Source organism: Limanda limanda, chromosome 1 (genome assembly GCF_963576545.1).
Source record: "Limanda limanda chromosome 1, fLimLim1.1, whole genome shotgun sequence".
In the NCBI taxonomy this organism is placed as follows: Eukaryota; Metazoa; Chordata; class Actinopteri; order Pleuronectiformes; family Pleuronectidae; genus Limanda; species Limanda limanda.
In genome coordinates this window covers 8,044,192-8,098,470 of record NC_083636.1, presented here as the reverse complement: position 1 = coordinate 8,098,470, position 54,279 = coordinate 8,044,192, and the positions used below count along the sequence as shown (strand labels likewise).

The 54,279-nt window shown below is 42.0% G+C and overlaps 3 protein-coding genes across 3 annotated transcripts; 1 reads left to right on the top strand and 2 right to left on the bottom strand.

Moving 5' to 3' along the window:
- The first annotated feature begins 373 nt into the window (after positions 1–373).
- cep83 (centrosomal protein 83) lies at positions 374–13,293 on the top strand. The gene is made up of 16 exons (XM_061070494.1): positions 374–433; positions 1,434–1,640; positions 1,861–2,011; positions 2,195–2,287; positions 3,187–3,318; positions 3,411–3,662; positions 3,822–3,953; positions 4,842–4,956; positions 5,301–5,445; positions 5,654–5,803; positions 6,152–6,227; positions 6,327–6,484; positions 6,583–6,712; positions 7,896–7,999; positions 8,103–8,292; positions 12,833–13,293. Exons 2-16 carry the CDS (start codon positions 1,441–1,443, stop codon positions 12,965–12,967), a joined length of 2,163 nt encoding a protein of 720 aa, XP_060926477.1. The 5' UTR covers positions 374–433; positions 1,434–1,440; the 3' UTR covers positions 12,968–13,293.
- Positions 13,043–35,259, bottom strand: plxnc1 (plexin C1). The gene is made up of 31 exons (XM_061070472.1): positions 34,203–35,259; positions 33,690–33,812; positions 31,727–31,861; positions 31,508–31,608; positions 31,314–31,419; positions 31,061–31,226; positions 30,693–30,786; positions 30,057–30,129; positions 29,702–29,743; positions 29,442–29,575; positions 28,662–28,841; positions 27,118–27,226; positions 25,754–25,933; positions 25,499–25,666; positions 25,255–25,357; positions 25,044–25,145; positions 23,852–23,955; positions 23,720–23,761; positions 23,500–23,624; positions 23,198–23,396; positions 22,213–22,359; positions 19,899–20,067; positions 19,679–19,779; positions 18,775–18,850; positions 17,916–17,950; positions 17,721–17,816; positions 16,996–17,159; positions 16,764–16,911; positions 16,539–16,679; positions 16,397–16,471; positions 13,043–16,033 (listed from the first exon to the last, which is right to left on the bottom strand). The coding sequence occupies exons 1-31, from the start codon at positions 35,217–35,219 to the stop codon at positions 15,929–15,931; spliced, it is 4,560 nt and encodes a 1,519-aa protein (XP_060926455.1). The 5' UTR covers positions 35,220–35,259; the 3' UTR covers positions 13,043–15,928.
- Positions 35,260–43,837: 8,578 nt separating this feature from the next.
- On the bottom strand, positions 43,838–53,993 carry LOC133012327 (plexin-C1-like). The gene is made up of 15 exons (XM_061080305.1): positions 52,983–53,993; positions 52,470–52,592; positions 50,557–50,691; positions 50,339–50,439; positions 50,145–50,250; positions 49,892–50,057; positions 49,504–49,597; positions 48,973–49,045; positions 48,536–48,577; positions 48,273–48,406; positions 47,453–47,632; positions 45,496–45,604; positions 44,354–44,533; positions 44,106–44,273; positions 43,838–43,963 (listed from the first exon to the last, which is right to left on the bottom strand). Exons 1-15 carry the CDS (start codon positions 53,988–53,990, stop codon positions 43,838–43,840), a joined length of 2,745 nt encoding a protein of 914 aa, XP_060936288.1. The 5' UTR covers positions 53,991–53,993.
- Between the last annotated feature and the right edge of the window lie 286 nt (positions 53,994–54,279).

Genomic DNA, 54,279 nt, shown 5'->3' with positions numbered 1-54,279 from the left:
AAATTCCCGGCATGTGTAAACCTGCTTGGCAATAAAACCAGGTTGTGATCATGGTGTAGACATACCTATATATTACCTGCCAGGTTACAAATTACAGATGGAGATAGATATGTAACCCAAACTCTATAACTATCAATTTGGGATCAATTAAGTAATACCATGTAAATTAACTTTTGAATGAACTCAATCATTAATAATTATAATAATTAGCGCTGTCAAACGATCACAATTTTAATCAGATTAATCACTAGGTAGTAGTGATTAATCTGATATGTTCAAACGCAGCCTCAAACTCTGGAGCGTTTGTTTATTTCATCGCGGGCAATGCACTTCGGGAAAAGACTCCCATGATCCCACAGTTTGTAGTTCCCGGATTAGCTTGTTAGCACTGGTTATCAAAACGGAAAGAAAGGAGCGTTCGGTTCAGCAGCAGGTGAACAACTCTCTGCAGAAACCTGTCCACACAACTAAAGATAATAACGGTGTCTTTCAACAAAACATCATGGCTTCGTGTTTGGTTGCGAGGAACCACGATATACACAGTTTGTTTACTATCATTGGCCTAGTTAGCAAGCTAGCCTCAGCGGTGCTAACGTTAACTACGTGTCTTGCCAAGGTGTTGCTATAGCTAGCTAGCTTGACTAGCCACGTAAGTCGCTTTGAATTTCGCTTGAGTTGAGATTGTTTGCGTTTACACGGACTTACCCGGTCTGAACCGTGCTAACGACTGAGTGTTTAAAGTCGACTGTCACGACTTAGCAAGGGGAAATTCCAGGGTAGTGGGTGTCCGACAACGGACGCACCAACGCAGCTAACAGGCTAGGTAGCATATCTCGTCGCGGGTCGTTGAGCGCGATATTTAAAAACGACTCAGAGCTTTTGACTGAATTCAGCCATGACTGTAAACTTTCACTTAATTATACTTAAATACTTTATACTTTAGAACTTTTATAGCTTGTATTCGCTAAGAGACGTAAAATAAACAACCAAGCTATCTGTTATGGATTGGCGTTGATTCTTAAAACTCCTTTCGAGCTGTTATTAAAGCAGTTAAGACTTATATTAATTTATAGCATGTTGGATACTAAGTGGACGCTGTTGTGCACTAGTTGCAGACTCTTGATCCACAGAGGCAGCAGCCTGGGGGCTGAGCTAACTAATCACTTGAGATTGATGGAGAGCTTTTCCTGAGTGTTTAACAAGTATCCGGGGACTCGTCTCACAGCCTCCATGGTTACTGAAAACACCACCAGGCTTCAACTGTCCTCTACAAGCTACACACACACACACACACACACACACACACACACACACACACACACACACACACACAGTCTGAGTCACTGTTAAAGTCCACTCATTCATTCCTTTATTCTGACACCGACACATCAGCTGCTTCCCTTCACCTCCCTCTGGTGTCTGACCCTTCCCAGCGGTGAAATGGCCTCGTCCGCCCTCGGCCAGTCGGCGCCGTTTGTCCCAAACCTGAGCTCCGGGATGGGGAAGTCTGCAGCCGTGCTGGGGCTGTCTGCCGGGCTGGGGGGAGCAGAGATGGAGCTGCAGAAAATGCTGATCGATGAGAGGATGAAGTGTGAAAACCACCGGACCAACTACCAGACTCTGAAGGCTGAACACCAAAGGTAAAGTTGAATGGAATTTAATATTTACCTTATTTTGCTTGACCTTATATACATGTATTTAAGGTAAAGCATCTACTTGATTTGTTTTTACTTTATAATTCTTTCATTGACCCTGTGTTAAGTTAATATGACAAATTACTTTGAACCTGGAAAGCTTTAGTTGGGGTCAGTCAGCTGATTGTGTGATCCATCTCAATAGTGGTGTCTGCTTTTCTCGCAGTCTGCAGGATGAGTTCACGCAGACGCAGGGGGAACTGCGGCGGTTGCTGAGCGACAGGCAGGCTCAGCAGGAGAAGGTGCAGCTGTTGTTGGCCGAGCTGCGAGGAGAGATGATGGACAAAACCCGGGAGCTGGAGGAGCTTCGACTGCAGGTACACTTGATCCAGAAGAGGGAAAAAATGGAACTTAAGTAGCCTCAAAAAAAGATGTAGATTCACACTTGATTGGTCAAAGGTTCAAGACATGTACAGATCAAAACAGTTTCTCTTCATGTTTAAATTGGTTGTTTTTGTTTAGAATTTCTGCATACAAATTTCTCTGTGTGTGTTGACCAGGTGATGACCCCTCAGCGGTTGGAGTTGCTCAGAGCTCAGGTGCAGCAGGAGATGGAGGCTCCGGTCCGAGAGAGGTTCAACAAACTGGAGGAGGTTAGTATCTGGCTAATTGTCAGTCACGCTTAAGCCCTCTGTGGCAGAGGGACACAAGGTGTCACTGACAGAGCTCTCTACTGTGTCTGGTTTGCTGTTCTCTGTGATTCACAGAAAAATAAGAAGGAATTTCCTAAACTGCAAAAACATGATTTGGTGAAAAAGAAGAGGAGCTGAGCTAGAAAATACGAATGTGCGAACAAACAGAAATAAAGCACAACTGCAATACATTGTATTTAGGGAAAGCATGGTCTGACACATAGAAACTTGGTGAACTGCTGTCCTGCCTCACAAAGATGCTGTAAATGAAAAGATGTGATCTGATTTTAGAGCTATTTCTTGTCTGTCTGGGGAAACTTCAGTTACATTCTTTGTCGATACGAATGACAGTAAGCCACTATAGTAGAAAATAGTAGAAAATGCTTTTTGTGTCTATTCATAATTAATGATATACATTTAATTGATGTAGTGATTTAACAATGCTCAACAACACTTTCCTTATCTTAAAATTTTGAGCAACTAACTAAAATATAAAATGCACGTCATTATCACATATTGAAATATACACATCATAAAACTACTATTTACTGTCAGGAAGGATTTCTTGCTAAGAAATGTATTGTTATTAACACATGAGTTAGCAGCTGCAAATGACCTCTGCTGGAGAGTGAAGTGGCCTCTTATCCTTCAGTACCTGCTCTAAATAGGACATTAGCAACTGGGACTATCGAATCCATAGCAACGGTGAAGAGATTAGCATTGATTGCCTTTTGTAAAAACCTTTTGAAAGTCAGAGCTTTGAAGGGATAGTGGCTCATTTCCACTTTTGACTGCGTGATTGCTCCTGCTCTTCTTTGACTGATTTGTGGCTGATGTGTGGTTCTTGTGCGTCTTCACAGGAGACCGAGAAGTACAGGTCTGAGTACAACAAGCTGCGGTATGATTACACCTTCGTCATGTCCCAGTTTGAGCACCAGAGAGAAGAACATGTTCGTATACTGGAGGAGAGGAGGATTCACTTTGATGCAGAGGTAGGTGGAGTTGTAATGATACACTTGTGTAAAATGGTTGTAAATACAGAATCAGAACATGAGGTCTTAAGTATTTAACATCCTTTTGTCAGCTCTCTCGCCTGGAGAAGGACAGGGACGACCTGGTGGCTCAGTACCAGGGTTCGGACTCGCTGCGTGACGGGAAACGAGTTGAGTCTCTGTTGAGGGAGAAAGCTCAGCTCCATCAGAGGCTGAAGGGGCTGGAGGCGGAGGCGGACGAGCTCCGAGCCCAGAAAGAAAACTGCGGTCAGCAAACTGAGAACGTTCAACGTATTCAGATCCGACAGCTCTCAGAGACCCAGTCTACTCTCAAGTCAATGGAGGTGAGTGGACAGCAGGCACAGATTGCATGTTGCTGCACTTGGGATAGAAACTGGCTAGCTTTTTTGTTTTGTTTTCTACAGTAACCTTATCAGGGTTTCTGCAAGGAAAATTATCTTTTTCTTTGCATTGGTAATTGTTGAATCTGATTCATTTGACAGGCAGAGAGACAGTCCCTGCACCTGAAGCTGGAGCGGAGGGAGAGCGAGCTTCATCTGAGCAACGAGCAGATAATCCAGCTTACTGGGCGACTGCACAAAGCTGAGAGAGAGGTCCACTCCCTCACCTCTGAGGTACACTGCTCTGACCTCATCATCACACCAGTCATTTAGTGAGCTGTGTATGGGTTTCAGTTTCAGGTCGAGTGGGAGGGTTACGATGCGTCAAGTTACTACCAAGTATACTATTGACTCAGTCGTACTGTTTATTTTTATGATGACAACTGTACTACAAGCATTTGGACATATCATTTCCTGGACATTTTAACAGGTGGCTGACAGGAAAGGTTCCAGAGCATGAATGACATTTGAGTTCTCACAGACAACTCCTTCGGTATATGTCAAGAAAATGTCTGCACTTCAGTGCATGTCTGAAAGCAGCTAATATAATTTCTCACTACCCATATGTGTGGCTAGTAAAGGAAGGAAACTGTTAACCCAGGGCGGCTGTGGCTGAGGGGTAGAGTGGACCTGAAGGTCGGCGGTTCGATCCCCAGTCTGAACCATCTGCATGCCGAAGTGTCCTTGGGCAAGATGCTGAACCCTGAATGACCCCCCATAGAATAACTAAGTGCTGCAAATAGATGCACTGTATGAATGTGTGTATGAATTGGTGAATGTGAAACTGTACTGTAAAGCGCTTTGAGTGGTCTTCATCAGACTAGAAAAGCGCTATATAAATACAAATCCATTTACCATTTACCATTTAACCCTGAACAAAGCAAACAGCTTATGATCTAGTGCCAAAGTAACCTAAAGCTGCCTGTAGAGTCCTAGCTGAGAATAAAGACAACTACAGCAACTGTGATTGTACTAGAAAACTAGAGCACTGACTAACTCTAGCAAAAATATGTAGGTGACGATAGACTGAGACATTTTCAATAGCTGCATCCAGCAGATGTTTCTTGTCTTTACTGTCGCATAACTCGTACAAATGTTGTCTGTCTCTTCTCTGGTTCTCAGATTCAAAGTCTGAAACATTCACATAAGCTGGAGATGGACGGTGTCAAACTGGAGTGTAACCACTTGAAAGGAGAGATGGAGAGGAAGAGAGACGCACTGCAGGCGCAGAGTGACGGTATAAAAAACAGACACACACACTGCAGTCTATGCAGTAGGTATATTACAACATGTCAATAACTCTTTAATTATGTCTTGGACTCTGATAGTCCTTCTTCTCTGTCAGAATTGATTTATGTGTTTCATTTAATTATAGTATTAAATAAGCCTGGAATATAAGTTGTTGAAACCTGCAGAAATGCTGAAGCTACTTAAGATTGCAGCGACCGATTCAATGCTTTGTCCTATAGCGTTAATATAAACGGCGACGTCTTGAATTAACACTTGCAGATGTAAAATTTCACTGCAAAGCAGAAGGCAGTATACTTGCGACACTCTGTCATGGTAAGTTGTGTGTTTCAGGTCTGCAGGCGGATGTGGAGGTGCTTAAAGCTCTAGCTGAGCGACAGAAAGACGTCCTGGTGGAGAAGGAGAGGGAGATGGTTAGGAGGGTGCAGGCGGCCTGTGAGGAGGAGTTCCGAAAAACTGCGTCTCTGCATGAGGAAAAGTGAGGATCATCTTTCATTAACAGTTTTAATCCCAATAAACAATTTCGATTTTCCCACCAAAGTGGACGTTTTAAATGTCTTATTGGTACAACCTCATGACCAAAAGTTGCCTCTCTGCAACACAAGAATGTATTTATTTTTGTTATCTTTTACTCTCTCCTGCTGTACGTGTCGTTTTAAACCGTTTTCTACTGTTTATGTCTTCAGATTGGAGTTGGAGAACCGTCTTGCTGCACTGGAACAGCAGAGGGCGCTGCAGGACGCTACAGATCACGCTAAGAAGGAGGAGTGGGAGGAACGTCTCCGCAGCTCCCAGCAAGGAGAGGAGTCATCCCGCAGAGAAGTGCAGAACCTGAGGTCAGCGACAAAATGTGCTGCATCTGCAATTTTTTCGTCTCATTATCTGAACTGTGAGGTTATTTCTTCTAAATATAAGCAATTCAAATGAAACACTCTGAGGGGTGTGAGATGATGAACCACATATAGGAGCCATCACTTCTCATTATCTGAATTCCCTTTTTACCCTTCGCCTCAGTTTCCGTTCCCGTAGAAACACTCTGAGGAACAGAAACAGGGCAAAGCCAGTAAAGTAATGATGTCAGGGAGTGATCAATGTGATTGAGGACATTTTTACCAATTTGTGCATGAAAAAACATTTTAGAATGATGGCATTATATTTATTGTTTTATTTAATGTTTTACTCAGAAGCCGAATTCAGCAGCAAATGTCACAGCTGGAGGAGCTGGAGAGACAGAAAACAGAGATTGCTGATCTACAGCAGGTAAACACAGTCCTGCAGTTGTGACACCTTGAAAAATGAAATCCTACCCTAGAGATTCTGTTTCGTTCTTATTAACGTCGATTTTGTTTGATCCAACAGCAAAACCAAGCTGTAGGTGTTCAGCTTGGGACGCTTTCACATTCTGAAAGTGACTTGATGGAGAAAAACCAGCGTCTCCGAGAAACACTGGACAGACTCAGGGAGGAGCTGAGGACGACTCGAGGTCAGGCGGAGAAGAGCCAACACGAGGCAGAGAGGTAAGCCTGCATATTAAGAAAACTGCTGGAAAGAGACTGGAACGAGTTGTCATTTAGACACTTTTTTTATTTGTGTGTTCTCCCCGTTTGATTTCCAGGATGATGGAAGATCGTCAGGTGGAGTGGTGGGAGGAGAAGCACAAGATGCAGCAGCGAGAGTCCGAGCTGCAGCACAAACACTCTCGGGTCAAAGAGAAAATGCAGAGGGCAGCGGCGGCTCAGAAGAAGGTAGCGATGCTTCCTACAGAGACTTTTCCTTCAACAGGAAACGATAAGATGTTTGGTTTTAATAATTACATTCACAAATGTGTCAATCAATCAAATTTTATTTGTATAGCCCATATTCACAAATCACAATTTGTCTCATAGGGCTTTAACATGGTGTGACATCCTCTGTCCTTAACCCTCAACAAGAGTAAGGAAAAACTACAAAAAAACCCTGTTAACAGGGTAAAAATATGTAGAAACCTCAGAGAGAGCCTCATGTGAGGGATCCCTCTCTCAGGACGGACAGAAGTGCAATAGATCAAATGTAGGAAAACATCATCAAGATTAAAGTTTTTTAGCAGCATTGATGAGGGTAAACATTCAAGCAGTCCTACTGCAATCACAGTCTATGGTCAGCAGCCAGCAGGATCATGATCCACCATCAAGATCAGAAGCCACTTTAGTCCACAGTCATTGTCCACTGCCGCTTATTAGGATCCATCATGGGCTGCCTCGGTCCTGGTCCACCGCCATACGATGCCAATGTGACAAAGGATCCGCCATTCCCTCACACTGAACAATTGGAAATCAGACCCATTATCAGGACTGAATTAACAGGCCCAACAGAAAATCTTTGTCAGTTAATTTCAGTTAAAGTTTCATTCCAGCCCTCAGCTCCAATAAACCTTCGCCATACATCCATAAAATAAATCAACTTCCATCATGATTAAAAATCTTCAAAGAAACTAAATCCCCAGCTCTAAAAATATGTTTTGGCTAACAAAACGATCAAGTTAATATGGAACCGTTTCTGAAATGTCTTGTAATGCCACAGGGCAAAACATGTGGTTTGAGACAATTTGTTTGCCTTAACCTCCTTCAAAAGTGCCTGAAAAGTTGTTGTTTACTGTACTGTGAAACTTTCACCTTTTTCTGGTGGGTTGAAAAGGAATGTGTAGATTTGTCAATTGTTTTATATAATAATTTTAGCACTTGCTTCTGTGATGCAGGATCATCTAAAATACCACACCATTTTGTCCACAAGTATTATATAGAATAGCATTTAGTAATTAAAGAGTCGGTTTTGTTGCCCTGTGGCATGTCTAACGGCATTTTGTAACATTGTACAAGTCAAGTGGCTTTAAAGGAGACTTAAATTTAACTTTCAGGAAGTGTTGGATAAATATGTGTCTGTGTTTTACAGAGGAAGATGCTGACAGAGAACAAGGAGAAGAGACTGCAAGATAAGATCCAGCTGCTGCAGGCACAGAAAGAGGAACTGGAACTGGAAATTGCTGCAGCCAAGAAGTAATCACATTAAACTGATCTCCTTCTGTATGTCACTTGTGAAATGTGTTAATACATGTAAATATCCATTAATCTTAGATCCTTATTTCCTCTCTCCCTCCAGACATTCATCATTCTCAGTGGAGCAAGCTCAGCTCAGCAAACGGCTGAAAGAGCTGCAGCGTCGACACAACGAGTTTCGACACCTCCTCCTGGGCAGCGGGGTTTCTTTCAGCGGAGGCCCAGCGGTCCTCACCTCCTCACCCAACCCCTTCCTCCTCCTCGGCACTGAGGGGCCATTAGCTGACATCCCAGTAAGCACAAGCACGCATCTGAAAATGTTTGAGTTTGTGACCTAAATCCCATTGCAGCAACAACTGTGTGGATTAGTAGCTAAGATGGACGACATGATGGCTCCCAAAAGGGAAGCAAAAAATAATCTCGATTGTCCTGCGGAGGCAGTAATGGGTCACAAAATCCAGCGATTTAGATCTCGTACAACACATGCATGTATAAACCTAAATGCCGTGTGCGTGTTTGTCCCTTTTAGAACCGGATAAGATAACGTTTTATACAATGTCTTTGTTTTGAAACGACTCGCGATTATTGAGCGCCTTTTTTAGGGGGACCGGAGAGGCATCATCCTCATCCATAATACATTAAGATGACGCCCTTAGCCAAAGCAACTTGCAATAAGGGTATTCAATCATGGGGTAACCCAGAGCAGCAAGAATCATGTGAGTGTCATATAAGTCAGTAGTTAAACTATTATATACCATATTTGATGGTGGTTTATTAGACATCTTCTTAACCAAAGTGTAGTCCGAAGAGATGTTTTTTTTAGCGCTTGGGCAAAGACTTTTAGATTTTCTGTTGTTCTAATGTCAATGGGGAGCTTGTTCCACTGTTTGGGAGCCAGGACAGCAAACAGCGTTTCCCTCGCAGGGAGTTAACTTTTGAAGACCGGTCGAGCTTCTGCATTTTGGATGAGCTGCAGAGGTGGGATGGCACTAGCAGGTAGATATGCCAGGATGGAGTTGCAGTAGTTTAGGTGCGAGAGGACCAGGGCCTGGACCGTGGTACAAGTGAATGTATTCTCCGGATGTTGTCCAGCGTCTATCTACACAAGTGGGTTCTTGTAGCAGTGTTGGCAGTAAGGGAGAGTTGACTGTCGAGTGTCACCACCAGGTTCCTTGCGGTCTGGGTGGGGGCTACCACCCAGTTGTCAATGGTAACAGTAAGGTCGTGGGTGGGAGAGCCTGAGCTGGAAGGCAAAGTTTGGTTTTGCCAAGGTTAATTTTCATCCATCGAGAGATATCAGTGAGATGGCTTGACATTTGTCTACATGGTTTGAGATGGCTGAAAAGAGAGAATTAGTTGGGTGTCATTTGCTTAGCTGTGGTAGGAAAAGCCATGTGAGTGAATGACAGAGAAGATGAGAGGGCCCAGGGTAGAACCTTGAGGGGCCCAAGTAGTGAGAGACAGAGATCCTCTCAAAGAACTGGGTAATAAGATGGATGCTGTGTGTCCAGCTCTCCCACAGCTTCATTATTTGTTGCTATGGATTCTGCCCAAACGAACCCTATCGTATGTGATAGACAACTTCTGTAGGTCGATGGTGGAAAACCACCTCCAGCAAACAAAGGTGAATACCCATGGTGAAGTATAGCACGCATGGCATGAAGGATATGAGGGTTGTGGCCTTGTGTCCTATTCAGGCTGAGGAAACCTTCACTACTAGAAGAGAGAGGGAAGTGGCCTTATGTTGGGATGGTGACCTCATGGGAACCCAGACTGGTGAGGGTCAGAAGGTTGTTATGGTGGAAATGGCAGTTGTTTAAAGCTAGCTCGCTTGAGTTTCAGGAAGAAGCGACAGGTATGTAGTTGTTTACCTCAAACAGGTTGAGTGTGGTTTTCTTGCCTCTTACAGAGAGTGGAGGGAAACGACCAGTTGACAGGGAAGTAATGATGAGATGGGTGAGAAAAGGAAGAAGGTTGGGAGCAATTTACTTGAGAATGTGAGATGGAGCTTTATTGGGAGACAGGGGGGTGAGAGGAGGACAGAGTAGACAGGAGAGTGTCTGTTGCAGAGTTAGGATGCATGATTGACAAAGACTTAGATGAAGGAAGGAGGAAAATGTAAATGTTGCAATGAACAGGTGTAGAATGTGTTGAGGGTCAGGGGTGCGAGGTAGAGCAGCTTCTATCGCAAATAAGGTTAGGTTGGATAGTAGTAGGGAAAAGAGTGCGTTAGCTCACAAACTTATCTATGAAGTCTCGAATCCAAATCTGGAAATCTGAGCACATTGTCAGTAGTAAGGATGTAACAATTTGCCTTGTTTAGAATGTAATGAGAAAATAACATATGCTATTGTAAAGGAGAACGGATGCAGCCCACTGGCCCTCTTCCAATAAATGAATAATACAGGATCGATAACCTTGTCATCTGGCCCCAACACATATGAAAGAATAAATACAAAGATGGGAAAGTGAACAACAACTCAACTACTAAAAAGTACATACATCAATATTTCCCCCAGACTCCAGGTTCATATTGCCCCTGTGTTCATGAAACAAAATAGTTTGTCACTTAAAGTCAAGAATCCTCAAAAAGGTCCGAAAGCAAGGTTGAAGCATGTGTGTTGTAGTGAGATTGCCGCAAACAATAATATACCAAATAGTCCACGTGATTCTCCCGGCCCAGAAAAAGACTCCAGTCCTCACGGTAATCTGTGAAAGTTTCCCATTTGTAACATTTGGATATAAAGAAACCAATCTATACACAATAATACATACAATAACAAATAAAGATGGAGATCCATTTCCGTTGTCTTTATAATTTAAGGCTGCTGACAGATAAATATGCACTGACTAATATATGTAGGTAACAACAGCAGATTGGCTGTTCTCCCCAACACATTTCCTGTACGTATAAAGTGCACTTAGAGACCTTTAGAAGCCAAGTTGAAGAATTATGGAGCTCTTGACATTGTCGAGGTTTGCAAGATGAACACTTGTGTGACATGAATTAAGACAACATGTGTTAAAGGAAAAAAATTGTGAAACACACAAATTAACTAAAGGTTTACTATGTCAGTGAGTGAAAGTGCTGTCCTTATGGCGGCTGGCCACGATGAAACAAAGGACCAACGGGTTACACCATGTGGGTGAGGTCAAACGCGTTACCTCTGCAGAGCATAAAATAAGTAACATTAGCTTAGAAATAACATATTAGCAAATGTCACAACACAAATCCAACTTGTAAAACATCGCATGAATACAATTAAACAGTCCTGTGCATTGCCTAGTGTAATTAGTGCAATTGAGGTGCTGTTTGAAGTCCAGTGTAGCTGGTTGTGCTACATCTGCCAGTCAGGCCTTTACGCAGTCTGCTCGAGTAGGGAGACGTGCCACCCTCCTCCTGGAGAAGTCAGTGGAAAATATTAGGCCTGGTGAAGTCACAGGGCCCAATAGTTGAAGAAAGTCTGGTTTGACGTAGTTGAGAATACAAAGCACCCTGGGAGACTGAGTCCTGCAAGCAGTCCTTTGTCTTCCGAACAGGAAACAAGCGGTCGCAGGCTTCGGCTCCACCTGTAAGCCCAAGTCCGCCTCCAAAAGCTCCCAAAGGAGCTGCTGGAGGGTAGAAAACAGAAATAATGGCACAGCATGAAATTCTAAAGACAGCAGAGTCAAATGTGGCAGCGTGTAGAGAATCACCTGCAGCGTGCCAACGGGATCAATCGCTCTCACCTGCTGCTCATGGGCCATCTACATGCCAAACTCTTTTTAAGGCTCTTGGGATCACAAGCACACACCTTAAGGTCCAGGTAGGCACGGGCCGGTATAAGACCTGTTCTCCCCCTCTTTGCTCTCTTTCCATGCAACGACCGATGGGTGAAGCCTGGCTTCCCCAGCTCGCATTATCAACTTCATGGAAGACAGGTGCAGCTTCCACTCACCTCAACAAAGAAACCTCCTCAAATCCATGTCCTGCCGGAGATCTTCAAACAGCAACTGAGCCACATAACCAGCAAGACAACTTCACAGAACTTCCAACAGCACAGAATCCCTTTTTCCCCCTTTCCATGGACGTCTAACACAATTGAGCTTAATCATTATACTAGGCTAAGCAAAGACTGTTTATAGGTTTGATTTGTGTTGCTGTGATATTGTGGTTACAAGTTATTTGAAAGTTCATGTTAGTTATGCTCTTCAGTCTTTCCTTGCATGCATCTAGTAACTTTCGCCAATTTTGCACTCACACAGACACGCATATCTCAGCACCACATCCCAAAGGAGGGAGTCCGTTATCTTTGGATTGGACAACCTCCATTTTAGAAGCAAGCTCACACACAGACTCACATACACATCTTTATATATTAAGTACACAGTAATTTGTGTTTTTATACTTTATTATGTATACATCCTTCAACTTAGCTAACTAATTTTGGTTATAGTTATTATTGAATTGTGAATCTGAGTTCCAAATTTGTAGTTAGTACTTTAATGGTCACTTTAATCAATTAAAGTTATTATCTCATATTCTATATATTATTTTGATCACCAAATTTATTGAATGGTGAAAGGCACACCATTTTATGGTATCCCGTTTAATGCATTATTGCACAAGGTAAGACTAAACAGCACAAACAAGCAATCTAACTAACTTTACACAGCTGATATATTAGTATTCTAGCAGAAAAAGTTATTTAAAATGTTACCTCAGCATTACATAGTTTGTCGACCACAGTAATAACCAGATAGAACACCATGAATTCCAGAGAGTTGGTGCTGTACCTTCGTGTGAGTCGAGGCTGTTTTAGCGTCACCTTGCTCTTCCTGTGTGTTCTGCAGGACCTCAACCAGAGGGACTTGTCTCTGCTGCGTCGCAGGCTCCAGGATCTGGAGAGCGCCCAGCAGCTGCAGCTGGAAGAACTGGGATCTGTGGCGCAGACTGGCCGGGACCCTGATCCCCAGCCTGACCTCTGACCCCTACACTGCTTCACATTGGACTTGCAATACAACGAGCCCACGTTTCCAATCAAGGACATCAACAGTTTTTATTTTTTTACCAAATACTTTGAACGTTTATTGATGCATTTACACGTCTCCCTGCTGTGATGGTGATATGCCACGGCACCTTTTTCAATCCACCTCAGGATTTGATGATGTTTTTATACTTTTTCTCTCGAGTCACAGAGTTGATACAAAAGTTTAACAGACTCCAGGCTGTGAATTACACAATGTTTATACCGACTGGATGTCACGTCCACCCTGCTTTACATGAATGATATTGATAAAAGACAATGATTTAACACTTTCGACTTTGTGTATTGAACTTCGTATCGCAACAATTAAAGATTCATTGTAGAGGATTTAGGGCGATCTATGGCCATTAAACTTAAATAGACAATCCTTTTCCTAATAATCTTTGGATAGTTATACAATCACCTGAATCCTCGTTACTGAATAGGTCACAGCATAGGCTATTCACAATGCACACTTGAGTGTGCATTTTGACTTCTGAGGTATCATACTACTGGACTACTTGGATTCAGGCAAAGTATATTCTTTAATAAGCTTCTCTGCTAGATTACTATTAATATTATTATATTAGTATCTGCCGTCTTAGGTTAACTAGATTGATAGTTTGAACTGTTTGGCCTTACCTTGAATTGTATGAGATAGGAGCCTCTTTGTTTATTGATTTTGTTTAGTGTTTATAGTTTCACTCAAGTGATTGAGAGTTAAAAAGGAACCAGTTAAACTGCTTGATTTGTTACTCCAATTCTGTTAAAGACTAAGTTCTATTTTACTTTCTAACTTTGAGGTAAATAGACTTGGTCCAGAAACAGTCTGTGGCAAATTAGGAGTTTTGGGGAAACTCACTGATTAAAGTGACAAGTTGCTATTGTTGAGTTTGTCAACTACTTTACACAAAAGATAGATGATATACGCTTTTCATTCTCTGATCCTCCTATATCTTAATTTCCATCATCTTCATCCCCTTCGCTCTCCTCTTTCACCCCTCTGTCTCCCAATCAAGTTCTTACCTTGGTAACCTCTGCCCGCCCGACGACTTGACCCCATCCCCTCTCACATTCTCCAGTCTATCGCTCCTGACCTTCCTTTTCTCACCCATCTTATCACCACCTCCCTATCTACTGGCTGTTTCCCTAATTCTCTGAAGGAGGCAAGAGTAAATCCTCTCCTAAAGAAACCCACCCTCGACCCGTCTGCAGTAAATAACTACAGACCTGTCTCTCTTCTTCCCTTTGTTTCCAAAACTCTCGAGTGTGCTATCTTTAATCAACTCTCCTCTTATCTGAACCACAATAATCTTCTTGACCCTCACCAGTCTGGTTTCAAAGCAGGTTACTCAACTGAGACTGCCCTCCTTGCTATCTCTGAGCAACTTCACACTGCTAGAGCAGCCTCTCTCTCCTCTGTCCTTATCCTTCTAGACCTCTCTGCTGCATTTGACACAGTGAACCACCAGATCCTGATTTCCTGCCTTCAGGACCTGGGTGTCTCAGGCTCTGCTCTCTTCCTGCTTTCATCCTACCTCAATGACCGCACTTATCGGGTAACTTGGAGAGGATCTGTGTCTGAACCTTGTCCTCTAACTACTGGGGTCCCTCAAGGTTCTGTCCTGGGTCCTCTCCTCTTTTCTCTGTCATTCACTCGCATGGCTTTTCCTACCATAGCTATGCTGATGACACTCAACTAATCCTCTCTTTTCCCCGATCTGAAACACAGGTAGCAGCACGAATCTCTGCCTGTCTGACTGACATCTCTCAGTGGATGACCACACACCACCTGAAAATTAACCTTGACAAGACTGAACTACTTTTCCTTCCAGGGACAAACTCTCCCACCCATGACCTGACTATTAACTTTGACAACTCCGTGCTGACCCCCACTCAGACTGCTAGGAACCTGGGTGTGACACTCGACTGCCAACTCTCCCTTTCTGCCAACATTACTGCAACAACACGTTCCTGTAGATTCATGCTGTACAACATCCGGAGAATACGCCCCCTTCTCACTCAGAAGGCGGTGCAGGTTCTGGTCCAGGCCCTGGTCATCTCACGCCTAGACTACTGTAACTCCCTCCTGGCTGGTCTACCTGCTACTGCCATCCGACCTCTGCAGCGCATTCAGAATGCAGCAGCTCCACTGGTTTTTAACCAACCTAAATTCTCTCACGCTCCTCCGCTCCCTTCACTGGCTACCAGTGGCTGCCCGAATCCGCTTCAAAACACTAGTACTTGCGTACCATGCTGTGAACAGATCCGGTCCTGTCTACATCCAGGACATGGTCAAACATTACACACCAGCACGTTCACTCCGCTCGTTGCTCCTTCACTGCGGTCTTAACACTCATCAAAATCACGACTGTTTGCTGTCCTGGCTCCTAAATGGTGGAATGAGCTCCCCATCGACATCCGGACATCAGAAAGTTTACAAATCTTCTGCCGAAAACTAAAAACACACCTCTTCCGACTATACCTTGAATACATTTTTTTTTTTTAAAACTAACAATTTTTGAAATTAACAATTTAGTAGCACTTAAATGGCACTTACTGATAGCCTTTTGTAGTTTTGCTTTATTTTTGTAGAAATTGTAACTTCTTGATTCTTGTTGTTCTTGGTTTGTACCCTCAGGGTTGAATGCACTTATTGTAAGTCGCTTTGGATAAAAGCGTCAACTAAATGAAATGTAATGTAATGTTATGTATTCAGTTGGTAGCAATCTCCACCCTCACTGCTAGATGGCACTAGATCCTACACAATGAACCTTTTACAGTTGTTAAATACATGCTCATCAGAAATGAGCTACAGACATGATACGTGTCACTGACAAATTCAGAAACCCTGACAATTACTACTTAACACACAAATGACGGTTACCGGCTCCTGCCACCTTCCTGTCGTGGCTCAGGCAGCTCAGCTCCACGAGCAGCTCTTCAGTCCGTCAAACTGCGTTTTCAAATGGTGCAGTTGCTCCATCAGCTCAGTAGGGGCGCCGTTCTCGTTCAACTTGTCTTTAATCTGGAAAAAGGCATTTGACAACAGTTGCTTGTTACAATGACATTGCTTTTTTTCTAATGAATGTTTTCAGTGGGGCCACTACAGGATTTTAGAATGAAGCGTATGTATCTTGTATCAAGAAAACTCATGCATCAGTCATTCCTATTGAAAAAAAACGCTCAGTGTTTCGCTGCGATGACTTTTGAAAAAATGCACAGGAAGCGACAAGAGAAGCAAAAGCTCATAAATCTCATTTCCTGCACATGTGCCATCGCTTCACTGTTTATCTCACAAGGGAAGTCATTGTGGGTTATGCATACCAACCCTGGAACCACATACCCTCATCGAGCCCAAATTTCATAACATCTCAGACTATCGACCCACCTCTGTGAAGTAGCTCTGGATGAATTGGTAGAGCTCTCTGAGGGCTGCCGTTTCGTTGAACTCGTTGTCGTGTTTCTGAAATCAAAACGCACCGTCAACCTCACCTCATTCATTTCACATCTAGTACTGAAATGGTCGTTACCTTTGACTCCTCCTGCAAGAAGCTCTTGAACTCAGACTCTGTGATTACTGACTGCTCTCTGATCTGCTTGTAGTAAGCCCTCACTTCCTGTTTAAACTTGGGAATGTCTTTGGCGTACAGGAGCTTGTTGGTCGGCGTGTGCTGCAACACAACAACATTCCAGTTCAAACTTTATGCCTTTTACGTTTGGGTCCAGCTCCGCCGACATTGTGTGTGGTTCTTCACCTTCCCCAGCTGGAACTCGGTGAGGGAGAAGGAGTCCATGAAGGCCTGAGCGATGACGGACAAGCAGCCCTCCAGCTGTGGCGTCTTCTCCATGTCGAAAACAAACTGCGGGTTTTTCAGGATGTTGATCCAGAAGCGCAGAGGTAAGCTGAAAAGATACAAAAACACGTTAAACTTCTCCACCTCGGCAGGTCTGCTGTGTGTCTCCTCCTTTCTGCCCTCACAGCCGTACCTGTTGGTCTTCCAGATGTGCAACACGTCCGGATCCGTGATCTTCATGTCGGCCGCCTGAGCGTCCAGGAAGTCAAAGAAGTATTTGATGGCGTGTGGAGCTCTGCCGTGCGTCAACCCCCAGATGGACCTAAACAGGTTCTCTACAAACGAATGCACTGCCACCTGAGAGACAGAGAGAAAGGGGGGGAGAAAGAACATTCTTCTTTAATGTTTACAGCCTGGTAAAATCAGCTGTTAGAAATTCTAACCCCGTCAAAGTAGGCGATTTTGCTTTTTTGTGTATTGTTGTCATTCTTTGGCCTTTGTACTATACAATTGATTTGATGTGATACGTGAAGTAGATCATCTGTGGTGATTGATGGTTATGCCTCATAAAAATGTCATGGAAATCTGATTGACACAACACTCATGATACCATTTCCTCTCCAACACATTTAGGATGCAGCCTATATGTTCCAGACACACAATGCTGCCAGATTAAAGTACAGGGCAGCTACATTTTCTAATCTGCTTGGACTCCTCTGAGTTATTATCATGCCACTTTTTCTCCCCACAACCCTAAACTGTCACTTTTTAATTTCCTGTCACAAAGGCTAGCTCCAAAAACAGGGGCTCTGTGCAGTCCCACACAAATAGCAACGCTGCTTCTGCAGGAGAGAACGTAAGAGGCACATTCTCGTATCGCTACGGTCGAACTGAAATGAGGCACTGTGTTCCTCTTGCCTTGGTGGACAGCAGCTTGGTGAGGTGCACTTCCTTCAGTTTCAACTTCTTCCTCTCTGGGTCCTTCCTTTGGTCCTCGTCCACATCGGGATCAATCTGCGTTTAAAGGACACACCGTGTGGGCTCGTCTCAATCCAAGAAGAACTACATTTAATGATTCACTTCAAGAAACATCAAACTCTAACCCATTCTTACCAAGTGGAAGTATTTTCTAGAGAAGTTCTCATCATCTAGAGGGAAAATGACAAGAGATTAACATTGATCGCTGGGAGAAAGAATTACATTCAACATTTGTTTGATGGTTGTTGATCACAAATTGTTCCTTTTTCTTAACAAAGCCTCAATAAAATCAACGTATGCTTCACATTAACTGCAGCTGACTAGGATCCTTTTTCTATAACCTCCTGTGCTTCACGGGACTAATTTGGGGCCATTTTGTTATGCTGACACGCAGCTGAAAATAGTTTGTGTGTTTCTCTCACTGAGCGTTCACCCATGTTGTTAGAAACCTAATCTACGTGTGTGTCTATCTATGTGTGACAAAATAATCACAAGTCAGACATAACCACACTGACTTGCCGGTTTGGCTTCAGCGGCGACTCAAATACATTTTCGCTCTGTGCAAATCTCCACCAACTTTTATGGAAATCAGCTCAGTTGTTGTGTTATCATGCTCACAAACAAACCACCAAACAGAAAGGGTTGGAAACATTAACTGAGAATAATACAAATCTGAAAGTATTTTTCTTTCTCTAATAGAAATAACAAATCAGAATTTGCATCTTATGACTGCACATTGTGAATATATGATATCTGACAATGGACATTTTGGGCTACTGGTTGATTTTTTTTAACTCTTCAGAGACTGCACAATTTATTGCTTAATCCAAAAAGGGGAATTACCTGAGAATTAAAATGTGAGTTGTTGGTCAGGTTGACATTTATTGGACATTCATAAAAAATATAGCAAGAACACAGGAACAACTCCCACAGTCAATTCAAACGGTTTGCAGGAATCTAATTGTTAATAGGAAAACAGTGTCTCAGCTCTCACCCTTCACACTTCCCTGTGGACTCAGAGGAGGATGAGTTTTCCTCTGAAGCACTTTGATCGTTGCTCCATCGGGAACCTGAACAGGGAAAAGGTCAACAAAGTAATAAACACATTGCTGCTCAATGTTAAAAGCTTCTTGTAGATTGGTTGGCTTTCTCTCTCTATATTACTGAAGGTCCTCACTCTGTAAACTGCCTTCAGAAAACACATGCTAGGATTAACCACCATATAAATTAGGGCTGCAATAATCAATCGATTCAACTGCCAGTAATCAACCTTTAAATTCATCACCGACGATTTTTGAAGTAAATTCATCAGACTTTTTGGTGAAAATTAGCCAAATTCTCTGATTTCAGGTTTTTCCCCATAGTGCCCTTCTAATGACAGCAAATATCTTTGGCTTGTGGATGACGCAAGACACTTCAGGAGGCCGTCTTGAGGATTCAGATGCAAACATCAACATTTGAACCTTTTTCCGACCTTTTCTTGGCCGAACGTAATCGACAGATAATTGAAAAAGGAAATAATCGTTCATCGCAGCCTCAATGTCAATAAAGTTAAAACTGCATTTCCAATATTACGGGAACCATTTGCAATGTGTGGTCTGTTATCCACATTCTAAGTTCAGTTTTCAGTCTGTGAACCTCACATAACAGCAACCACCACAGATCCAGTGATTAACCAGCGGGCAGGGACAGCAGCAGTGAAGCTGAAAGTAGGAGGAGTCTGCCCACTGGTAGGAATTGGACAATATGCAGATCTGTACAGGGTGTGTTTCAGTTTCTGTGAGATTACATCTCAGCAGCTTCCTCTAGCCAAAACACAACACAACCCACGAGTGTCTGTATGAGAGCAGGAGCGAGAGGGAGGGAGGGAGGGAGGGAGCCCTCATCATCCGTCTCACCTTGTAGTGCTTCAGAGTGTTGAGCATCGTCACCTCCCCGATAACCTCAGAGCTTCCGTCCACTTCCTCGAGAGGAACAAAACATCCGTCCCTCTCGTACTCTGTTGGGGAACCTTGTGGTTAAACAGCTTGAAGAGACTTTTTTTTTACAGGTAAAGATGACTTTAGGGAAACTTTGATATCAAATGTTCATTTCATAAACAATCATGTTTTTACTGACCGATACGGACATCACTGAGGGGAACGTTGAATGGGAAACCGAACTTGCTCTTGAAGGTGGACAGGATTTTCTCCTTGACCTGCTCCACTGTGTCGCAGCTCAGACTGTTGACCTCCAGAGGCTCGCTGAGCTCCCCCTCAGTGCCCACAGCAAACAGCACCTTCAGCTTCTGCACATACACACACAGAAAACTGACATGTTGTATTTTCTATCACCCAAGAAGTCATTGTTTATTAAGAAGGATATGACTGGGACTAAAGGCTTTCCTCATGTACACAGCAACTTGTAGTGATACTTGTAGAAACCACAACAATAACCACTAATCTCAGTTTCCCCATCGTCACAACTCGGTGAAACAACACATTCGAGTCATTTTTGGAAAGTGGGAGGCAGCTTTGAGAGGAGGTGAAGTTAATGGGGGGCTTTCAGAGCAGTGACATCAAGTGTCTCTGTCTTTGTTTATCTTCATACAGTTTGGTGGTTAATGTTTGCAGCAGATAATGGATGGAAGTGAGCACTGCTGGTTTGTTGTATAAAAAACGAGAAACACAAGAGCACTTTTCTACACAAACGGCTGAACAACCGAAAGCAAATGGTTCAAATACAGAAAGTACATAGTAATTATAATAATGGTATTGACAACAAGACAGCTAAAAGAGTGAGCTTAGGAAAAAGATGAAAAACTATGTTTTTACCTCAGACTGAAATTAAAACCCTGTCTCAGAAACACTTGTATCCTCAAGTCCAAGTGGACCCTGAGGAAGACTCTGTCCCCTTGTTACTTGTTCAGGACTCTGAGCAAATCACTCTTACACCGTATAGACAGATACATCTGATGTCCGTCACACCTGCTTCATTTGAAAGTCTCACACAAGCTCAAAGGGTTGGGAGCCACTAGTTTACATTAAGCTTAACCTGCTGCAGTTTACATTTAAGTCCATGTCTCAGTGCAACATCTCTATATTCAAACTGTTCATTAGATGTCCCTCCCACTGACCACCTCCTGTGTCAAAGCATCTGGGGCTGTTATCTTCTTTATCCAGACTCTGATCAGTTGAGGTATCGAGTCAAGTAGTCTATAAGCATCCTTGCAAGGAAATGGAACATGACAGCATTTGAGTCGCGTTTTCCTCAAACGGGCTCTGCCACAGTTTAACTGTGATGTATTTTGGGGTTTCGCTTCAGCAGCAACAGCACATTAATTCTAATGAAATAACATGTCATGTCTTGCCACGTCTTAAACTAGCTGTTGGCTCCTGTAATTGATTCAGTTACAGTAAATGTCGATAAGCTGCAGTGTTTGAGCAAGAATACAGTACAAATAAAAAGAGCTTCTTTATATACAAAGAGTAGGTTATTAACTAAAGTAGGCATTTCTCAAGATTTACTTTCATGTCATCACAGTGAACACGCACACAATAGCTTTAACTCTCATATACATATGCACAAGTTTCAGCCCTTTAGATGTTTGCATTCTTATTGATGGTGCATGACAATGAGCTTCAGAGGAAGGGTCACACCAAATATTGATTTGATTGAACAATTTCTTCTGTGTACAGTTTCCTCAAATTCAACCTCAGACTTCTTGAGTCCAATTTAATTTAAGATTTATGTCAAGTATGATACTATTAAGGAATATCGCAGACCCAAAACAACTTCTACTTCGCCCTAATTGAAAATAAGGGGAAGAAACCTGGTTTTAAGCACAATGGAAGTAGCTTTAGATGCATATTTTCGTAAATAAGACCTACTATGTCATATTTCAACGCATTTAAAACCTTTTAAGGCCTAGACTTCAGAAGATGGAATCTTTTAAGATCCCTTGGAAACCGTGTTTATAATAATTGTTCAAACTCAGTTCCCAACCAGTAATTCCAGTTGTAGTGACGATGAATGAAATTGTCCAGTCCTTGTTGTGGGTGCCTTAACTTTACTACTGTAAGAATCCCTTAATGGGTGCTTACTTAACCAGGTTCATGCCCTCCTGTAAGCGACTCTTAAACAAGTAAAGCTCAAACTCAATTTCAACAGACGTGTTGCACAAAAAATCCAAGCGCAGAAGACAGACTTCAAGAGTACAGGAGAAATCCCAGAGCAGACGTTTCATACGCAAACAGGAGCAGCACGAGTGCTCGGGGAAGCTGCAACGGAGGAAATATGTCCATGCTTGCGATTAAATATCAGCAGCTTGAGCACAAGCAGAGCAAATCTAAGCACACGCAGGGGTTTCCAGGGTGTGACTGAAAGAGAGAGACAGAAAGAAATCGGAAGTAACCACACAAACCAAAGTGTGTGTGTGTGTGTGTGTGCGTACCAGGGAGCTGAAGTCCTGCGCCTGCCACAGGAGCCAGTCCTCACTGAGTGTGTACAGAGCCTTCTCTGTCACACAGTCCACAGGTCCTTTTTTGATCTGCTGCGTGAGAGCGCTCACCATCAGGAACAAGTGCTGGCCGACACTTTCCTGCAGAGTCAGAAACAGCAACTCGGTTGTTAAAAGACACCGTGGCAACCACAGCGGGGAAGTTTAGTTTGTGCCTTTTCTGAAACTGGGTCATTGTAGTTTACACGCTGAAGTGAAACACAACACATCTAGAGCAGAGCCCTCTTTAAGGAAGCAGGGACTCAAAGTAACAGTGAAAATTCAAAGGCTGCCGGGCTAGTAAACCATCACATGGGTTGTGTAGGTACAACAATTTAATATCAATACTTTATGTTTGGTATGTGATATAATCTGGGAACTAATGACATGAACACTCCACTGACTCCATTAGAGCTGTACACAGCTACACAAAGTCCATTCTCATTTGAAAGTGTCTGTTTTTGGCAGAGGAAGTTAAGTGAGAACAGGACGTGGTTTATCTAAGTTATTTTTACAATAATAACCTGATGAGAAATGACTGAGACACCTCCGAAAACATCTGAATAAACACAAGTAAATCATGGGACAAGAATACAGTACAACACCTCCTTGTACTTAGGTTTAATAAACAGTAACCCACACATATTCTGATGCATGGTCCGTACGGTGTTATTATTAACAGGTTTACTTCACACGTTGCATTATATAGAGAAATACTTTTCCCCAATGTTATTAATACCACTGCGCGTCAAAAGTAAAGTCACGACTAACGCCTCACTGAACTCCGCAGGTTCTGCAGACCTTCTCCAACTGACCTTTGGTGACGCTTCTAACACGCACACATCTTAAACAACAAGGACTGTCCGGCTAAAAGACATACACTGGGTACGAGCTCAGCTAAAAGGAGTTACAAAGATTACAAGAAACAAAGTGGACAGACCCGCAGGAAGCCATACAGGCATATGGACATCCAGTTGGTCAGCAGTTTCTCCACCGTTGACTCAGTGCCTCGTAGCAGCAGCTTGGAATGAGTGTTGCTGTTTTGATGCATCAGATCCTTCAGCAGAACCTCCATCACCTCTGTCAGGTACAACAAGTCGCCGTGGAGCGCTACCGTTAGCAGAGACGCCAGCGCACACCTGTAACAGAACAGAGGAACACGAGGAGGAGAGCAAGAGGAGAAAACAATGGTTAGCAAATGGATAACAGGTAGAGAGAGACTGACTTAAAGAGGGGACTGACTTGTTTTTGATGGTGAAGCTCTTCTGCTCCTCCAGGGCGTGAACCATAGACGTGAGGAAGAGCCGATTGTGGATCAGCTGGGACAAGACGTGGCAACACTCGTCAAGCTGAACCTTCACTGTGTCCTGATCCAAGGTCAGATACAACAACAATGCATCACTGACCCATCGTGGACAAACTGCACATTGTGACATGAATCGCAGCCGGTGTCCAACCTTACCTGACCAATGTCTTTGATGCACAACTTCACCAGAGTCCCTCTCTGGGAAACAGTAACACAAAGGGAACATCTGGATTATGGATAATGATTTTTAGCTACTAACAACATCAGTTTGAGGGATATTCGATGTACCTCAGGAAAAAAGATTCTGGAGGCAAAGTGGTTGTAGTCCAGGAAAGGAATCGCTCCAACGTTTTCCATCAGGTCAATTTGCTCTGTCTGCAGATCCACAAAACCTGTGGAGGACAATGAAATGATGGACTGCAGACCTGAGTGACCAAGCAGGTTTAATAAACACACATACGTGTTTGTACTTCTGTCTTAGTGTGGACACTCATTGACAAAGTGGATTCCCTAGCCCCTAACTCTGACCATAACCATCCAAACTTGGTCCCTAATTCAAATCCTAACCATAAACGTCCCAACCATAAAAGTCCCAACTCTCAAACTACCCATTGAAAAAGTGATGACCGGCCAAAATGTCCTCCCTCTTTAAGGTCTATGCTTTAAATGTTTCTCAGTAAGTACACGAACACGAACACACACAAACACACACATCTCTGCAGTGTGAGATAAAACAACTAACTTGTGAAGCAAGTATGGGCAGAGAAGGTCTCTGGTTTGTCTCTGGTTCGACTCCACGGAGAAACAACAAAAAGACGAACCTGGATTGATCTGTCCAAAAATCCAAGAGGATTCTCCCTACCCTGTCTAGTGCCCCTGAGCAAGGCACCTTACTCCCCCAACATCTGCTCCCCGGGCGCCGTACACGGCTGCCCACTGCTCTGTGTGTCCAGATGGGTTAAAAGCAGAGGTTAAATTTCCCTCCTTGCATGAGTGTGCTTGTGCATGTCTGTGCACGTTTTTGTGACAAATAAATGTATCTTAATCGTATCCTAATCTTAATCTTAAAGTGTCCACTTGGAGGTGACAAATACAAAGAGGGAGTGAAAATGGATGTGGTTCTGCAACTGACTTTTCAATACTTGACTTTAAGTTTGGTTACTAAGTGATGTGACGTGACTTTCATATACAAAGAGCGGGGAGAGCCAAAGTGGCTGAATGCTGTCCAACACTTGAAGACATACATACGAACTCTCATGACAATTTCTTCATTTATCTAATCATTAGATTGTAATGGGTATGAATATATTGCTGTAAATGCACCAGAGGGAACGTGTCTGATTCTGTTTAAAGCGAGGCTGCAGATGAACAGCAGAGGAGAGGATTACGCAGTCGGGATGGAATTTTCATTTAAAGCGTTAATTCTTAATCTGCACCTTCCTCATTCCATACGGACACAGGGTGGGACTTTGTGACTGACCTTGTCTGATATCGTTCCTGATGTCCAGCTCCAGGTTTTCCATGTCACTGTTCATCTTAGCAGTGAGCTTTTTCTGTTTGCTTCGGTAAACAATCACCACCACTGGGGGTCAAAACCAAGTGGTTGAATTTCACAGATAACAAAAGAGGAAATAGTTTTCTTGTTGGAACGACATGGGTCCAATTCGCTCAGCTGAACTTTTTGTACTCACTGATGATGATAATGCAGGATATCGGCAGCAGAACGAGCAGCACCCAAATAAACGGAAACGATGGTTTATTTTGGAGTTTTACCGTCTCGTCCCCATACTTTATCTGTAAATAAGCAATAATCACAGTATATTTGAAATAAATTTGACAACAAATATATGTTTCCTACTTTGGAATTTAGTACCACAAAATACTTGTGAGGCAATATGATCTGGCTTGCTCTGTTTCTGTGACTTTTAGACTCACCATTAACAGCTGAAATTCAGCAACCTGTGAGTCTTGGATTTCACAGGAAAACGTGTCAGTCTCATTGTGACTCTCTTTGGCCTTCAATATGCAGGGGTAATGATGTCCTCTGTCAACGCCCCATACTGACAACTCTGTTTCCATCATCTCCAGTTTGTCTGCCTTTTTCTGAGATGAAAACAAAAACCAACACTGAACTTTTTAAGGTGCCTGTGTTTGTGAATGTGTGATAAAAAGATGAGAACAATTCTTTACCTCTATGGTGATGCGCAAGTCGTCCCCGACAAGGATGGATTTGAAGCTGATAAACTTGGGCTCTGGGTAGAAGGTGATGGTTGGGGTGCAGGGCAACGTTTTATTGCCTACTTTCAGAAAAACTGTGCTGGGAAAAGCCCCCTGTGCATTTACAGCTGCAACTGTTTCAAAGGTGAGATTCTGCAGAGAATTAAAAGGAACATTCTGTGTTATATAGAATATGATATACTGATACATATTTCCATCATATCCCTCCACAACCATAGCTTTACTAAAACTTACTAATGATCGATTTGAAGAAAGCTTTTGATCTGGTTGATCACTGCCTACTTTTAAACAAATAGTTTTACAATTCTATACTACGGTTGAACTCTCATCTTCATAACAGGAAACAATGTGTTGTTTTAAAAAAAAACAGATCTGATACATGAAAACAAGAACGAGGTGTGAAACAAGGCTCAAGTCTTCATCCACTGCTCGTCTCTTTTTTTTTTTAATCAATGATCTCCCCACAATATGTCCGGAATGATGTTTTCATCTTTATGTAGATGATACGGTAATATACACGACTCAAATGGATTTTAATGTCTTACTAAAGTACAACCTCGCTGCTAACAACAAATAATAACAAAACTAATAACAAAACTACTCATGTGTTATTTCCTGTCCCTTGCAAACTAATGCATTTTGGTTTGGAAACACAAAACATATCTGACAAACAAATGCACTTCTTGTTTCTAATGAGGCTTCAGAAACAAATGGCCTTCCACATTTCGTACAAGTACAAACAATAAATATTATATGTACAAATATGTATTTTGTAAACACAAAGCATTTCTGTTTAAAACTCCTTGTGATTGTAATTATTTACAAGCAAATATTCAATCCATATCATCTTTCCATATCCTGTCAAAATTTAATTGTACTGAAAACAAGTTGATGCATCCCAAGGGGTTAATCCTAATAAACAATTTCAATAGCATGATGTAATAATGTGACAAGGTTTGACATATGAGCTTCTTGCTGTTTTCAGTCACGGACTCTGGAAAATTGGATCTGGACATTATCTACAGTTTGTTTTTCAGACATGAAGAAGGCAGCAGAAGACTGTCTGGGCAGACACGCTCAAACAGCAGCAGCATTTCCAGAACATTAAGGGGCTGGAAAGAAACGTCCCAAAAAGAGTCTGAAAGCGGCAAGAGTTTGTGATGTTGAATACATGTGACTAGTTCTAATGTTATAATGTCAAACAATAGACATAATGCTAAAGGTTACTTGGTATTATTTGCCATGTTGTGACAGTGTAGTGTAATTCAGTGTGACGTTAAACCATACAGTGGAACACTGTCCGTCTCAAGACCCACCTGATAGGTCCTGTTTTCAGGAAGTCGGACTTCCTGCGGGGCGTGGCTCTGCGTGACACCTTCCACAAAGTCCAGATGAGAGCCTATGATTTTCAACTTCCTCTTCCCACTACCAGGAGACAGGGCAGCAACCAATCAGAGACAGAGAGAGAGAGAGTAAGGGCTGGTGGTTCAACTTGCTAATGTGTTTATCGCAGTACGGTTTTCTGAGGCTCACCTCAAATAGTTAATTGAGATAAGCCTTAGAAAACCGTTTAATCAGCCTGTCACCATAATACTGACATTAAATGAAGCAGCCAGATCCCCTTCAAACCTTGATGACATCACAGAGGCTCTACAATCCAAATAGACTAAATTACTTCACATTACTTTCTTTGCACACCTGCTGTGTTATTAAACATTCATGTCCTATATAGTCCATACCACAAAAAAAATGTATCAAGTTTTTGCAAAGTGTCAAAGACAAGGCAGAAGTGGAAGTTGCTGCAAGTAAAAGAGGAAGTGGTCTTAAGGTGAAAGACGTTGCTTTGGGGAAGTGGCAATCTTTCCCCATCGGTTGACCAGCTACCTCTCGCTGTTCCTCACTTACTTAGCTTACCGGTGGTGCATCTAGAAATAGCCTACTTACATTTTTACTGGTCTTATGTACTTATTATATTTACCTCTGCTCACATTGCTTCGTGTCCCCTCCCCATTAAAATGAGCTGCAAAAACTGATCCCAGTGATGATCTTGTTTTATCAGAATCCTTACTCTTCCATTTCAGAATTGATTATGTGATGATGTGCTTGTTCCAGCTCTTTACGAGATCGGCACAGTCTTAATATATTTTACATCGTATACTTAGTCCTTGACCGCTGAAGCACTAAACCGTGATTTTAAAGAAGTTACCGTTTGAGTAGTTCTTGTTTAACAACTTCCCCAAAACAAAAACATTTTCTTCCTCGTATCTGCTTTCACTGATATATTTCCATCAGTGATGTGCGATAAGTTCTTTGCTTTGGAGAAACACACTTCAAACATTTCTGCAGCTGATGGAAACGTCATTATCCCAATAAAATCAGATGTTTTCCCATTTATATCTGGACATTTTTACCTCCACTAAGGAGGTTATATACCATAAGACTATAAGAAAAGATACAGGGCTATAATTCCAAATGACAGATATAGGAAGTGGCTGCACACGGCCGGTCGCTCGGTAAGGCGACAACAGACTTTCATGTTTTTAGGGTGGTTTGTTTGTTAGTAGAAAGGATGCATTATGGGTCAGGGAAGAACTTATCTAACTTCGGTGCCGATCCAGAATTGTTTTCTGTTTCCATAACATTGTGATACAGGGCATTTTACATCATTTTTATTGATGTCTCAAGAGGATTATTAAAACAGACACGTTTAGGGAAGGGATATTTAAGACTGTGTGGAATTTAGTCTGGATCCACAAATCTGGATCTAGTTAATTTAAATGTGGCGAACTTGGTGGAGGTATGCGTTCTACTGAGTGACATTGTGCAATTCAGCATGAAAGAACCAACAAATCAAACATACCTGAGCCAGGTGCTGTTTGGTACAATGTTGGAGCAGGATGGGGATGACTGGTAGGTGATGTTGCTGCTGCCATGGCAACTACCGTCTGGGAGGAGGGCACAGACTTTGACCACGCCTTTACTATCCGCACTGGGAATGTGGAACGTCAGACTCATGCCCGTGTTGTCCCAAACAGGAGATCTGACAGGTACGCACGGGATGACAGAGAAGAAACATAAGGACGTAATTAAACATCAATTTAATCTCACTTAAATGCCTTTTTATAAGCTTAACACATCAGAATCATAAGTCTACAGGTGTTATACGTCATACATCACAAACTTAAACAAGAACATGAAATGGACAACGCCCAAGGTCACAAGAATCAAAAATTATCTTGTTGCTGAATTATAGTTTATCATCAGACACCAAAAAGTCTGTCAGAGTGATATTGTTTTAAAGTGAAACATCACACGTATAAATTATTCAGTAGTGCAACATTTTCCTATTGCAGTGTTTGTCTTTTTTGATACCATCGCTTTTAAAAAATGTCTAAAGATAAAAAAACAAGTAATTAGTTACGTCTGTTGGCAGAACCATATTTGACATCCACACCCAGTTTCTTGCTTTAGGAAAGAGAAGCACATTCATATGTATTGACAGGACACTGACATGCATCGAGTCACCTGTCAATACTATCACCTTGAAGAATGTGTCAAGTCATACGACAGGTGTTATTTCCCTTTAAAGCCTTCTCTCTTTGCATAATGCATAATCTTGGTCGTCCGTGAGCTGACTCACTCTTGTGGCTTGCATTCTGTGTGCGCCTGTATCCTCACTCTGGTCACGTCACTGAGGTTACGACCGTATAACACCGCGTGGTTTCTGCCGTAGAAAGACACAACGCCGGGATCGATGGAGGAGATCTCTGGCATCTGAAGGTGAATCACACACACAGATAATTATTAGTACTGCGTACGGATGTTTTGAATTGGACTGAATGTGAATAACGGGAACTTCAGTGGGAAGCACGTGTGTGAGAGTCGAGGGTTCGGACTCACAGAAAACTTTATTCCTGACACCATCCTTTTGCAAACACTGTCCTGCAGGAAGAAGCAGGAGGAGTAAATTCAGCAGGTTTACAGACATTCACAGGAATTGACAGCTAAGATAACAGTAGAAAACAGCTAGCATTGTAGAATCCAACTACTTTAATTCCATCTTATTTACATGTTTTGTGTATATGCAGAAATAAATACAAATAAATAATAATACAAATGAAGATAAAAGTTCAAAGTTGCACGTCCACCACGGTTTCAACATCAATTTCACTATAAAATAATGTCTCCAATGTGGTATAATACATAGGAAGACTGGTAAAACGTATGGTAGATAGATTAAAATGGGCATAATTACATTTCTGACTCCATTTGCCCAGGAACACTTGTTTTTGCTCCAGTCGCATCCGGCCTCGAAACACTGCCGACACCTAAAGAGAAATCAGACCTTACTAAACAGGCACCAGAATACCAAAATTACAGACAAGGTTTTTCTTTTCATATAAACTAACTGGAAATTTACAACTAAGTATTGGGCCCATGGTTAAGGATAATGTTAAATTTTACAAGAATGAAGTCAATTTTTATGAGAAAAAGGGCATGGCATTGGGAAAATAAATTCATAATTTTATTAGGAAAAAACAGCCAAAATATTGCGAGAATAACAAAAAAAAAAGTGCTTTTATGATTGACAAACTACAAAACCTCTTTACATATCAAGCAGCTATTTCCCTGCTCTACAAGGGAGAATATATAAAAATATTATAATATCCTCCGTACTCCCTCGTGTGACAGGCTGATCTCCTGATGTTCCGCCTCTGACACATACTGAACCTTAAAATTGCGACTTCATTCTCAAGAGCAGATTTTTTTATCCATTGACTGACTCTATTACTCCATCGTAGAAACTGATCATTTCTTCAGCACTTGCACGTTTTATCTTTTTATGTTCGCAGTTAGTGTTTTGATTTGTGTAGAGCAGCGGTGGACTTACAGGACAAAGGTTGGCGGACCCCCGATGTCAGAGCACTCGGTCAGCGTCAGTCGTTCCGATAACTGCGTCGTCCCAAGTCTAATTTTTACAAAGACTGCAGAGATAAACCAAACAATGAACATCCCAGCAAAGAAAGTTCATCTCATCATAGTTGTCAGTCATAAAACGGTTGCATTGAAGAGGAAAGTTAGTCCAAAGAAAGACAGAGGTCATGTGGCAGTATCCTGGCACTGGTAGTTTCACTTTCACCATTATGAGACAGATGCAGCTAGTAAATACCAACTGAAAGTTAGTAGATGCCATATATTATATATATATATATATATATATATATATATATATATATATATTTATCAAAGATTACTAACCTTCTGCAGGAAGTGTGCCATTAGGGAGGATGCAGGTGCATTGCGGGAACATCGGAGCAGGGCCACTGGTGCAGTGAATCGCACTGGACCTCGCAGAAAACTGACAGGCGAAGTTAGACCGTGCCGTCTGGCCTGCGGTCAGGTGAGTCTGGACGTTCAGTGTGATCTGAGAGAGATCGGGATGTGAGGGTTTAAAGAACAAACAAGCGACAGACACAACTGATATAGTTCAAACTCTGTCCTTTATCTCTACCTGGCCAGTTGGCTCCATAGCAACTCTGTGGGAAACCATTTTCTCTTGATAATCCTCAGGAATGGACAACCAGTCGGAATCTATACAGTCGTCTTCAAACATGCAACTAGAAAAAGAAAAAGATCTGAGAACTGACTTTACAATTGTTCTGAAAGCTGTTAACAGATAGTTTAAAGATGCAGATGTTTCCTCACCTATCTTTTGAGCCACACCAGACACACTGCGGATCCTGTGCAGACCAACACTCTTTCACATCTCTGTACGTGCTGCAATTTGATACAGGAACACGCTTCATCTAGAACAAAACACAACGATTAGCTACACTTTAAAACAATACAAAAAACAGCATAGATAAGTTGGATCAGAATTATCCGTTCACCACATGTATGTTTTTAGATGTACAATGCACTTACCTGGTTTCTTACTGGCACGTACACATAGTTCTGATCAATCGGATCCAGCTGAATCTTGGGAAACACTTGGCGAACGTCATCAGCTCTGTAGAGCACCGTGGGACAGGAGGTGTGATAGTCCTTATCCACAGCAAGCTGATGACAAGAGTACAGCTCTGGTTATGTTTCTAAGAAACTGAGCTGCTGTGGTGTTAAATATTTAAAAAGGTAGAGATAATATCGGTGAATAAAAAGAAAAAAACTGCTTTTACTGTGTAAAAGAGAAAAGGGTAAATGTTCCTCTGTTCATGAGCAGACACAATAAAGTTGGCTATAACCAGCTGTAAGCTCATGTGGCCAGTTTGACTTTGGGTCGATGGTTCAGCTAACTAGGTAACTTAGATCAGTCCTATGACTACCTGCCAGTGTTCATAACAACGGATAAAAAACAAATACATTTTTTAAGTCATAAACAAATACCATCAAACGACCTGATATGCTAAAATATTTCCATTTGTTGAAAAGGCTGAAAAAGGTCTTTAAACTGCTTTCCTTAATTTTTGTGTGGATTAATTTAAGCTTTATTAAAATCAAACATTCAGAAAAAAATTGATGTTAATAACTTTATTTAAAAAGTTATAGAATAAAACAAACAATTGAATATATCTATGTTCTGTTCACAAGTAGATCTTGTTCAGCTTGTTCATTGATAAGGGAAAAAGTCTCTGTGTGCTCATGTGATCACAAATTTCAGCACAAGATGACAAACACAATACTTCATGCTTTACCGCCCTATAAGTCACTGTGAAGTAAACAGCGACTAAATCTCTGTTTTCTAGGCCTTTGCTTGTTTGCTGACTGTGCTAGTTTAGAAGTCTCGTGCCGATGATCACATCTTTGTACAGTTTCTCACATGTTAGCTCTTCAATAAATAGCAATTTTTTATGGACTATTTTCAGCTATTGAATAACACACACTTGATATGCGAGAGTGTGTATATATGTACGTCAGCAAGACAGTGCAAGGGGGAAATAAAAACAAAGTAATGTTCATCAGAGTGAATTAACACTTGCTGATTATTATTAATCTAAATCAGATTGAAGTTTGTTTTTCTTAACCCTTTAATTCCAATTTGACACAATCCTAAACTTCTTTCTTTCTTTATTATTGCTGCTTTTGACCAATTGTTAAATTTTAATCCAGTTGGGTTTGCTAACACTGTAAAGAAGAAATCATGGAAACATCATCAGCTGCTGCGATGAGTGGCTGTGTTGAAGCAGTGGACTGTGTGTAGTTCAGGACACGAGCTAATGGCCGCCACCATTGTGATTGTTGAGGCAAACATTGATCCACTCGTGCCTTTCAGTCCTAATGGAGGACGCTGGGTTTTCTCTAAGAGCTCACACCATCGGAGAAAATAAAAAATGCAGCGTGTTGAAATCTTCAACTCTTCGTGCTGGCTTTTCTGTCCCCTCGTCGTGTCCACATCGTGTGACTTGCACTACGTTGCCTCACTTAGCCATCAACAATACAGGATATTATGCAACTGTATGTTGCGTTGCTCAGGTTAAAAGGTTAAACAGAAATGTCATAGTGATGCCTGTACTCTCTCCGTTTGTAATGTTTATCTTGCGTTGAATAATTATAGCTCCACATCATTTAAGAAAATGGAAACAAACACGTTGTCCTTTCTCATCAATGTGTAAATATTGTTACTTTGTTGATGTGCTGTGCTCCAGGTGACATCTATCGTTCCTCTGTCTGTCCTGGGAGAGGGATCCCGCGCAGCTTTATTTCCCCCTTGGCTAAAATGGGTTTTATTTGGTACTTTTTCTTATTCTTGCTGAGGGTTAAGAACAGAGAATGTCCCTAGAAGCCCAATTTGTGAATATGGGTTATACAAATAAAAGTTGACTGACTGACATAATTGATACAATAAAAGCAGATGAAAGATATCAGTAGTACAGATTGAGATGACACACACCTTAATGAGCTGCCCATCTCCAGTCCCGATGAAGAAAACCACCCAGGTATTGTGCCTCACTGCCAGCACAGAGGTCATGTTGCTGTGCCTGAAGAGCACGGCTTTCGGCCTCAGTGTCTTCGGCTGACAAACACAAACACATTGATCGTCACATCTGGAGCCAACAGAGCTCGAAAGAAGAGGTACTTGAAATAACATGTCATTACTCAAGGCTCAATACCAAGTTCTCAGGTACAGAGGGTCATGTTCATGTTTTAAATCCAATGACTGAAGCTGTAAGTCTAGCCTTAGTGTTGGATTTTACTTTTTTAATGAATAAAATGCATGTCACTTATTAGTTATACACTTTATTTCTTATATATTTTGCTCTTCAATAAGATCAACTCAGTAGCTACCAGCTGGACTCTCATACAACCCACTGGCTGCCTACTTTCAGTTACTGGATGACCAATATATTGATTATTAATTATTTTGTTATCGAATCTATAAAAGCTTCAGAAATGGACCCATTACCTCGGGGGCACTGGACTCTCTGCTGCCGCTGTAGAAGTCTGGATCTGTATTCGCTTTTCCGGTGAAATCCGGGCTGATGTCAAACACAAGCAGCTCGGTGTTGGTCCGTCCCACGTCCGCACTGAACACTCCGCTCCACAGCACCGGCTGCGCCCCCGGGATGACGGAGGAGGCCACGAGTCTGTGACCTCCGGCTTCAGAGACCCTGAGAGTCGCACCTCGCAGCGACTTGAGAGTCAGTGTCTTGCTGCCTTTACCCTCGAGCCAAATCAGACGGATTCTGTTGCTTGTATCAGCAGAGCGCACGTTGGAGAGCAGATACATGGTGGAACTGATCTGAAATCCATCCACAAACTCCACAAACTCCACTTTGTCAATGCTTTTGATCGATGGCGTGCCTTGATTTTCAATGAGAGAAAATATGCCTCCATCCTGGTTCTTCTCTGTGTTTTGGAGCTGGACAGTGGCTAAGTTAGTTGAGCAGTTTTCGGCCCTCTCCTTCTGCTTCGGACTTTGCTCTAACGCGGTCAGAATGTACGTGTCGGTCTTGGTTGGATTCTTCTCCACCTTCACCAAGACTGCGACGGACGCGCTGCTGTGATCCAGTGATCCCACCTGGATGCTCTCACTGTGCTGGAGGCTGGAGATGTCCATCAGCTTCAGAATCTCGCAGTGGCCACACTCTTTGTCGATCACCCCGCAGCTGATCAAAGTATCGTCCTCAACCAATGGAAGCAACACGTTGATGCTCAAAGTTGCGTCCGAGAAATCCGCCTCAGAAACCCGGTGAAACGGCACCTGGGCCCCGCCCTTCAGAACTCCTCTCTGGGTCACACGCTGGACCATGGTCAGGTCGTGGCTCAGCTGGTACAGTGTATCATTTGTAGCAACGTAAACCGTGTTGGTGGCCACGGCGTAGTGCTGGATATCTCTATTGAAAGTGAAGCTTACATCCGGCTCCAGACACAGAGCCGCTTCTCCCCAGAGAATAACAAGCAGACCAGGCAGCAGGATCATCTTAGAGCAGCGATGGCAGCTTGAACTGGGAAACCCTCACACACTGACGGCCTGCATGGCACCACACACTCCACCACACTGTCACTGGAGCCGTGCGTAAAAGCGCAGCGCCTCAGCAGAAAACAGAAGTGGTCAAAGTGGGAGGGGAGCGCGCATCGAAAACGAAAAACAACTATCTCAATGACATGATGACTCTGACTCATTATTGGATTCATTCAGCTTAATTGATCCCACTTTAATCGTGTTTAAAACCAGATCTACAGAGTTTCAGTCTGATATACCCAATGACGAGTGCGCTCCTGGGATGATTCCTGACCACGACAGCCTCCTGCTGATATCCCCACAGGACAAAGTCGTGGGGCGGTGGGCGAGAACCCCCCCCTTTGCTTTCCACTTCATAAGCTGCTACCACCACTGACCACTGACCACACCAGAGCAGAATGAAACACAGAAGATGTCAACAAGAAACGACTGGATGACATGTCTGCTCTGCAAAGTTGTTTTTCCAAATAATCAATAACATCAAATTATAAGCATGACTCAATGGGAGTTAACATTCATATTTCCAGCTACTTTATCACTGGCATTACCGCTTAATCGTAACAAAAATTACTTATAAACAGTTAGCAACATAAAATACAGAATATTTTAAAGAGTCGTATACTACCCTCTTGTGGTTGAACCGAAAGAGTTGAATCCAAAGCCATTCCAGTTTGTCTGAATGATGCCTATATTTCAGAATTAGTTTGTTCTTGTCACGGAGGCCCACATGTTTTCCTGATGTAGTTTAAAGTTTCCTTTCCTATTGTTTTTATTTATCATTTAGCCATTAAGAGACGTGCAATATACTTTGGTTTCACTATTTTTGTCAGGTTCAGTTCCAGATTTGCTCCTGTTTAACAATGTGACACTTTATCAGAGCAACCATTTTGACATGGAGTTGATGACACAGGTGATCCTCGGGGCATGAATCAAGGCCGCACCGTACATACTTTGCTGACTGCAGTGAGGACTCGTTTGGTGAGGGTCTTTCCTCCTTGAGGGGTCACTGTGGCGATAATGTGTCAAAGGTTTAATGTCTGCAGTAAAACTGATGTGCTGAGCAGTGCAAGAGTCAAACTTAAGCTATACTGTATGTTGTGTACACACAAGGCAAAAAACTACCAATGACACTTCAGAGGTAAAAAGGCTTCACACACATACTGTAAAAAAAGGATCAATGTCAGAAAGGCTCTCAATGGCACCGACACCTTTAAAAGTCACTGGTAAATATTGTTTGTTAAATCTGTAAAACGTGGGTAAAAAAAGTGTGGTATTACAGGGTGTTATACGTGGACTATTTCTTGACCTATCTCAGCAATTATTTTTAGTCAGCAAGGAACGGACAGCGGCTCTCAGAAGGATGCTCCAAATCGAAATGTTATCAAACCTTTTAAAAACTAAAGGCGGCCTCCTTGAGCAAAGACGCTGACGATGCATTTCAATATTGCTCATTTTATTCTGGTTCAGGGGGAATCAGTGAGGATTAATTACTGATTTAAACCAAGCTGACAAAATAAATGAATATCAATGCAGCGGAAAAGGTTCTTAATCAGTATTTCTACCACCATTGTATCCCCAGACTCAATTGAAAGCAGCAGGAAAATCCTTCAATATTACACTGGGTTATTGAACATACCTGGACACAATTATACAGAATCATAATCAAACCTTGATTCATGTTCATATTTTTATATAGATAGTTGCTCCAAAAGACATATACTGTCCAGGTTGTTGAAGTTTGAATAAATTTACCTTAAATGCTAAAATTCAGCATCCGGTGTGCTGTGAATTTCACGAAGAAGTCACTTCTTGCAAGTGGTTTCTTTGGCCTTCACGATGCAGGGATACTGATTTTACACCCGAACTCCCCATACTGACCATCCTGCTGTCATCATCTCCAGGATGTCCGCCTTTTTCTGAAATGATAACACATGCAAATGCTGACCTTTCATGAATTGGTGCCATATGTGTGTACTTGTGTGCGGAAAATATGCTCTACCTCAATGGTGAATAGTAGGAAACCACGTTGATGTGAAACCAGTAAACTCTGGGTCCGAATAGAAACGTATTTCAGTGGACATCTATTGCACTTCTGTCCGTCCTGGGAGAGGGATCCCTCACATGTGGCTCTCTCTGAGGTTTCTACGTATTTTTTACCTGTTAAAAGGGTTTTTAGTAGTTTTTCCTTACTCTTGCTGAGGGTTAAGGACAGAGGATGTCACACCATGTTAAAGCCCTATGAGACAAATTGTGATTTGTGAATATGGGCTATACAAATAAAATTTGATAAATTGATTGGAGCAGCACAAGGTTTCGACACAGTGCTGGTAAAATCGCTTGTGTTTTCTCAGCTGCAGGTGAGAATTCTGCAGTAGTTGGTTTTGTATATTGCCCCATACATCGACACATAATTCAAAAATGCTCATACTAGTGAAAAATACAATGTACAATGATTTATCATCCAGCCAGCTATTACACAAAAGACTAAGTTGTTCTGTGTGATTTGAGACGGACCAGACTTAAAGGTGGAATTTGAATGCGGGGCTTACAGACAATTAAACACCACAAACACCACAGGAGCAGCATGGAGGCATTAGTTTTTTTATGTTTAAAGAAGCGCTCACCATTTATCTCAATTGTTTTGGATTGGTCCGTTTACCCCTGAAACACTTCCCCCAACCCTCCATCGGCCAAGTGGTGAGTAGATAATGAGTGAATTTTCATTTTTTTGGGGAGAACTATTCCTTTTAAGGACAGAGGGTTGTTTGAATCAGGACATTCCTGCTCGGAGCTTGTTTCCACTCTCAGTCGCTAGAGGTCGCTGTCTCCCTGGGTATAGACATGCAGCGGCATGCAGCAGCAGCCCGGTCAGAGGCAGCAGAGTGTCGGGATCTCCAGCAGCTCCGCTACGTATATTTTCACTGACCCTTCGTTTCAGAGCTTCATTCATCCCAGTGAGAGCTGCTGCTCGGTCTCTGTCCTTCCATCCAGCTGCACACATCCCTCCTCCCATCCAGCGCTGCGTCCACATCTGCATCTGGGAAGGTCAGACGCATCTTCTTTTTTCGTCAACTTGCTATCAGAGGTCTATAGTCTTAGTGGTTTTAGAGAGAAAACAAATAACCCTAATCTTTGATTTCTTTTTATGTTAGGGAAGTAAACTGCATCGATCAATCATTTTGTCAAGCAATCACAGATGTTTCTAAATTCTTTGTAAGTGTTAGCATTTTGTGTCAACCTTAACAAAGCCAAACTGATTATTAAGCATTGTCCTTCTATTTGATCGAATTGAGTTAATCAGAAATCTCTCATTCTGTTCAAAGGCGAGATACAACCTGACCAACTTGAGATGAAGGAAAAGGAACTGAGTGCGTCAATGTGACACACTACGTGCGTCAGATAATCAGCTGTGTCACATGTCTCTGTTCTTTCTGTAATTGACTCTTTTGCATAATATGGACATGAGAAACATCTTTAATTTAGTCTTGTCATGTCATGAGCATGAAATGATCAAGTAACTATACAAACAACTAAAAACTCAACTTGATCATGTGTTTGCAAAAAATGTATGTCATTATAAAAACTAAAGACTTCTTCTCACAGGAATATATTTGGTAGATGGGGTGTCAAAAGAAGTGTTTAATAGATTTTGTAAAAACCGTGTTACAAAGAATTTCCTCAGAAACATATTTGAAAATGATTTATCATGCTGATCATCATCAAACATTTACGGAGTCTGTCTGTCTAGATGGCAACAGTCAGAAATATCAGAAACTCAGAAATCACCAGGAACTGTTTCTGGAAATGGAGACATGTTGTCCAAACCTTTATATACAGTCTCTATCCATAGCTATATTAAGCTTTTTGGATGCCATCTGTTCCTTCATCCTAATAGCTCTGAGGCTTCACTAAACTGTCAGAGAAGCTGAAATTCCTCATTGTCCCTCTCCATCCTCCTCCACTTCCACATACACTGCTCAAAAAAATTAAAGGAACACTTTTTTATCAGGGTATGGCATGAATTCAATTGCACTTTTTTGATAATTATCTGGTCAGTTAAGTAGCAGAGGGGGTTGTTCATCAGTTTCAGTTGCATTGGTGTTGATGGAATTAACAACAGGTGCACTAGAGGGGCAACAATGAGACGACCCCCAAAATAGGAGTGGTTTTGCATGTGGAGGCCATTTCAAGTTTCTCCCTCTTGATCACTTCGACTGGTTTTCCATTAGTGTTGGCTTTAGCTAGAGTCATTATCTCTACTGGGAGCATGAGGCGATTTGTTAACCCTACAGAAGCTGCACAGATTGTCCAACTCCTCCAGGATGGCACATCCATGCGTGCCGTTTCAAGGAGATTTGATGTGTCTCCTAGCATAATCTCCAGAACATGGAGGAGATTCCAGGAGACAGGCAGTTACTCTAAGAGAGCTGGACAGGGCCGTAGAAGGTCCTCAACCCATCAGCAGGACCGATATCTGCTGCTTTGTGCAAGTAGGAACAGGTTGAGCACTGCCCGAGCCCTACAGAATAACCTCCAGCAGGCAACTGGTGTGAATGTCTCTGCCCAAACAGTCAGAAACAGACTTCATGAGGGTGGCCTCAGGGCGCGACGTCCTGTAGTGTGCCCTGTGCTCACTGCCCAGCACCGTGGAGCTCGATTGGCATTTGCTATAGAACACCAGAATTGGCATGTCCGCCACTGGCGCCCTGTGCTTTTCACAGATGAGAGCAGGTTCACCCTGAGCACCTGTGATAGACGTGAAAGGGTCTGGAGAAGCCAAGGAGAACGCTCTGCTGCCTGCAACATCGTTCAGCATGACCGGTTTGGTGGTGGGTCAGTGATGGTCTGGGGAGGCATATCCATGGAGGGACGCACAGACCTCTACAGGCTAGAGAACGGCAGTCTTACTGCCATTAGGTATCGAGATGAAATCCTTGAACCCATGGTCAGACCCTACGCTGGTGCAGTAGGTCCTGGGTTCCTCCTGATGCACGATAATGCCAGGCCTCATGTGGCAAGGGTATGCAGGCAGTACCCGGAGGATGAAGAAATTGATGCAATTGAATGGCCCTCACGATCACCTGACCTAAACCCGATAGAACACCTCTGGGACATTATGTTTCGGTCCATCAGACGCCGCCAGGTTGCTCCTCAGACTTTACAGGAGCTCACTGATGCCCTTAGACAGATCTGGGAGGACATCCCACAAGACACCATCCGTTGTCTCATTAGGAGCATGCCGCGACGTTGTCAAGCATGCATACAATCACGTGGGGGCAACACAAGATATTGAGAAGCATTTTGAGTTGAAATTGAATTTTGGCAAATTGGACAAGCCTGCCACATCACTTTTTCACTATGATTTTCGGGGTGTCTATAAAATTGAGCCCTCTGTAGGCTGAAAACTTTTATTTCCATCAAAGATGTGGCATCCTTTTGTTCTTAAGACATTAAACTGTCCATATCAGTATAAATATCCAACATAATTTTTTTTCACAATGAGATCTGATGTGTTTTCAAAGTGTTCCTTTAATTTTTTTGGGCAGTGTATAATGAACACATTACCTGCTGCCTGGAGCTTCCCCTTGTCCTCAGAGAGGCACAAGTTGAGTCTATGAGCTCTGTTGAGCTCTCTGAAGGCCGATCTGACTGCTTCAGTGTCAGACCTCCTCCAAATGAGTTAAACCTTCAAATGTTTTAGAAGTAAATAGATATGATGAATGGTATTTGGCAGTAAAATGAATTAGAGATGTGATTTACTTTTTTTTTTCATTTAACCTGCATTAATTGGTTGTTGGCAACTTTGAATCAGCCTAAACATTCATCTGTATAGACTGTATGAAAAGATGGACGACATGACTGCTTGCAGTGTAACAAAGAGCCTCCTGTATGCTAATGGTCGGGACCTGGAACAAACTAAAAACTAAAAGAAATCAAAAAACCCATTGAATGCTTCTCATTTAAAGTTAATTGTTTTCACCCTGATGTTCAAGTTCTCATTTTTTTCTGATACCTTTGGTTATAATTAGTTATTTGATGCTATAAAAATGAGGTGAAACGTTATGATTGAAAGCTGAGACGGCAGCATTCATATTTTGGTTTCTTTTCTGGATAGTAAGAGAACGTTAAGACGTGTTGTCCATCTTTTATATATATGTCTATGGTTTCATCCCCCAGCAGACATGGAGCAGCATTAATTTTTAAACCTGATGATTTGACGTCCAATATTTATTTTTACACTTAGTGCAGTGTGAAGTTGCTCCGAGACAGTATAGTGTTCAAATGTGACAAGTGTCCCAGCTTGTCGACCACAGTAATAACCAGATAGAACACAATGAATTCCAGAGAGTTGGTGCTGTACCTTCGTGTGAGTCGAGGCTGTTTTAGCGTCACCATGCTCTTCCTGTGTGTTCTGCAGGACCTCAACCAGAGGGACTTGTCTCTCCTGCGTTGCAGGCTGCAGGATCTGGAGAGCGCCCAGCAGCTGCAGCTGGAAGAACTGGGATCTGTGGCGCAGACTGACCGGGCCCCAGCCTGACCTCTGACCCCTACACTGCTTCACATTAAACTTGCAATACAACAAGCCCAGGTTTCCAATTAAAGACACCAACAGTGTTTTGTTTTTTTACCAAATACTTTGAATGTTTATTGATGCATTTACACGTCTCGCTACTTTGATTTGATGATGTTTTTATACCTTTTCTTTTGAGTCACAGAGTTGATACAAAAGTTGAACAGACTCCAGGCTGTGAATTACACAATGTTTATACCGACTGTTGATGTCACGTCCACCCTGCTTTACATGAATGATATTGATAAAAGACTATGATTTACAGATTAACACTTTTTGTGACACTTTTGACTTTGTGTATTTAACTTCATATCGCAACAGTGAACAGTGGAAGATTCATTGTGGAGGATTTAAGGCAATCTATGGCCATTAAACTTAAATAGACAATCCTTTTCCTAATCATTTTTGGATCGTTATGCAATCACCTGAATCCTCATTACTGAATAGGTCATAGCATAGGATATTCAGTTGGTAGCAATCTCCACCCTCACTGCTAGATGGCACTAGATCCTACACAATGAACCTTTAACCAGTAAATGCTCGACACAAATGAACTACAGACATGATACGTGTCACTGACAAATAAGGAAACCCTGCCAATTACTACTTAACACACAAATGACGGTTACCGGCTCCTGCCACCTTCCTGTCGTGGCTCAGGCAGCTCAGCTCCAGGAGCAGCTCTTCAGTCCTTCAAACTGCGTTTTCAAATCAGCTCAGTAGGGGCGCCGTTCTCGTTCAACTTGTCTTTAATCTGGAAAAGGGCATTTTACAACACAGTTGCTTTTTGCAATGACATTGCTTTTTTCTAAATAATGTTCGGTGGGGCCACGTGTTATATTAGGAAAACTCGTGCAGTCATTTCTATAGAAGACACTCAAAATCTTAGTGTTTCGCTGCGATCACTTTTGAGAAGCGAAAGGAGAAGCAAAGGCTCATAGATCTAATTTAGTGCCATCACATCACTGTTGAGGGGAAGTCATCAAACGCCAGATGATCGGACCACCTCCACACACACACACACACACACACACACACACACACACACACACACACACACACACACACACACACACACACACACACACACACACACACACACACACACACACACACACACACACACACACACACACACACACACACACACACACACACACCTCTGCAGTGTGAGATAAAAAAAAGCTTGTGAAGCAAGTTTCCATTTTGAGGTCACAACAGGATGCGGTTCTGCAACTAACTTTTCAAAACTCGACTTTAAGTTTGGATGCTAAAACAACACTTTATACTATACTATTATTATCTTGCTTATTCAAGGAGACATATTATGCCTATATTCAGGTTCATCATTTGAATTTGGGTAATAACTTGAAAATGTTGACATGCTCTAATGATCAGTGAAAGGGACGTCTTCATCTAACTACAAACACGTCGCCTTCTTCATACTGTCCGTTGCTGCAGCTCCTCTTTTCCTCCTCAACGTCTGAAACAATTGGTTTTAACTCAAGTCTCTTTAAGACGTGCATTGTGCTAAAGTGGGGCATTGTGATGTCACCGGACTTTCATATACAAAGTGGCTGAATGCTTTCCAACACTTGAAGACATACAGGAACCCTCGTGTCAATTTGTTCATTTATCTTATGCGTATGAATATATTGCTGTAAATGCACCATAGGGAACGCGTCTGATTCTGTTTAAAGCAAAGGCTGCAGATGAACAGCAGAGGAAGAGGATTACGCAGTCGGGATGGAAGTTTCTATTAAAGCGTTGATACTTGATCCGCACCTTCCTCATTCCATACGGACTTTGTGACTGACCTTGTCTGATATCGTTGCTGATGTCCAGCTCCAGGTTTTCCATGACACTGTTCATCTTAGCAGTGAGCTTTTTCTGTTTGCTGCGGTAAACCATCACCACCACTGGGGGTCAAAACCAAGTGGTTGAATTTTGCAGATAAAAAAAGAGGAAATAGTTTTCTTGTTGGAACGACATTGGTCCAATTCGCTCAGCTGGACTTTTTGTACTCACTGATGATGATAATGCAGGATATCAGCAACAGAACGAGCAGCACCCAAATAAACTGAAACGGTGGTTTATTTTGGAGTTTCACCATCTTGTCCCCATACTTTATCTGTAAGTAAGCAATAATCACAGTATATTTGAAATAAATTTGACAACAAATATATGTTAACTACTTTGGAACTTTAGTACCACAAAATACTTGTGAGGAAATAAGATCTGGCTTGCTCTGTTTCTGTGACTTTTAGACTCACCATTAAAATCTGAAATTCAGCAACCTGTGTGACTTGGATTTCACAGGAAAACGTTTCAGTCTCTTTGTGTCTTTCTTTGGCTGTCATGATGCAGGGGTAATGATGTCCTCCCTCAACGCCCCATATTGACAACTCTGTTTCATTCATCTCCAGTTTGTCTGCCTTTTTCTGAGACGAAAACAAAAGCTGAACTTTTTAAGGCCCTGTGTTTGTGAATGTGTGATAAAAAGATGAGAACAATTCTTTACCTCTATGGTGATGCGCACGTCGTCCCCGACAAGGATGGATTTGAAGCTGATAAACTTGGGCTCTGGGTAGAAGGTGATGGTTGGGGTGCAGGGCAACGTTTTATTGCCTACTTTCAGAAAAACTGTGCTGGGAAAAGGCCCCTGTGCATTTACAGCTGCAACTGTTTCAAAGATGAGATTCTGCAGAGAATTAAAAGGAACATTCTGTGTTATAGCCAATTACAGGACAATATCTAATCTCCCCTTCCTGTCTAAAATCTTAGAAAAAGTTGTAGCCAATCAGCTGTGTGAGTTTCTCCAGGAAAACAATATATATGAAGACTTTCAGTCTGGGTTTAGAGCCAATCACAGCACAGATACAGCCTTGGCAAAAGTCACTAATGACCTTCTAATAGATTCAGATCAGGGACTTGTGTCTGTCCTCGTTCTGCTAGATCTCAGTGCAGCATTCTAATGCATTTTGGTTTGGAAACACAAAACATATCTGACAATCAAATAAACTACTTGTTTCTAATGAGGCTTCAGAAACAAATGGCCTTCCAAATTCCGTACAAACAAGTACAAACAATAAATATTATATGTACAAATAAGTATTTTGTAAACACAAAGCATTTCTGTTTAAAGCTCCTTCTGATTGGAATTATTTTCAAGCAAATATTCAATCCATATTATCTTTCCATATCTTGTCAAAATGTACTTGTACTGAAAACAAGTTGATGCATCCCAAGGGGTTAATTCTAATAAACAATTTCAATAGCATGATTTAATAATGTGACAAGGTTTGACATATGAGCTTCTCACTGTTTTCAGTCATGGACTCTGGAAAATTGGATCTAGACATTATCTACAGTTTGTTTTTCAGACATGAAGAAGGCAGCAGAAGACTGTCTGGGCAGACACGCTCAAACAGCAGCAGCATTTCCAGAACATTAAGGGGCTGGAAAGAAACGTCCCAAAAAAAGTCTGAAAGCGGCAAGAGTTTGTGACTTTGAAAAGATACATGTGACTATTACAAATGTTATATCAAATAATAGACATAATACTAAAGGTTACTTGGGATTATTTGCCATGTTGTGACAGTGTAGTGTAATTCAGTGTGACGTTAAACCAGACAGTGGAACACTGCCCGTCTCAAGACCCACCTGATAGCTCCTGTTTTCAGGAAGTCGGACTTCCTGTGGGGCGTGGCTCTGCGTGACACCTTCCACAAAGTCCAGATGAGAGCCTATGATTGTCAACTTCCTCTTCCCACTACCAGGAGACAGGGCAGCAGCCAATCAGAGACAGAGAGAGAGAAAGAAAGGGGCTGGGGGTTCAACTCGCTAATGTGTTTATCGCAGTTAAGTGAACTAATTGAGTTAAGCCTTAGAAAACCGTCACCACAATGAGCCTGTCACCATAATACTGACATTAAATGAAGCAGCCCGATCCCCTTCAAACCTTGATGACATCACAGAGGATCTAAAATCCAAAAAGACTAAATAATGTCACATTACTTTCTTTGCACACCTGCTGTGTTATTAAACATTCATGTCCTTTGCAAAAACTTGATACATTTTTTTGTGGTACCACAAAAAAATGTATCAAGTTTTTGCAAAGTGTCAAAGACATAGCAGAAGTGGAAGTTGCTGCAAGTAAAAGAGGAAGTGGTCTCAAGGTGAAAGACATTGCTTTGGGGAAGTGGCAATCTTTCCCAAAGCCGGTGGTGCATCTAGAAATAGCCTACTTAAATTTTTACTGGTCTTATGTACTTATTGTATTTATCTCTGTGCACATTGCTTTGTGTCCCCTCCCCATTAAAATGAGCTGCAAAAACTGATCCCAGTGATGATCTTGTTTTATCAGAATCCTTACTCTTCCATTTCAGAATTGATTATGTGATGATGTGCTTGTTCAAGCTCTTTACGAGATTGGCACAGTCTCAATATATTTTACATCCTCTACTTAGTCCTTGACGACTGAAGCACTTTAAAGACTTTAAAGAAGTTACTGCTTGAGAAGTTCTTGTATAACAACTTCCCCAAAACAAAAACATTTTCTTCTTCGTATTTGCTGTGATGGAAATCTGGAGATACAAGAGGCTGGAAACAACAAAGTTATCTACGTGTATTTAATAAGGGGCAACACAAGGAGTCCCAAGGAACTCAGAGTGAAGATGCAGAACAGTCAAAAACACAGATCTTATATAGGAGGGCTGAAGGCTGTCTCTCTGATTAAATCAAGACAGGTTCCATATGTGGGGGAAGGACAGGAAACTAAACATAACAGCTGATTCACATGTGTTTCCTGAGGTGATAAGAAGAGATACACTCCTTCCTTTGATGGGTAATTAAATCGCAAAAGGTCTCACTGTATTGACGTCATAAACAGTTCAGACCATAAAACAGCTCAAGTCATCACACATTCGTTGTATGTAAATACAAGTCATAAAAGTCTCTTGAGAAGGCTTCAAACACTTACTGTCCAAATACAAAATACTTTTTCAACCTTGCTTAGTTAATTTTCTACTACACTGCTTTCACTGATATATTTCCATCAGTGATGTGCGATAAGTTCACACTTCAAACATTTCTGCAGCTGATGGAAACGTCATTATCCCAATAAAATCAGATGTTTTCCCATTAATATATCTGGACATTTTTACCTCCACCAAGGAGGTTATATACCATAAGACTATAAGAAAAGATACAGGGCTTTTAATTCCAAATGACAGATATAGCAAGTGGCTGCATATGGCCGGTCGCTCGGTAAGGCGATGACAGACTTTCATGTTTTTAGGGGGGTTTGTTTGTTAGTTAGTAGAAAGGATGCATTATGGGTCAGGGAAGAACTTATCTAATTTCGGTGCTGATCCAGAATTTGTTTTCTGTTTCCATAACATTGTGATACAGGGCATTTTACATCATTTTTATTGATGTCTCAAGAGGATTATTAAAACAGACACGTTTAGGGGAGGGATATTTAAGACTGTGTGGAATTTAGTCTGGATCCAAAAATCTGGATCTAGTTAATTTAAATGTGGCGAACTTGGTGGAGGTTTGTGTTCTACTGAGTGACATTGTGCAATTCAGGATGAAATAACCAACAAATCAAACATACCTGAGCCAGGTGCTGTTTGGTACAATGTTGGAGCAGGATGGGGATGACTGGTAGGTGATGTTGCTGCTGCCGTGGCAACTACCGTCTGGGAGGAGGGCACAGACTTTGACCACGCCTTTACTATCCGCAGTGGGAATGTGGAACATCAGACTCGTGCCCATGTTGTTCCAAACAGGAGATCTGACAGGTACGCACGGGATGAGAGAGAAGAAACATAAGGACGTAATTAAACATCACTTAAATGCTTTTTTATAAGCTTAACACATCAGAATCATAAGTCTACAGGTGTTATACATCATATATCATATCACAACCTAAAAAATGAAGCTGAAATGGACAACGCCCAAGGTCACAAGAATCAAAAATTATCTTATCGCTGAATCCTTAAACAGATTTAATTTCAAGTTTACCATCAGACACCAAAAAGTCTGTCAGAGTGATATTGTTTTAAAGGGAAACATCACACGTATAAGTTATTCTGTCCATCGCTGGATAAACACATTCAGCAGCGCAACATTTTTCTATTGCAGTGTTTGTCTTTTTTGATAATTACCATCGCTTTTAAAAATGTTTTAAAGATAAAAAACCAAGTAATTAGTTACGTCTGTGAGCAGAACCATATTTGACATCCACACCCAGTTTCTGGCTTTAGGAAAGAGAAGCACATTCATATGTAGTGACAGGACACTGACATGTATCGAGTCACCTGTCAATACCGTCACCTTGAAGAATGTGTCAAGAATACGACAGGTGTTATTTCCCTTTAAAGCCTTCTCTCTTTGCATAATGCATAATCTTAGTCGTCCGTGAGCTGACTCACTCTTGTGGCTTGCATTCTGTGTGCGCCTGTATCCTCACTCTGGTCACGTCACTGAGGTTACGACCGTATAACACCGCGTGGTTTCTGCCGTAGAAAGACACGACGCCGGGATCGATGGAGGAGATCTCTGGCGTCTGAAGGTAAAACACACACACAGAGATAATTATCTAGTACTGCCTACTGATGTTTTGAATTGGACTGAATGTGAATAACGTGAACTTCAGAGGGAAGCACGTGTGTGGGAGTCGAGGGTTCGGACTCACAGAAAACTTTGTTCCTGACACCATCCTTTTGCAAACACTGTCCTGCAGGAGGAAGCAGGAGGAGTAAATTCAGCAGGTTTACAGACATTCGCAGGAATTAACAGCTAAGATAACAGTAGAAAACAGCTAGCATGGTAGAATCCAACTACTTTAATTCCATCTTATTTACATGTTGCATGTATGTATAGAGAAAAATACAAAAAAATAATATTTGGTATTCCTGACAAGGGAAGAGATGCTGAGATTGGGATTTAAATCAAAGCAAAATCAACAAATTTCCTGTCTGATGTTTGATCTAGTTTTTTGATAATTGCTGAGATGAATGTCCACCAGGGTTTCAACATCAATTTCACTATAAAATAATGTCTCCAATGTGGTACAATACATAGGAAAACTGGAAATACATATGGTAGATAGATTAAAATGGGCATAATCACATTTCTGACTCCATTTGCCCAGGAACACTTGTTTTTGCTCCAGTCGCATCCGGCCTTGAAACACTGCCGACACCTAAAAGGAAATCAGACCTTACTAAACAGGCACCAGAATACCAAAACCACAGACAAATTTTTATTTTTTTAAGGAAAATGTTACATTTTACAAGAATGAAGTACATTTTTATGAGAAAAGGGCATGGCATTGGGAAAATACATTCGTAATTTTAGGAAGAAAAAACAGCCGAAATATTGCAAGAACAAAAAAAAAAGTGTTTTTATGATCGACAAACTACAAAACATCTTTACATATCACGTAGCTATTTTCCTTCTGTACAAGAGAGAATATTAAAATAATTATAATATCCTCCGCACTCCCTCATGTGACAGGCTGATCTCCTGATATTCCGCCTCTGACACAAACTGTACCTTAAAATTGCGACTTCATTCTCAAGAGCAGATTTTTTTTTGATCGATATTAAACATGTGATCACAGTAAGTGTTTTGATTTGTATAGAGCAGCGGTGGACTTACAGGACAGAGGTTGGCGGACCCGCGATGTCAGAGCACTTGGTCAGCGTCAGTCGTTCCGATAACTGCATCGTCCCAAGTCTAATTTTTACAAAGACTGGAGAGATAAACCAAACAATGAACATTACAGCAAAGAAAGTTCATCTCATCATAGTTTTTAGTGATGAACAGTTGCATTGAAGAGGAAAGTTAGTCCAAAGAAAGACAGAGGTAATGTGGCAGTATCCTGGCACTGGTAGTTTGACTTTCACCATTATTACGCAGACTGAGATGCAGCTAGTAAATACCAACTGGATGTTAGTAGATGCCATTCACGCACACAGCTATTCTATACCTAGGAAATTGCGTGCATCTCATTCACATGCGATTATATATATCAAAGATTACTAACCTTCTTCAGGAAGTGTGCCATTAGGGAGGATGCAGGTGCATTGTGGGAACATCGGAGCAGGGCCACTGGTGCAGTGAATCGCACTGGACCTTGCAGAAAACTGACAGGCGAAGTTAGACCGTGCCGTCTGGCCTGCGGTCAGGTGAGTCTGGACGTTCAGTGTGATCTGAGAGAGGTCGGGATGTGAGGGTTTAAAGGACAAACAAGCGACAGACACAACTGATATAGTTCAAACTCTGTCCTTTATCTCTACCTGGCCAGTTGGCTCCTTAGCAACTCTGTGGGAAACCATTTTCTCTTGATAATCCTCAGGAATGGACAACCAGTCGGAATCTACACAGTCGTCTTCAAACGTGCAACTAGAAAAAGAAAAAGATCTGAGAACTGACTTTACAATTGTTCGGAAAGGTGTTAACAGATTGTTTAAAGATGCAGATGTTTCCTTACCTATCTTTTGAGCCACACCAGACACACTGCGGATCCTGTGCAGACCAACACTCCTTCACATCTCTGTACGTGTTGCACTTTGATACAGGAACACGCTTCATCTAGACAAAACACAAAGCTTAGCTACACTTTAAAACAATATAAAATACAACCTGGATAAGTTGGATCAGAATTATCAGTTCACCACATGTATGTTTTTAGATGTAGAATGCACTTACCTGGTTTCTTACTGGCACGTACACATAGTTACGATCAATCGGATCCAGCTGAATCTTGGGAAACACTTGGCGATCGTCATCAGCTCTGAAGAGCACCGTGGGACAGGAGGTGTGATAGTCCTTATCCACAGAGAGCTGATGACAAGAGTACAGCTCTGGTTATGTTTCTAAGAAACTGAGCTGCTGTGGTGTTGAATATTTAAAAGGTACAATATCGGTGAATAAAAAGAGAAAAGGGTAAATTTTCCTCTGTTTATGAGCAGACACAATAAAGTTGGCTATAACCAGCTGTAAGCTCATGTGGCCAGTTTGTCTTTGGGTGGATGGCTCAGCTAACTAGGTAACTTAGATCAGTCAAATGACTACCTGCCAGTGTTCATAACAACGGACAAAAAATTAATACATTTTTTATGTCATGAACAAATACCATCAGACGACCTGATATGCTAAAATATTTCCATTTGTTGAAAAGGCTGAAAAGGGTCTTTAAACTGCTGTCCTTAATTTTTGGGTGGATTAATTTAAGCTTTATTAAAATAAAACATTCATAAAAAAAATTGGATGTTAATAACTTTATTAAAAAAGTTATAGAATAAAACAATAAATTCTATAAATATATTATCTGTTCACCAGTAGATCTTGTTCAGCTTGTTCATTGATAAGGGAAAAAGTCTGTGTGCTCATGTGATCACAGTTTTCAGCACAAAATGACAAACACAATACTTCATGCATTACCGCCCTATAAGTCACAGTGAAGTAAACAGCGACTAAATCTCTGTTTTCTAGGCCTTTGCTTGTTTGCTGACTGTGCTAGTTTAGAAGTCTCGTGCCGATGATCACATCTTTGTACAGTTTCTCACGTGTTAGCTGAAAATAGCATTTTTTGTGGACTATTTTCAGCTATGGAATAACACACATTTGATATGCCAGAGTGTGTATATATGTACGTCAGCAAGACAGTGCAAGGGGGAAATAAAAACAAAGTAATGTTCATCAGAGTGAATTAACACTTGCTGATTATTATTAATCTAAATCAGATTGTAGTTTGTTTTTTTAACCCTTTAATTTCAATTTGACACAATCCTAAACGTCTTTCTTTCTTAATTATTGCTGCCTTTGACCAATTGTTAAACTTCAATCCAGTCCGGTTTGCTAACACTGTAAAGAAGAAATCATGGAAACATCATCAGCTGCTGCGATGAGTGTTGTGTTGAAGCAGTGGACTGTGTGTAGTTCAGGACACAAGCTTATGACCGCCACCATTGTGGTTGTTGAGGCAAACATTGATCCACTCGTGCCTTTCAGTCCTAATGGAGGACGCTGGGTCCTCACACCATCGGAGAAAATAAAAAATGCAGTGTGTCGAAATCTTCAACTCTTCGTGCTGGCTTTTCTGATCCCTCGTCGTGTCCACATCGTGTGACTTGCACTACGTTGCCTCACTTAGCCATCAACTATACATGATATGATGCAAAGGTATGTTGTGTTGCTCAGGTTAAAAGGTTAAACAGAAATGTCATAGCGATGCTTGTCCTCTCTCCGTTTGTTATGTTTATTTTGCGTTGAATAATTATAGCTCCACATCATTTAAGAAAATGGAAACAAACACGTTGTCCTTTCTCATCAATGTGTAAATATTGTTACTTTGTTGATGTGCTGTGCTCTAGGTGACATCTATCGTTCCTCTGTCTGTCCTGGGAGAGGGATCCCCTGCAGCTTTTATTTCCCCCTTGGCTAAAATGAGTTTTATTTGGTACTTTTTCTTATTCTTGCTGAGGGTTAAGAACAGAGAATGTCCCTAGAAGCCCAATTTGTGAATATGGGTTATACAAATAAAAGTTGACTGACTGACATAATTGATACAATAAAAGCAGATGAAAGATATCAGTAGTACAGATTGAGATGACACACACCTTAATGAGCTGCCCATCTCCAGTCCCGATGAAGAAAACCACCCAGGTATTGTGCCTCACTGCCAGCACAGAGGTCATGTTGCTGTGCCTGAAGAGCACGGCTTTCGGCCTCAGTGTCTTCGGCTGACAAACACAAACACATTGATCGTCACATCTGGAGCCAACAGAGCTCGAAAGAAGAGGTACTTGAAATAACATGTCATTACTCAAGGCTCAATACCAAGTTCTCAGGTACAGAGGGTCATGTTCATGTTTTAAATCCAATGACTGAAGCTGTAAGTCTAGCCTTAGTGTTGGATTTTACTTTTTTAATGAATAAAATGCATGTCACTTATTAGTTATACACTTTATTTCTTATATATTTTGCTCTTCAATAAGATCAACTCAGTAGCTACCAGCTGGACTCTCATACAACCCACTGGCTGCCTACTTTCAGTTACTGGATGACCAATATATTGATTATTAATTATTTTGTTATCGAATCTATAAAAGCTTCAGAAATGGACCCATTACCTCGGGGGCACTGGACTCTCTGCTGCCGCTGTAGAAGTCTGGATCTGTATTCGCTTTTCCGGTGAAATCCGGGCTGATGTCAAACACAAGCAGCTCGGTGTTGGTCCGTCCCACGTCCGCACTGAACACTCCGCTCCACAGCACCGGCTGCGCCCCCGGGATCACCGAGGAGGCCACGAGTCTGTGACCTCCGGCCTCAGAGACCCTGAGAGTCGCACCTCGCAGCGACTTGAGAGTCAGTGTCTTGCTGCCTTTACCCTCGAGCCAAATCAGACGGATTCTGTTGCTTGTATCAGCAGAGCGCACGTTGGAGAGCAGATACATGGTGGAACTGATCTGAAATCCATCCACAAACTCCACAAACTCCACTTTGTCAATGCTTTTGATCGATGGCACGCCTTGATTTTCATTGAGAGAAAATATGCCTCCATTCTGGTTCTCCTCCGCGTTCTGGAGCTGGACAGTGGCTAAGTTAGTTGAGCAGTTTTCGGCCCTCTCCTTCTGCTTCGGACTTTGCTCTATCGCGGTCAGAATGAACGTGTCGGTCTTGGTTGGATTCTTCTCCACCTTCACCAAGACTGCGACGGACGCGCTGCTGTGATCCAGGGATCCCACCTGGAAGCTCTCACTGTGCTGGAGGCTGGAGATGTCCATCAGCTTCAGAATCTCGCAGTGGCCACACTCTTTGTCGATCGCCCCGCAGCTGATCAAAGTATCGTTCTCAACGAATGGCAACAACACGTTGATGGTAAAAGTTGCGTCCGAGAAATCCGTCTCAGAAACCCGGTGAAACATCTCGCCCTTCAGAACTCCTCTCTGGGTCACACGCTGGACCAGGGTCAGGTCGTGGCTCAGCTGGTACAGTGTATCATCTGTAGCAACGTAAACCGTGTTGGTGGCCACGGCGTAGTGCTGGATATCTCTATTGAAAGTGAAGCTTCCATCCGGCCCCAGACACAGAGCCGCTTCTCCCCAGACAATAACAAGCAGACCAGACAGGAGGATCATCTTAGAGCAGCGATGGCAGCTTGAACTGGGAAAACCCTCACACACTGACGGCCTGCATGGCACCACACACTCCACCACACTGTCACTGGAGCCGTGCGTAAAAGCGCAGCGCCTCAGCAGAAAACAGAAGTGGTCAAAGTGGGAGGGGAGGGAGCATCGAAAACGAAAAACAACTATCTCAATGACATGATGACTCTGACTCATTACTGGATTCATTCAGCTAAATTGATCCCACTTTAATCGTGTTTAAAACCAAATCTACAGAGTTTCAGTCTGATATACCCAATGA

What these genes read in the sequence shown, in the direction of transcription:
- LOC133012327 (XM_061080305.1), bottom strand. Translation starts at nt 53,990, where the DNA reads ATGATCCTCCTGTCTGGTCTGCTTGTTATTGTCTGGGGAGAAGCGGCT. An exon ending in TGTCAGGAACAAAGTTTTCT is followed by an intron (nt 48,407 to 48,535) that starts GTGAGTCCGAAC and finishes TTTTACCTTCAG; the next exon opens with ACGCCAGAGATCTCCTCCAT. An exon ending in ACGTGCGCATCACCATAGAG is followed by an intron (nt 44,274 to 44,353) that starts GTAAAGAATTGT and finishes TTTTCGTCTCAG; the next exon opens with AAAAAGGCAGACAAACTGGA.
- cep83 (XM_061070494.1), top strand. Translation starts at nt 1,441, where the DNA reads ATGGCCTCGTCCGCCCTCGGCCAGTCGGCGCCGTTTGTCCCAAACCTG. An exon ending in CTGAAGGCTGAACACCAAAG is followed by an intron (nt 1,641 to 1,860) that starts GTAAAGTTGAAT and finishes CTTTTCTCGCAG; the next exon opens with TCTGCAGGATGAGTTCACGC. An exon ending in GCGTCTCTGCATGAGGAAAA is followed by an intron (nt 5,446 to 5,653) that starts GTGAGGATCATC and finishes TTATGTCTTCAG; the next exon opens with ATTGGAGTTGGAGAACCGTC.
- plxnc1 (XM_061070472.1), bottom strand. Translation starts at nt 35,219, where the DNA reads ATGATCCTGCTGCCTGGTCTGCTTGTTATTCTCTGGGGAGAAGCGGCT. An exon ending in CCAGAATCTTTTTTCCTGAG is followed by an intron (nt 23,762 to 23,851) that starts GTACATCGAATA and finishes ACTGTTTCCCAG; the next exon opens with AGAGGGACTCTGGTGAAGTT. An exon ending in CCAAGCTGCTGTCCACCAAG is followed by an intron (nt 17,160 to 17,720) that starts GCAAGAGGAACA and finishes TCTGTCTCTCAG; the next exon opens with GTGGCAGTGCATTCGTTTGT.